Source organism: Sminthopsis crassicaudata, chromosome 1 (genome assembly GCF_048593235.1).
Source record: "Sminthopsis crassicaudata isolate SCR6 chromosome 1, ASM4859323v1, whole genome shotgun sequence".
In the NCBI taxonomy this organism is placed as follows: Eukaryota; Metazoa; Chordata; class Mammalia; order Dasyuromorphia; family Dasyuridae; genus Sminthopsis; species Sminthopsis crassicaudata.
In genome coordinates, this window is record NC_133617.1 from 529,875,488 (window position 1) to 529,929,216 (window position 53,729).

Sequence of the window (53,729 nt, forward strand, 5' to 3'; positions counted from 1 at the left end):
CAGTCAGCAGCCTAACTATCCCTAACTATCCCTTCTCAACCAATTCTCCAATGGGGCAAGCAGCCCAATGGGGATTCTCTTTTCTTGATCCAACTCACTCTCTGATGGGAATTTTGACCTTTATACTTTGCCCTACCTGCACCATTGAAGCTTTCTTTGGGGAGTTGGGGTGGGAAAGAGACTGAATATGGAAGCAGAAGCTAGGGGTCCTTTGTCCCTGCCCATGGTCTGAGGCTTGGGACTGGCAAAAGTTCTGGGTCCTTTTTGGCTGCCTTTTCCACCTGATCTCCTACCACTGCTGCTAGGGCCACTGCTGCTTCTCTTGCAAGCCTCTCCATGCCCCTTCCAGCACTACCATTTTGGGGCCAAGAGACTATACACTGTAGCCACATAATCCTACAGGAATTGCCCCCTTCACCTGCCAGCCTAAGTGCACAATCTCAGTATTGTAGATTCCACTTTTGCCTTCACTAGGGAGGAACTGCCCATGGTAGGGGCAATAGCAGTGGCAGCAGGGACTGGACAATTTGTCTGGCCAACCTCACACCCCTACTGCTCAACCAAGACAATCAAGTTCAATAAGTGCTGAAGAAGCATCAAGTGCTAAAGCATTCTTTTATTGTCAAAATGTGTCAAATACCAAATTTGATGAGTTTTGAAGCAAACAAATACTGAGATACCACTAAATTTGAATCTAAAACTCTGCAAGATTTTTTCAGGGTACTACAAATCTCTTCTCATAGCTTTTTTTTTTTTTTTTTTTTTTTTTTCCCCAAATATATCTCTTAACTTTCCTGTGGCTTATTTCACTGATTCAGATAATCAGCTAAGTTTATAAATGCTGAAGTCAAATAGGTGAAACACAAATGGATCTGTAGTTTCAATTATTTGGAATTTCCCTCAAAGATCTATCAGTTAAGTATTTGGGCAACTAGGTAGTAAAGTGGATGGAATGTAAGACATGTAGTCAGAGTACAGATATGGCTTCAGACATTTAGTAGCTATGTGATCCTGGCAAATTACTTGACCCTGCTGCAGACAAGAGGTAATCTGGGATACAGTATTGGTGGGGGGAAACAGTCAAGGAAGGGATTATTTCAATGATATGATTGTAGTTTATTCAGGGACCTTGGTCATGGTTAGGTTAAAGCCTCCTAGCTATAACTCAGAGAGTTGGGGTGAAGGGTGGGATTGGATGAGTGTTAGACAAAAATAGGTGAAAGAAATGATAGGATTATGTTGAAGATTAGTCTTTCCAGTTGTCATTCCAAAGTGGATATAATGAAACCTATTTTCTCACCTTTCAATTAGTTATTCCCACAATCCCTTCAATTATCCCATGGTTCCTTGGGGGTACACAACCCCTGTTTTGGAGATCATTGCTATAGCTTGGAGAATATATCATACTTATTTTGTATTCCTTCCCTAACTCCACTCCCCCCAACACACAGGATCTAGTATAGGTTTGGGCACATAGTTGGCACTCAATAAACATTTTAATTGAAATGAAAAGTTTTTATAAAACATTTCACAAGGCAAAACTGGTTTCTGGAAGATTAAAGACTGCATTTATTTCTCAATGTGTGTGTGTGTATGTGTGTAATATAAAACACTTCAAATATCCCCTTAGACTTGATCTATTCTTCCCATCTATTTTAAAATGTAAAATGTAGCAAAATGAAATGATTCTACCACATTTAGGCTTTTTTTGTTTCTACAAGCCTAAAAAAGTGTAAAAAGATAGTAGTAAATTATTTTGTATGTACAAATCATACAAAAAAAGAATACTTTGGCATTTGCCAAAACAAATAGTAGATTGTTCAAAAATAAAGATTATTTAAAAAAACAATTCAATGATACTTGTTTGATGGATTTCATAATTTTGCAGTATATTCTACCTACTTTAATAGTATACACTCCCCTTCTCCCAAATTCCACGACTGTATTTGTGAGGGAATTCTCATTACTAATGTAGAGCACATCAGGAGATAATTTAATGATTTGCTATAACCAAAAAAGTCATTCCCTGTAGATAATCTTCATTTTATGATAAGGTTTTTTTTTTTTTTATTCTGAATTTAAGTTGGTCTTTGGAAGACAGACTTCATGTCAACTATCTAGCTGAGAAGCTACAGCCTTTCTGAATCAGTAAGACTTCCCAGAGTTCACAATCCATTGTGAAAACTTCGAAAAATCCATAGTGTGATGAGGCATCAGAATAAATCTTTTGATATATTAATATAGATAAGTAGTGATTGGCAAAGAGAAAAAGACACATAACAGATGTTTCTTGTTCTTCCCAGAAGTTGATTGGGATTGATTAGTTCAGAGATGACAATGGGTAACACAAGAAAGCATACATTTTCCAGCATCTCTGAACCTCCTCTTCTTTTTTTTCTTAAGAATCTTACACTTCACTCTTCAAGCTTTTTCCAGTTCTGGATTCTTGCCTTTTTTCCTCATTGTATTAAAGTCCAACAGTTGGTACATTTTTTCAAATACTTCTGCTATCACTAGTCTCTGAAGCAACTGAGGAGAAGAATGAGAGGAAAAGTGGTTGGATGGATAAAGTGATTTCTTTAGAGTTTTTCATGAAAGAGGTTTGTTTCCCCCCCAGCTACTCCCTCTACTTTTATTAATCATATAACCATGAAATAGTCAATTGTCTATATCATATCAATGAAGTTAGCCAACAGAAAACAGAGTTCTTAAATTTAGTGTTGGACTTGATGCCAACCAAGTGTTTTAATTTTCATATTTATTTTCGATAATCATATTTCCTTCTCTTTTTCCATACTTCTAGATCATTATGGAATTGGAGCTCACATTTATGCCACCATGTGGAATCAGGTTAGCTCCAGGTAATGGAAGAGAGTTGTGTAAGTCAAGAGGGATCAAATATAACACTGCAAACTGCACTGGAAGCAGATTAAAAATGTATTTGAGAAATATTTTTTAAAACAGGTAAAAATACAATAGAACAGAGATAATGTTAATATGTTTCTAAGTTAACATGTGGCTTGTAGAGATCCTTATGTATGATTTAGTGGCCCCTATTTCTATTTGAGTTAGATACCACTGGACCAAGCAGTTGTAGGCTAAACAACTTCTAGTAAAGAGTATGAGAGGAATGTGGATATAATAAGTAAAATAATGGTCTAGGTGTCAGGAACCTCTCAGTGTTCAAACCTACTTCAGCCATTTACTAGCAGTTTGACTTCCCTACCTCCTCATCCTCAGGCAAGCCACTTAATCTCTTAGCCACAATTTCCTTATCTGTAAAGTAGATAATAATAGCACTCACCTCATGGGGTTGTTTTGAAGATCCAATAAAATAATATATATACAATTCTTTGCAAACTTTCTAGCACCAAAGTAATGTTAATTGTTATTACTGTTATTATTATCATCATATTGAAACTGTAAGGAAAACCAATGCATATTAATTAAATTATCCTCTGAGGAAACCACTTGCTTGGTGAGTGATACTTCTTGGTGACTAAATTATATACTATATCTCCTGGCTAATTAATTGATATGCTTTTCTGTAATTTACAGAAAACAAGAAAATGAGGTAGTTGTGGGTTGCTATCAAGACTGAGAATCAGGGATATCAAACCGAGGTACAATTAGCCCTAGCAATTAACTCACATACCTGTCATAAAAACAATAACTAATAATAGCTATTATTTATATAGCACTTTAAAGTTGGCAAAATATTTTATTTTCTCATTTTATCCTCACAGCAACCATGGGAGATGAGGGGCTATTATTATATTATTATATAATTATTATTATTATATTATTATATATTATATATATATATTATTATATTTTGCAGATGAAGAAACTAAAGTAGACAGCAGTTAAGTGATTTCTCTAGGTCATGCAATTAGTATCTAAATCTAGTGCTCCATCCAGTGTGCCACCTCTCTGTTCTATGTATTATATATAGTCATCCACATTATGTATTATATATGTTTTCAAAATATCTAATGTTTTACACATTATTTGTATGACTTGTTTGACAGAATCCCTGAATTTAACATGATTTTATTCAGCAATAGGGCCGTTTCCATTATCTTAATTCTATCTTAACTCACCAATATTTCATTGTCCTCCAAACGTACCATCTTCATTCCTGACTCTGATCCCTTTGCTCAAAATCTGTCTTCTACCTTCTCATTTTTATCCAAATTCTACCTGTTTTTCACTGAGATTATCTCATCTCTGGTACATCAGTTTCCCTTCCTGTTTCCTGACTCAGTTTCACTTCCTGATTCTTATGAGCTGGGAACATGTTATGCACAGGGTGTGGGTCTCTGTTAAGTTCATGTGGTTTGTAATCCTGTCTTCAAAATATTTCAGAATTTCCTTCAGACTCTGGAACTAGTTGTAAATGCAGAGAAGCAATTTGGATTTCCTTGAGAGATGCTAAACTTTAAAGTTGCTTTGCTTCTTTTGCTGTATGGGACCCAGGCCATCCAAAAGCTACTTCAGTTGGATCAGAGATTCTTGAACATGATTAGATATCTGAGTTTGAGCTTGTCTGAGAAAAGAAATGATTTTAAATAAATCAGTTGGTTTCCTTCATAATCCTATGAATTTTATTTTATATATTTGAAAACATTCTGAGGAAAGGTTAATAGTCTCCACCAGACTGCCAAAGGGGTCCCTAACCAAAAAAAAGTTAAAAACCCCTAAAGTAAATATTGCCCTCCAAAAAGACAGATTTTGTTGGATGCTGCTTCTACACAGAAATAGAAGACAGTAAAAATACCAAGCAATTCCAGAACTCCAGGCAGTTTTTTTGACTATTTAAGAAATGTTTTGTGACTATGTAAGGGCCTTTCTTGGAAGCTGAGGAGGTAGACTTTGATAGGATTATAGTATTTAGAGGGGAAGATCACTAATCCTGTATTGCAGAAATCTATCTTATCCTCTCTCTTCATAGGCACAAGTCTTACATAATCAATCAATCTAGCAAGGGAAGGGGCCTTAGAGACCTCTTTACTTGGAAGAAACAAAGTCAAGGTCACAAAATGTTTCTAGCTCTGCCTCTGCCAGTATGCAGCAGTGTGACTTTCAGTAAATCACAATTCACCAATTTGGATCAGTTTCCTCATTTGTAAAACTGGGGGAGAGGTGGGAGTAGAAGTGGTGGATCAGGTACTATTCCATCTCAATTACCTTTCAGATCTAAAACTATTGAAGTCTTCACTTTCTCTAAGTGAACTACTACTTTAACTCTTATCTCCCTCCTCTTATGGAGCTTAATAGTACTAATTGTCTGTACTATTTCATTATGCACATATAGTGCTTCTTTATATTAATTGTTTCTTGTGAGCCAAGGACTAAATCTTCAACTTCTTTTGTACATTTCTCAGTTCCTGGCACAGTGCAAAAGCAGAGTATTCAATTCATTTCACTCAATAAATGCTGTACTTGTTCAATGCATGAATGCACTCTTACCAAATGTATTTGTATTTAAACAGAATCCTCCATTTTAAATAATTGTACAGTAATTTCAGTGCCACTCCTTAAGTTAGATTACATTGAAACATAATTTCGTTATATATTTTATGTCAATTTTATTCTTTATATCACTTCCATTGTTAATGTTGAAGAAAACAAAGTGACGCTGACCTTGCACGATAAAAAGCCAATGAGCACAGTAACATGCTCCATAGAAAATTAAAATGAATCCTTAGATCGATCATAAGTATCTTCTTATTCTCAAAACGATAGCTAAAAATATTTAAATTCATCTCAAATGCTATTGATATCTATAAAATAACCGATTTTGTTTCTGGCAGATTAAAAACCAAGAAAGAGTATTTGAGAGGTTCATATAAAACCATGAGACATGCTTTGTGCTTGACTCAGGGAAGGAAGTCATTACGTTTGGCATCCTAACCACCTGTTAGAGTATCTGCTCCAGTGCCTCTTTTTTTGCGTTACACGTAGCCTGTAAAACACAGAACTTTACGCTTGTCAGTTCTGGAAAAAAAATAGCAATAACCTTGTACTATAATTTTAGTTGTAAAAGATTTAAACACACAACTCGGCTTTCACATTACATTATTGTCTGAGACAGAAAACGATTCTGAATTGTGAAATAAAACGTGGAGCCACACACACACAATCCCAAATCTGGTTTCTTTATTGAACATCCCACAACTAAAGTAAAGGAGATAACAGTACAGATTTCCCTCTCTCGCAGTCGGCTCCTTTTCTGTTACTCAGACGACGGGTGCAGCTGTTTTATTGATCTCCTCCCAGATCCGACTCATCCAGCTGGGTGAGGCAGGGAGACGAGAAAACGTAGTTCGACTTTAATATGCTTCACATTTCCAGTTCTCCCTTTGAAATTATTCCTTAAAATTTTACTAGCGTGCCACACAGACGTAGATGTCAAGTGGGGGTAGGGGCCGGCGGGCGGGGAACATGATCAATCACTTTTCCCGGTTCCCTACCAGATTCCCTAATTTTCTCCAGTGGAAAATGATTAGATCGGACGCTTAGGAGCCTGATTCTTTCCTCAGAGGTAACACATGTGTACTTACATAAGTAGGCAGTTTTAAGCTATCTCCTTAAGACTTTTAGGACACGCCACGTGGGTATATCATACAGACATACACACATGTCTATCGGTCCACCTATCCATCCTCGCCCATCCCCCGCTTCCGCCCTCCCCCGGGAACCCCTAGCATCCCCCACCCCAGGCGCGGTCGGGGCAGTGGGGAAAAGGAAGCGGAGCCCGGCTCAGCGCTTTCGGCCGAGCCGCTAACGCTCCTCCTCCTCCTCGACCCCCCTCGCGTCTCGGGCGGCCTCGTCCTTGTGTGCCCCGGGTGCCTGGCTGCGCTGCGCCGCTCCGCGGCCGCCCGCCCGCCTCTGTGCTGCCGCGTTGCCTGTTTAAGCGCGGTGCCGCTTTCGGCCGGGGGCGGCGGTAGCGAGGCCACCACAGCCGCTCTCCAGTCCCCTTTTCCCTCCATGGTTTCGCTTCGCTCTTGTGAGTAACTCGGGCTTTGGGGCTCCGCTCGCGCGTTCCTTCGGGGGGGAAGAGAAGCCGGCAGGGCCCTCCCTCTCTCCCTCAAGGACTCGCCTTTGGACAGTTCATTCTCCCGAGGACCGAGCCCCTCCTCTCCCCCCTCCTGCCCCCGGAAAGTTAGTTTGAAGAGGGGGGGCCGAGAAACGTAGACATGAAGAGGAGGATCCACCTGGAGCTGAGGAACCGGACCCCGTCGGATGTAAGCGGTGCCCCCGCCCCCGCCGGAATCCCCCTCTGCGCCCACCCTCAGGACCTGCATGTAATGGGGACCACATGGGGGGGGCGGCCGGGCTGGGGGGGGCAGGTGCTTTGGACCCCGGCGGGAGCGAGGTGCGGAGGGCGTTTTGCCCTCTTCCTCTCCCTCCCGGCCGCCGGGTGCAGGCTCGCCCGGCGGTCCGCTCAGGCTGGGGATCCGACGAGCGATTAACTCTTTCGGCGCTGCCTGGGCCCCGCCGCCCTCCCGTCCGCCCGGAGCTGGAGCCCTCGGGGGAGCGGGAGGAGGATGGGGAACAAACTTTTATCCTCCCGCCTCGCTGGCATCTTCCCGGCCGGCAGGGGTGCGAGTACCGGGCCCGGGCCGCGCTGGGTTGGGCTGGGGGAATTGTGTAACGCTGGGAGCCATGTTGGTCGCCTCTCTCCAGGATGCGGGGAGCGGAAAGCTCCGACTCGCCCCTGGGGCTCTTTGGTGGGGGGAGGTGTCGGAGAAGCCCTGGATGGGGCGAGCTACGGTGGGGAGAGGGCTGAAGCGAGTTTTGAGGCTGGGCAGGAGGGCGAGGGTAACTACCCCCACCCCCACCCCGTACATACTCCCCATTAACCCGCTGCCTCGGAGGCGGTGGGGACCGAACCACAAGTGCTGAGGGAGGGAGGAAGGCGGGGACGGACTAGGGGGAGGGGAAATCCCTCCTCCATCCCAGCGGGAGGGGGGGGCACCGGGAGGAGGGCGCGGCCCCGGGGGGAGGGGAGGAGGCGCGCGAGGGCCGCCTCTCTGGGGCTAAGTTTTTAAAAAGGGGGCTCAGTTCCCGCCATTTTTCAAGGGCTAAAAATAAAACTTTTTTTTGTCTTTCCCTTTCTCCTCCCCGTTTCTTTCCCTCTCTCTCCTCAGTTAGGCCAGAAGAGAGGAGGGGAGACTGGCGGGACGCAGGGGGAGGGGGGAGGGCAGACTTCTCACCCGCGGCGAGCCCTTGCTCCCTCCCCCGGGGGCTCGACCCCCTCCGCGCGGGCGGCGGCCGGGGCTTTCTCGGTCTTAGGTGCGCCATAGCGCGACGTCGCCATGTTGTTCGCTTCCCGTCTCCCTCCGCGGAGGCGACTCCGCCGGGGAGTCAGGCGCCGCCCGCGCATCCTCGCGGCTCTGTTCGCTTCCCCACCCTGCCCTGAGCCCCGTTCCCTCCGGACGCTTCGTGGAGGGTGCAATCCAGCCGCGATAGAGGCATCCGACGGCGGGGGCGGCGTTTGGTCCTCTGCCCTCCGCCGCCGGAGCTCTGCCTCTGCAGCTGGTGGGACCCCGCGCTGCTGCGGCCGGACTCTTCCTCCCCGCCCCCCCCAACCACCTCATTTCTTAAAAGGGCGATGTTAGCTCCACGAGTTTCCCTGGGTGAATCGCCCGGAGGATCCGAGGGGCTTGGGGTTCCATGTGGAGGGGAGATGTCATTCCGTTCTGGGAAAGGCAAAAAGGGCACGTGGTCTCCCCCTCCCTGGACTCTCAGAGGACCCTAGGCCTATCTTGAGCTTCCGGAGGCTGTGGTGTTGCCCCGCTTGGAAAGAGATAGGGTGTTTCCCTGCTTTAATTGTGGACGGCGAAGCTCCATCCTCACTTGCTGTCCCCCGCCCCCATCATAAAAGGACCGTCCTCTTTGCCGTCCTCTCTCTGTTCTCCTCTCCTTTATCCCCTCCCTCCATCTCGTCCCTCTGTCCTCCATCCCGTCCTCTCTTGGTCCCATGAGCCCCCTCCCTTTTCATCTTTCACCCCTCCATATCCACCAAGGTCTCTCCCTTGCCTGGCCCTGACCATGGAATGAGACACGCGGTTGAACCCCCTACCTTGAGCTGAATCTACTTCTTGGTGGTGGTGACTTTACAAAAGCTGCGTTATAACTTGGGGGCAGGGGTGAAATGGCAATGAATGAGGGAAAGATCTCCAAGCTAGTGAAGTTGGCAAATAATACATTCTGGTCTTTCGTAGCAGACAACTCATTTTGTATTCAAATTGTGACCTTGAGTTAAATATTTTTAATTAAGGCATAAGTTTTTTAAAGGTGTTTTTAAAAATTAATTGACCATCATGCTGCATTAGGAGTAATTGGCTCCCCCCCCCTTTTTTTGTCATGGACTCTTTGACAGTTTAGTGACACTAATAATATAATAGGAATATAGCGCTTTAAAGTTTGCTTTTACATTATGTCACATATCGCTGTTCCTCCAGCAAGATACTGCATCTTCCTAACTCAGGGCGTTTTGCTTAGCTCTGCCTGTTCCTGGAATGCTCCTAATTTCCGCCTTCTGGCTTCCCTGACTTCTTTCAAAACCCAGCTAAAATTCCACCTGCTATAGCCCTTTCTCAGTTCTTAGTTCTAGTGCCTTGATTACACAGAGCACAGTGTCCAGTATATAGTAAAGGTTTAATTAATCCTATTATTGCCCAGCATGTGTGAGTAATACCTGTGCATATGTGTATATCTCATTATATGTATGTATCTTTTGATTGTCACAAGCTGGAATATGGTATATCTGTTGTTTTCCTTATATGTGTATTATTATGTGTACATTATGGACCCCTCAGAATAATGATTTAAATGCATAAAATAAAATGTTTAGAATTACAAAGGAAACCAGTTAAGAACTTCTTATACAGACCATTAAAGAATTGCCATTTCATTACTTAGGACTTAAAGAAAGTAAACTTTTAAAAATTCTTTTTTGCCTTCCAAGTTAGGTTCTTATAGCCTTTTGTTTCTTCTCTCCTCTCCTCCCTTCCCCCCCCAGGCTTGTGGGCCATTTCTCAGAACAATGTATAAAATAAAATATACAACATTACCAAGGAAATCAATGATATTGAATTAGTTACATGTATATATTTTAAAAATATGTAACATTTTAATGTGCAAGGATCCTAAGCCTGACCTAGACTCTTAAAGACTTCCAGCTTCATTTTCATACACCACTACCTGCACAACTAAAAAAAATAGTTGGGTTAGGTATGTGTTTTCTCACCAGTTCTCACTGAAAAGTGGAAACTAATGGGACCTAGAGATCTCACCAAGACTTTTAAAAATAGTTTTAAATTACCTTTAGCAATTTGGCCAATAATAAAACCCTAAAAGAAGGAGAGTAGGTCATAGCATTTATTGACAATCAAAGTTTCTTTTAGGGAGATAATATACAAGTTAAGTGCTCTCTGAAAGATCTCAGAGTTGACTTGGGAGTTACTTATTCCAGGAATGATATCTAAGCACTTACAGGCTGACCACCTACTGGTAAACAGTAGAAGTAGGTAGGTAGGTGGCCTAGTGAATAAAGTGAACTTGGAGTGAGGAAAACCTTAGTTTAAATCTTGTCTCAGACATTTGCTAGCTTCACGATCCTATGGACAAGTCACTTAACATTAACTCTCTTCTGAGGAGTGAAGGCTGGAAATAAGAAAAGATCATAGATAGGGGAATTTATTTTCTCCATTATTTGACTTGTCTGGGTTTCAAATTGATGGCAAAACAGTATAAAATAGGAATTATGTTAATTAGTGCAAACAAATTATGCTAAAACAATATTCATTCTTATTTAAGGATCTAAAGTGAAAATAGGGCTACTTCACTGGGCTGATGGTAGAAAAATAGGCAAGAATTAATTAATTGCCAGCTCCAGCTCATTTTCATAATGAAAAGCTTACTGACTGTTTAATACTCCTTTAAAGTGGAACAGTTTAGGTGAGTCAGGATCAATCATTAGCCTTTGGTGTGGACAATAAGTGAATATTAAATTACTCATATTTGAGCATAGTGTTAGTTACATCTATATAACTTGAAAAATGTTATTTGAGGATTTTGTAGTATTTTGTATATGATGTAGGAGAAACATCTATGAATTGAGGAAAAACATCAGAACTCATGTTCAGATGAGTATTTTCCTTCAGAAGCAACTGTCTTAGAAAACTATATACATTAAGTATGATGCAGATGTAAAAACATTTTCTTAAGAATTCTTTTGGAATTTAACCTTTGGACTCAGTTCAGGAGGCAATCAGTCCCATTATTTTATTGTCTTGCCTTTTGTTTAAAGGATAATCAGACCTGATTGAATAATGTTGGTGGTACCAAAAATAAGGCTCCACTCCAGGCCCCTTTAAAGCCTCCTTCACATAAGGAGAAGCCTGCTGCTACAGTAAGCTAAAATGTTGCATCTGGAGTCAGACCTAAATTTGGACTTAAGCTCCTGCATTGCTGGCATCTAGGTGGCAAAATTGATGGAGCTCCTGACCAAGTCACTTAATCTAATCCTGTTTGCTTCAGTTTCCTGTAAAAATCTGTAAAAATAAACTGGTTAAGGAAATGGCAAACCTTTCCAGTATGTTTGCCAAGAAAACCCTAAATGAGGTCATAGGAGAGTCAGACATGACTGAAAATAGCTGAACAATAATTGAACTTGATTTGGTGAGAATTCCTCTTTAGGTATTAGTTTTCTCATATTAAAAAGGAGAGAGTTGGACTTGGTGACCTCTGAGATCTCCTCTCTAAATCTGATCCTAAAAGCTTCAGTCTCTGGAGCAAAGCCTGTAGATGTATAAAGCGGTTACATTTTGACCAGTAATATAATAGAAAAATTAGGATAATTATTTGGATACCTCAGATTTCAAAAGTGGCTTTTGCCTCATTTTTACAATGCAGGAGCTACTTTTTATATAATGTCTTTCCTGATGCCTCATTTCCTTATATTAATTATTTTTGGTTATTCTTTATATGCTTTGTATTCCTTAAATCCATGTTATATGCTTCAGAAGAGCTTGAAGTCAAGGCCTGTTGGTTCCCTCTTTGATTTCACAGAGCCTCTCCCATTGATATCCCCATAGCATATACCTAAAAAAAAAAATCTTTGTTGAATTTAATTTATTGAATTCAGACTATCCACTTATATCCAGTATCCACCTGAACAAAAAGGTAGAATAGGCTTTAATTTAGGAGCTAAACTTAGGAGTTCTTTATCCAGAGAAACATTGGAAGGACATTACTGTCAAAGATAACTTTGCATATCACCAAGCCCTTTAGCTTACAATTAAATGTATATTTTGTGTAATAGATGCCCATATAATTAAATTGCATATTAGCTGTTTGTGTAAAGTCTTGTCTTTACTTTTCTAAGTAGGTGGGGCAATAAAATAATTAACTATTAGGAAGGTTTTGTTAAAGAAGTAGGATTTTTAGCATTTTTAAGAGATAGTCTTGCTACAGCAGTTTAGGTATATTTTTTCACTTAAATTTTATTTTATTTTTAATTAATACAAATTTCCTCTCTCACTCCTCCCTTACCACTGAAAACAGTGAAAAACAATGCAGTTTCAACAAACATGCACAGATAAGTAAAGCAAATTCCCCCATTGGCTCTGTCCAAAAATTTATTTCTCATTTTGCATTTTGAGTCCAACATTTCTTTGTCATGAGAATGAAATTGTGCTTCATTTTTGGTCCTCTGGAATCATGATTTGTCATTGTGGTGATCAAACTAACAAATTTGTCTTCACATTTCATAGCTCTGTGACTGGGTAAGTCATTTAACTTTTGTTTGCTTTCATTTTCTCAAGTGTAAAATGGGGGATAATAGCATCCACCTCTATATATATGTATGTATATATTAATTGCTTGGTACAGTGCTTAGCACTTAGTAGGCATTATAGAAATAGATATTCCCTTTCTTTCCTCTTCCCATTGTCACATACTTCATGAAGAGCGGAAGCAAAGTCCTAACCTCTCATTCATTAATTCTAAATCCAGCAATTCATTACACTGCACTACAGTGCTATTCTAGTAAAATTATAAAATCATAAAATGGAATTTTAAAGTAAAAAGGCAATGAATTAAAACAAGCCTCCTGAATACCATCTGTTCTTTATAGAAGAAAGTACACTAAATTTGGAATAAGATTTGCCTGTCCCTTATTAAGACCTTGGGCAATTCAATTAATCTTTCTGACTTTCACTTTATTTATAAAATGAAAGGGTAGTAGTGTTAGATGACTCTTTGATTACTTCCAACTGTATATCTCTAATCCTAGAAATAAAAACTGAGAATTATTGTGAAGTATCTATACATTTTAATTATTCCAAGTTTTGAAATATTTTTTGATAGCAAAAAAAACAATTAAACAAGAAAGCCATGCTTCTCACAAGTGGTTTGTGATATTGGGAATAAAATTTATCTGAATATTTAGTTTTTGTTTTTAATCAGACATATATTTGGCATTGACTTTTTTGTGGCCGGTCTTTTTTGTGTAACACTTCAATTATTGATAGTAGTGTATTTGTAATTTTTAATGCTTTTATGGTCATAGTCTCAAATCTAAAGCTAGAAGGAACGTCCTCAGACCAGCCACTACAACTCTCTTATTTAATAGATGAGGAAACTGAGACCCAGGGAACTTAAATGAGTTGCAAATGGTTATACAAGTAGTGAGGAGCAAAAGTAGAATTTGAACTCGGCTCCTCTAACTTCCAAGTTAGTATTCTTTTGTTGTATTACAAGATAGATAAGGTGTTCCTTCTCCCTTTTGTTGGGCACCTAGATTCTTTCTAGTTTCATTTTTATAAACAATGTTATAATAAATATCATTGTATAAATTGCTTTGCTCCCTTTTGAGGTTACTTTCTTAGAGATACTTTATGTCCAAATGAAATTATTCAGAATCACAAGATTTTTAAAAGATGCAAGGAACTTCAAAAGCCATCTAATTCAGCTTCTACCCAAAAGACAGTAATGTACTTTACCAGTGACTCTGGCTTGAAGACAAAGTGCCCTCCCATAAGGGGGGGGGGACCCAATCTCTCCCAGGGCATCCTATTTTACTTCATGACAGGTTTCCTGTTAGAAATTTTGGCAGTATCAAGCCTAAAAGCACAACTTCCACTCATTTTCATGCTTTTGTCCCTTGAAGCCAATGGGACAAAATCCCTTTCCCCCTACCCTCGCCCCCCACAACAGCCCTTTAAATACTGGACAAACAGGTATCATTCATTTTCTTTTCTCTAAGCTAAGCATATTTAATTCTTTCAGAATGCTGCCTGCTATTTGCTCCCTATGTAACCCTGGACAACTTGACCTTGTCAGCCTCAATTTTCTCATCTACAAAATGATAACAAATAAGGATCAAATGAGATAATGTGTGTAAGGGGCTTTGCAAACCATAAATGAATAAATATATCACACATGTAGACAATCACATGTATGTGTATCTATCTAGCTAGTTATGTCTGTTTCTACATATAAAATATCAGCTATTATTATGTGACCCTCACCATTCTTATAAGCCTTATATGTTATTGAGATTATTAGTGTCCTCCTTAAATTGTAGTGAATGCCCAGTCCACTTGTGAATATTTCAGTTATATTCCTATGGAGGCAGAGTACAAAAGGAACATCATCCCCTTCTTCCCTGAAATTAATGCAGCCCAGGGTCACATTATTTCTTTTGTCTGCCATATCACATTGCTGACTCATATTGGGTTTTTACTTCAGTCCACCAGAACCCTAGTTTTTTTCAGATAAACTGCTATGTAATTATACCTCCCTCATCTTGAATTGAGTATGAAGGATCTTTACTATATAATACCAAATTACTCTCCAGAAAGGTTAAACAATTGAAGTGCTAACTGGACTATCTACCTGTTTCTCCCAGGAAATTGAAATTGTTTTTATCACTTTAATTTTAGCTTGTATGATAAATATATAATATGTGAGTGTGTATGTGTATATATCTATCAAGTTATTTTAATTAGCACTTCTGAAAATTGCTGATGATGACTATACATTTTTATATGATACTGTGTTGTCACTTTCTTGGTATATAAACCATCTGTGACATGTTTTTATCTCTTGTTTGCTGGTACCTTTTCTTTTTTGTTTCTAAAATATTTAATAACCAATGGATTCCTGTATCTAGTTTGATAGTTTAGTGAATTCTTGATGACATTTTATTTTTATCAGTACCAATGCAAATTTAAAAAGCTATCATTTGTAGAACATGTTACAAATATTAAAATCTCATTTTATCCTCACAACAACCCTAGAAGATAAATGCTATTATTATCATTTTATAGACATGAAAACTGAGAATATATGTCTAGGGGCATATAACAAGAAAGTGTCTGGGATCATATCCTGACCCCAGGTCCAGCACTCTTATCTACTGAACTACCTAATTTCCTCTAAATTCTTCTGTGTTTCTCATCCTGTTCAACTCTTGTTCCTACTCTTAAATGCTATATAAAGGCCTTCCTTTTTTTTCTTTCTTTCTTTTCTTTCTTTTTTTTTTTTTTTTTTTTTTTTTTTTTTTAGCAACTATATTGTTGTTCATCTTTCATTTTTCAAAGAGGAACATTGACATAACAGGTGATAATTTGACTTGTGGATGAATTGGATTTAAATGAGACAAAGTTACACAAAGTCATCTGCCTCACTTTCTGCCTGAGTCATCAAGCCCTGTGGCTGACAACTGGCAATGACCTGGGATGCAGTAGATGAGCACTGCCTAGCCCCTGTTTTGGCCACTTCTCATCTGCTCATTCCAGTGGGGGAAGTCTTCACATGCTTGGGGTAGAAATTCCCCTAACTCACCAATGGGTTTGAAGCCTGTCAGTTTCCCCCAATCTGCTTTAGCAGGTCTACCAAGACGGTTTTATAGAGGTATAGGTGTTTCACGTGCTACAATTTCTTGGAGCCACAGGTGAGAGTTGGGTGAAAGTGGACCTCAAATGTAGATAAACAGCCCTGAAAAAGGCTCAGCAAGTCCTCACACAGAGTTTCAGGTCCTCCTGAACACTTCATATAGCCCAACAACTTGTTAACATTTTTAAGAGAAATGATTAGTATGTACTTCATTAAATTTGAAGCATAAACTATGTGGAGGAAATAGGTGAAATTAATCTAGAAAAGTGTACTGGAGCAATTTTAGAGGGCTTTGAATGCCAGACTCAGGAGTCTTATATAATATGTATTAAGAAACCATTGAAGGTTTTAAAACAGAGAAGTGAATTGATCAGGTCCATGCATCAGGAAATTATTCCTCATAGCAATGTAGAGATTATTTAAAAGACTATAATGAGGATCTGAAGAAATGCAAAGGAATTATTGTAGATTTTGAAAGGAATGGTAATGTTTGTCTTTTGCCATTAAATATTTTTTTTGTGTGGCTGTAATTGTGTTTTTGTGACCCAAGTGTGGGTGTTTGCTTAGGATCTGTATTTATGTGACCATTCTCTTTGTGTCAGCCTTGTGACTCCATGCTTATTTGTGCCCCAGAGCTTTAGCAAAACTTCTTTGAAACAGGAAGTCCTTTGTAATCTCTTTAAGCAAAAAAGGAAATAGCAATGGGGCCCTTCACTGATTTTAGTACCTTCCTCTTACTCTGTTTCTCTACTTTCCTTTAGAAGCTTCAAAATCCTGATTAACTGTAGTATTATTAGCATGTATTAAATAGTATTAAATAGAGGTCCACTTTCATCTTTCTAGTTATAAAAAGTTGAATCCATAGAGATTTTATAGCCCTCAAAGGAGCCAATTCTTATTTTTTATTCTGCATCTTCCACTTGGCTCTTCTCACCCACCCACCCCCACTCACTCATGCCTTGAGGTAAAAAGTGTTTTTTTTCTGTTATTGTGCTCAAAACTTTCACTTAACTTTTTCCCCTAGCATAGATAAATTTTTTTTTAAATGAATTTAAATTTAAATTAACACTTGGGAGATTTTTCGATTCCAAAATAATTTTAAAAATAAAACCATCAATAATATCTGATGTCTACATTTGCTTAACAATTTTAAGGAAAACATTAGAATGAAATTTAAATATAAGTAGGTACAAATGGAAACCTTGCTTTAAAAACTTCAACTATTGCCAGTCACTATGTTATTTGAACCTGGCCTAAATAGATTGATTATTGCTTGTTTTAGAGTCCTAGACTTTCTAAGCTTTTTAAAATCTGTATTTCTTACTTTAGAGTGTAATTGGCATAGTACTCAGTATAAAAACTTGTCCCTTTGATTATTGACTCATTTGCTATACTTATTAGATGCTATACTTATTAAAATTTAGGTTATAGAAAGCTGTTACGAATAATTATGAATATAATATATAAGAGAATCTGAATCCCAAGTGCTTTTTAACAGATTGGAATAATGTGGTAAAGAGCAGTAAAAAGTCTAGCAGAATAATAGATCTGGAAAAAAATTTTAGAGGCCAGATAAACTAACCTCCTTATTTTAAGGAAACTGAAAATGGGGGCTTAAATGATTTCACAGAGGAAGTCTTCTGCTTCTTCAAAAAATAAAAATCAACTACATATATAAAAAATTGGGTAAGATGCGTTATCAAATTTTAACAATTCTGTGGGATAAAAAACTAGGGCTTCTCAAGTGAATATTGAGTAAAAGTCAGGGATATAAGGCTGCACTATTAGAAATAATTAGTATCAGGTGGTCTTTGTATCAAAGTCTCTTGACTTCAAATGGATCTTAGGAAGAAGATAGGATCCCAGCTGTGGGGAACCTGGGATACAGATTCATTCATCACTTCCAAATTGTTTTTAGTGTTTTATGTGTTTCAAACCTCAGTCAACACAACAGCATGTCCCAGCACCCATGATACCCCTGGAGAGCACATATAGCACAGAGAGAGCAGACGGACACATGGGGAAAAGCAACCTTGCAATATATAAACCTCTTAGCAACATTTATTTGTTACAACAAGGCTCCATCTGTGCCTTTGTTCTTTGTTCAGCACCATAAAGTTTTGCATAAGCAGTATTGTGAAAAGTAGTCTCAAAACACCAGAAGTGAACCTCTACTTTCCCCTGATTTTATGAGTGGTTGCAAGTAGTACCAACTTAAAAGATAAGCTAGCTTACTAGCTGTTCTAACTCTTAATAATTGTAGGATTGACATTTGTGACCATAGAGAGGAAGGAAAATAAGAACCTATAGATGTTACAGGGCACCAGATCTTACCTAAATAGAAAGTAAAAATTTTAAAGTTACCTGAAAATGAAATAGATTGGCTAGTGAAATTCTTTGATTTTGAAATCAGTAGTCTAAACATACTAACATCCTAGATCAAAGTCTCCAAATTTATTGAAATATGTAGTCATGACCACGTTTTCATAAGGTTGCAATAATTTGCTTATTTGGTTCATATTATTCATTAAATCATAGGTATCTTGAAAATCCATTACTTCTAGGTGCCTTTCAGGCCTTTATTATAATAAGAGTAATTTACATTTGTATAGTAATCTGTAGCCCTAAAAAGTATTTTCACATTTAATCTTAATAAATCTGGGAGGTAGGCAGAATAGATGTTATCCATTCTTGAGAGTTGAGGAAATGGAGCCTGAAAATGATAAGGTTACATAGCTAATAGAATTGGGATTTGATTTTTCATTAATTGTGGTTATCCATGATTTATAGCCTTATACCATCACTTGAAGAATATTGTTATTAGATGGATTTTTGTATCAGGGAGCCACTTGAGATTGTTGAAATCTATATGATTTCCTAAATGTAATCTTCCCTCTGCTTCTTTATTGTGGGCATAGCTCATTATCCATGTGCCATATCTAGCTGTCTGTCTTTTCTATGAGTATACTCAACCTATCTTAACTTGTACAAAACACATTCTTTATCTGTTTGTATATTTCTTTTGAGTGGTCGTGAGTCTCATTGAGGAGGCTCTATAGCCTCCTCTGGTATCTGATACATTTAGCACATCTATCAAGTAATATCACATTTATCAAGAAATCTTTATATGATTATAACACATATGTATGAATCTGAGAGATACCTAGTTGAAAGAAAGTCTTTAAGATACCCTTTTGTTTTACCAAGTTAAACACTTTTGGGGGGGGTTATCAATGAACAGTAAATTTAGTAAGATCTTTGCACCTTTTAGGCAGTCATGTAAACTGAGAAAATGCCTTACAATAGAAAAATCTACAAAGCCTTGACTCAACTGTTCTTGCATTTTTGTTTAAGTATAGCTGTGATTAATGTGAAAGTCACTCTGGAGAAGAATTTATACAAATGAGAAGTAGGTGTATAGGTCACTTTTTGTTGAAGTCCTCTAGATCCTTCCTCTTATTTTAATAATATCACTTTCTCTATTTGGTATTTCCTTCTTTGAAATATGCTGAAAATTGATCACTTAGTGCTTTGAAAATTATGATGATGATGAGAATCAAACACCATGAAAATGCCAGTAATTCTGTTCCTTTTTGCATCTATTTGTTGTCCTCCTTCCAGCTTAATTTTTGTATTGAGATGATTTGGTATAATTGGATCTGGGATAACTCTGTGAAGTGATACTCATAATCTTTTACCGTCTTCTTCAATAATGGTTTGTAAATTAATTTTGAACTAGCATTGGGCTTAATATATGTCTTACTTGGCAAGATCATATATTTGTTCACAGTTTCTAAACTCATTTGGCATTATTTTAGTAATGGATACTATATTACTTAAGTGAATATAGAAATTAAATCATATGTTCTTTTTTCCATGATGAAAGAATCTTGAAGAAACTGAAAATAGGCCTATGTAAGTGTAAAACCTCTCTTTGACCACAAAATTTAAAATTCTAAGCTTAGGCTTCATGATCTTGGTATTGAAGGGAGGGAGAAAAACACAAAACATCTTTTCTTTCCATGACCACCTTCTCTGAAGTAATGATTTCCCTCTCAATATGGATATTGGCATTTTTCCCCTCTTCATATTACTTCATCTAGGAATAAGTTTGAAAAAAGTTTAAAAGGTTGAAGGAGATAAGACTTCCCTCATTTTTTCATTGACTAAAAATATATTTTCTGCTTTGGAAAGTATAAAATACACCCCTTTTAGTACATGTATTTTATAGGGTAATACCCCCATCTTGTGGCTTATTAGGATATTGTCACTAAAGACATTGTCATGTTGCATTTATACAACAGTTTACTTTGTTGAAAAGATTTTCTGGCAAGGCATTTTGGAGAAAAGTGGGATCTGAAACTGTGTTTATTGTAAAATTATCTTTTCCCCCCCTTCTTCTCTATAGGTAAAAGAACTTGTCCTGGACAATTGTAGGTCAGATGATGGCAAAATTGAGGGTTTAACAGCTGCATTTGTGAATTTAGAGTTCCTCAGCTTAATAAATGTTGGATTGTCTACAGTTTCAAATCTCCCTGAACTACCTAAGCTGAAAAAGGTAAGCATTTATCCTTTCATTCAAAGAATGAAGTTGAGATTTCCCAATGAGGATTTACATGATGTGTTCAATAAATTATGTTCCAGCTGTAGCATGACAAAATATTAGTCAAAATCTGCCTTGGAGATTATTCCACCCTCTCATTTTATAGATGAGGAAATAGAATCAGATTGAACAACTTGACTAGTAGTTGAACTTTTAATATTTTCATATTGAAATCATTTTTCTACAATTGCCAATAGTTTGCTTTTAGGTCATTTAATTTGTTGGGAAATTTTTTACCCCATTTCATTTTCTATGAGATTGAAACTATCTAAGAATATAGCTTGATTGCTATATTTTACCCCAAATTTTCATCTAGGCTTAAATTAACTTTAAAATATATTAAATAGGTTGTTGTCATCTAAAAAGTAAAGAATGCCTGGGAAGAATGCATTATTAATTATGGCTTACAAGTGCTTACTATTGTAAGGGAAAATATAGGGTTAGATAATGTCTTTTAATTTCTCATAACTTTCTCAAAGTTACAGAACATTGCTATTTATGGAAATAGATAATTACTTGGGATTACTTTATTTTCTTGTGAATAGGTAAACATTAAGTGAAAGTAATAGTTCATTAATTCAAACTCTAAAACTTGGAATCTTTAGAAATTCTGGGGCAGTTCTAATTCTTAGTAAGAAGTTGGTTTAAGTAAAAAGGTAAATTTTTATTGCAAAAATACTGTATAAAAAGGCTTCTGTGTTTTTTTTTTTTTTTTTTTTAATGTTTCAACAGATGGCCTATAGTTAAAGTTCATTTGGTTTTACAATAAATTCTCTACAATGAAAAATAATCTACAACCAATGCTTTTCTGAGTTTTTGGAATAGACTGTAGATCACATGTAGTTCTTTTCTTATTTGTGTGCTTCATGTTTGATTTTTTTTCCCCATCTCTCTAGCTAGACAGCTTGGTGGCAAAGTAGATAGTATTGTGCCTTAAATCAGGAAGGCTCATTTTCCTGAGTTCAAATCTGGCCTCAGATACTTACTAGCTGTGTGACCCTGAAGAAGTCACTTAACCCCTGTTTGCCTCAGTTTCCTCATCTGTATAACCACTCCAGTGTCTCTTCCAAGAAAAACACTAAATGTGATCACAAAGAGTTGGATACAAATGAAAATGAGCAAAAATCAATATGAAAATAATTGGAGTTTAGAAAGATCTGGGTTCTGCTCCTGCTTCTGTCACATGTTGTGAGCAAGTCATCTCAACTCTCAGAACTCAAGCAAGTAATTCAGATCCTATTCAACTTGGGTTTCATGAGCTTTTAAAATAAATAGATATAGCTATAGTTAACTTTATTTCAATAGAATTGATTTCTTTTATAAATTTACGTATTTTATTGTGTGCATTTTAAAATGTTATTCTCTCATAGACTTCTCTATAGACTATCAAAGTAACCTATGACACTCAAAAAAGAATAAGAGCCCTCATTCTAAAACTCTAAATCATGGAGAAAGGACTGAGCTACATCTTTGATGTAAGGAATTTCCCATCAATACAACCCTCTCCCATCCCACCCTTTAAAAAACGAAAAAACTATATAAGAAGAATTTTTGAAGGTTTGAATATATTAGCCGAAATGGTTCACAAACTGAAAAAAATCCATTACTATTTTTAAAGGGGTTGTTTTAAGTTATGGTAAGGTTCAGAATAAGGAGTTCTAGGAGCACTGACTATTCTCATGTGAAGTAGAAAAATATTACAATATATGTTATAAATAATATAAAGTGCATATATTTTTGAATTTTAAATATTATAACATGTTATAATCAACATAAGACAAAATAATGTTTATTTTTTCTTCCTTTTTTAACTAAAACTGATTTTGTATACTCATTATGATGGCATTTATAGGGCAAAGCTTATAGCTTAGCTTTAGTTACATGTATTGTAACTTCAGAAATAAGTTTCATTTGACTTTGACATATATTTAGAAATTTTCTTATTTGATACATACATAGAATGGCTATATTTCATTAGAGTTAATACTCCTTCACCTTTCTTTTCCAGCTTGAACTCAGTGACAATAGAATTTATGGAGGTCTGGATGTTTTAGCAGAAAAACTTCCTAATCTCACGCATCTAAACCTAAGTGGAAACAAACTGAAAGATATCAGCACCTTGGAACCTTTGGTAAGTAATGAACAATTTGGAAAAAAGGATTTGTTTACTATTTAAAATTCAGTTTTTAAGGCCTAACATTTTACAACTAGAAAAGCTTTTAATAATTTATTTTATTCACAAGAAATAAACTACTAATTTTTATTTACAAAATGTTAGTATTTCACATATTTAGATTATTATTAAAGCTCAAAATTCTTTAAGTTTTTTGTTTTGGACTTTGGTCTTCCTGAGCCAGACATTTTGCTGAAAGGTATCTGGTTTCCCATTTTGAAAGGAATAGATATTATGTGATTAATTACATGAAATAATCCAAAGGTATAGGCAAAATTTATTTCCGTTAACTAAATCACAGTCTTATGCTGTTCATGTTACCATATTTACTATATTGAATAATAAACTGCCCTGTAATTTTACATTTTACTAATAGATATTACCACATAGCAAAGAAATCCCAAGGTTTATATTATGAGAAACAATTTTTGACACTTCAAAAAAAGAAGGGGTTTTGAGCGAACCATCATACAAAACTAATGAAGTGAATAGAAGCAGAACAATTTACAAAATAACAACAGTATTGTAAAAACAGACAAGTTTGTAGGATTTGAAACATCTCTGATCAATGCAATGACCATCCCAATTCCAGAGGAGCAGTGATGAAGGACCTCCTGACCAAGAGGTGAAGAATGGTTTTGGACAGTTTTGGATATGGCCAGTGCAGGGATTCATTTTGCTTGACCATACATATTTGTTACAAGAGCTCTTCTTTTTTTTTTTTTTTTTTTTTTTTCATTGGGTATAGGGGGTGGAAGGGAAGTGAATGAGAAGAGAAAATAAATGTTTGTTGAAAAATATCTTCCAAAAAAGAAAGAAAGAAAAAAAGTTAAAATTTGGAGATAAAAATTTAATTAAAAAAGAATTTGGAATTGAAAATAAAAATATATTTTTAAAAATATGCTTTGATAACATGCTTTCATTGAGAAAAAGAAAAATTCAATTCACTCACCTCAAATTTGCCAATGAGAAGCAACAGAGCAGCCCAACTCTCTAACAGTAGAGGCCTAACACAAATTCCAACTCATGAAATTAAGATAGAAAAATGAGTAAACCGGAGGATACTGACACTAAAGGCATATGTTGGAGTCAGGGACATTCAAGGTACAACTTAGAAGAGGATGACACTGTTGTCATCCACAAAGAAAGACTCGGAGAAACTCACACATTTGCCATTTAGCTATTGGAATTCCTAGAAGAAATTGAGCAAGTTTGAAAATGGTCTTAACAGATGAAATGAGAAGAAAAAGTGAGAATGGAAACAAGATCTATCTAAGAGAATTTGGAAAATAAACAATTTAACACAGACAATTCTATAAGGCAATTACAAACACTAGGAAAAAACCCAAAGGCTGAAAAAATATCAGAAAATGTAAGTCAGTTCCTTCATCAATTAGGGAATGACTGAACAAGGTACAAGGTATGTTATATGATTGTGATAGAATACTATTATGTAACATAAGAAATGACAAGGAGAAAGTGACAGGGTTTAAAAAAAAAAAAAGACCTTGCAAATACTTAAATATGAATTGATGCAAAATGAAGTCAGCAAAATTAGGACACAGTATATATTTGTACACAGTAGCAGCAATATTATAAGGCTGACCCACTGTGAAAGATTTAGCTACTCTGAATCAAGTCAGTGATCCAAAACAATTAAAGGACCTGTGATGAAAAATGCTGTTTGCAGAGAGAGGTCTGATAAACTCTGAGAGTGTAGATTGAAGCATACACCTTTTAACTTATTTTTCTTCATGTATGTTTTGAAACATGGCTAATAAGGAAGTTTAAAAATGAAAAAGGAAAGGAAAAAAATTAAGGCATTTCCTTACCAAAACTAGGTACATGGAATAAATAGGATAGTGTCTTGATATTTACAGGAAATATTAAATGAGTTATAGGTAGAAATAGACAGTAAAATTATAGTAATAGGTAACTTCAACCTATCTTCTTTAGACACAGATAAATCTAACCAAAAAGTAAGAAAGAAATTAAGGATTTGAATAGAAATAGAAAGGATTCCCCAGTTGTGCATGGCACTTTTATAAAAATTGATTATTTATTAAGGGCATATAAACTTCAGAAACAAATGAAGCAGAGTAGAAATATTAAGCACATCCTTTACCAACCACATGCAGTCAAAGTTATATTCAAGTATTTTTGAATATAAGATTAACTTATTCAAAGAATAGATTAAAAAAAACCTATAAACAAAGAAATTTTGTCAGAGAAAATTGTGACAGCAATGGAACATACCAAAATTTTTAAGATTCAAAAAAAAAAAAAAAGCAATTGTAAAGGTAAAATTTATATCTCTAAATTGTTTCATCAATATAAAAAATAAAGAACAATATTACCAATAGAAGATGCAATTTGAAAAAACAAAGTAGAAAACAAACATTTTAAAACCCTGTTGAACAATAAAATAGAAATTCTGAGAATCAAAGAAAAGATTTAAAAATTAAAAGCAGAAAAACAAAGCCATTGAACTGGTAAAACTAGAACCTGATATTTTGAAGTAAAATAATAACACAGATAAACCATTAGTTGGAGTGATTTTTTTTTATCAGAATTTTTAATTTTATCAGAAAATAAAAAAGACAAATCAAAATAGATGAAGCAGAAGAAATTATTAGAAACTATTTTGCCATATTATATGCAAAAACCCCGAAAAAAAGCCCAAGTTATAGATGAACCCCCAAATAAGAAAAAAAAAAACAACAAACCAAAATTCTAGAACCAAGTTGATTTACAAATGAATTATCAAACATTCAAATGACAATTCTAATACTACATAAACTCTTTGCAAAAATAGAAAAAGAAGAGATCGTTCCAAACTCTTCTAATATGTCCTCTGGACCTAAATTAAGGAGAGACAAACCAGAGAAAAGAAAATTATATAAGACCACAGAAATATTTCATGAAAGATTCTACATTATGACCAGGTTGGATTTATATAGGAATGCAAAGTTGGATCAATATTAGGGAAACTATATAGTAGACTATATTATTACGAAATTATCAAATTACATAATTTAAACAGATGCTGAAAACGTCTTTTATACATCAATTTCTATTTAAAAAAGAAAAAACAGTAAAATGTATAGAAATAAGTGAACCTTTCTTTAAAATGTCAGTAAATACAATAAATTGAATCCATTTTAACATGCTTAATATTTTTCATTCCCTTCCCTACAATGCCATTGCAGATTACCATTCTACTATGCTCTGGAATTCCTGCTCCATAATGAACAAACTTTTCATATTAAATATCATTTCTCATTCCTTGTTTCCTTAACTATGCTTTCCAGTACTGGCTACACTTTTATATGCCCTTCCCCCGACTTACTGATAACATTGAAGGAGGCAGGATATTTTATGTTCCTGTTATACACTCTTAAGGACTGTATTATCTTGATTTCTGTCCTCACTTCAATTGGATCATAAGAACTTTGAATAGAGAGGTTATTTTGTATTTCTTGAATGCTCTTGACAGAATAGGGCTAAGATTATTTTTAGCACCCAGAAAAATAATTAATTGATTATTTGATTATTGTAACACACTATAAACTGGATGTTTAAGCCTAAAACCTTTTTTTTTTTTTTTTTTTTTCCCTGAGGTTAAGTGACTTGCCCAGGGTCATATAGCTAGGAAGTGTTAGGTCTCAGAACAGATTTGAACTTGGGTCCTCCTGAATTCAGGGCTGGTGCTCTATTCACTGCGCCACCTAACTGCCCCCAAAGCCTAAAACCTAAAAAAAAATAAGGATTAGTATAAGAGATACCATATTATGAAAAAATCAGAATTTTAATGAAAATTAATATTGCTATTTCTCTATTTCTTTGAACTATTAATCATGTTCCTATGATGGTACATATCAGAGGGGAAGAATAATTTAAAAAATCAAATCTGGATCAGTAAAAAATTTTGTGAGTTTTTTTTTCCTTTATTTTACCTATAAAATAAATTCTATTTTTTTCTTTATTCTACCTACAGAATAAAATTAACAGTACCTAATTGATTAACAAGAAGCAAAATAAAATTGTTTCCCTCTAAAATTTCTATTCCTTTTAAATTTATGTAATTGTTTTTAATCCCTTACCTCAGAAAAAGCTGGAATATCTAAAAAGCCTGGACCTGTTTAACTGTGAGGTGACAAACCTGAACGATTATCGAGAAAGTGTCTTCACACTCCTTCCACAATTAACATACCTTGATGGCTATGACCAAGAAGACAAAGAAGCCCCAGACTCTGATGCTGAAGTAGATGGAGTAGACGATGAAGGTGAGTTTGAAAACATGATTTGTATTTCTCAAGCTATTATATTAGGGTACTGAACTTTGTTGCTTTAAAAAATAATAATTTAAATTGTGACTTTAAAAATTTCATAATTGTATTTGGAGGATGGACAGCTTTATCCTTTGTATCAGAACAAGGCATCAAGTCAACTAAGTCTTTCTAAAATAGGGTCTTGTAGACATTTGGAATAAGGTATAAAGGTTTCTTTATGGAGTCAGGGTTTTAAGAATTTAGAGTCCCCAAATCCTGGACTCTTTTTTTCTAAAGCATATAAGAACTCTTAGGTTGTGGATATATAACTATAATTTAGAAATTAATAGGCTTGAGAAAGATGGATTCAATTCTTAAAATACAGAAGAAAATTTGATTCTATTTTCACAATTAAAATAAAGATAAATTTAAATCACTTTGCAGAGCAGGCAGTGAAACAGAATATGAAAACCAACTCTTCTATTAGTTATATGTTATGTTTTCATGTAACTCTTACCTAGACAGTGTATTGATTAAAATAATCTAGATTTTACCTTCTTGTTATATTGTCAGACCATGCAGTCATAAAATATTAGTGAGAACTAGAGGGGTCCTTAAGAGACAAGTTAGGTGGCTCAGTGGATAGAGCACTCAAATTAGAGAAGAAGACTTGAGTTCAAATATGAACTCAACCATGTACTAGCTATGTGATCCTGGGTAAGCTGCTTAACCTCAGTTTGACTTAACCCACTGGAGTAGGAATGGCAGTAGAATGACAAACCACTCTGGTATTTTTGCCAAGAAAACCTCATGGATAATATTGGTGTGCCATGATCCATGGGATCCACAATTGTGCAACAGAAAAAAAAAGGGCTTCATATATCAATTTGGCTATAGTACTGGGTTGGACTAGAGAGGTGATATCTAAGGTATTTCCGTTCTTTAGCTGTGATCCAGATCAAGTCATATGACTTTTAATAACAGCTTAATTCAAGCAATGAACATTGATCTCTTTTTTAGAAAAGGAAGAGATTGAAAATAGAAAAGGCAGGCTGGGGGCAATGATGAGAATGAATGATAAGGGATTGAATTCTAGGTAAAACCTCAAGGTAGTAGCACACAAAAACTCTGAAAAACACATTAGTTTGTAGCATCTATAAAAGGAGTAAGAAATCTCTGATCTCCGAGATTGCTTTGTTTATTTATGTAAACATTGTATTCCCAATGGGATCCCTCCTTCAGGTTTAAATCTTTTTATATATTATAAATAACTGGAAATTTTCATTTTGCAGTTATAACCAAGTGATCTTTTACATCTTAGATCTAGGACTGGGGGGAACCACATCCACTATCTATCAAGTCCAGCACCTTCATTTTGCAACTGAGAAAACTGAGATCCATGAAGGTTAAATTAGGAGTCTGGCATAGGGATTGGGGACTTTAAACCCAACACTTATAGTTTGGGATTCTATAAATTTATTACAGACACATTTTTTTTTTCATTCTAATAACCATCAGAAAAAATTGTTTATGCTGAATGATTATGAATGGTGATAATTTGTGTATAAGTTAAAATCCTAAATAACTTGAGGGGAGCTTGAATACTTGAATAAGCCTCTGAAAAAAAAATGATTTCTTGGTCAATATGCAGTCACCATGAACTGAGTAGTCCTCTTTTACTGGAGTCCAGGAAATGTGAAGAACTAGAAAAGATAAGTTAGTAAAATAAGAACTAAAAAGAGGAGTTGAAACCAAAATTGGAAGAACGGGGGAGAACAAAGGGAGAAGGTATTGAATGTCAAGATGAGGAATTTGGATTTTATTCACTATTTAGTAGGGAGCCATTAAAGATGCTTGCACAGGGGAAGTGATCTGATCAAAGCATTAGGGAAAATAGGTAATTGTCTAGTTAGAAAATAGGTAACTGGAGCAGCTAGGGTGGCGCAGTGGATAGAGCACCAGTTTAAATCTGGTCTCAGACACTTAACACTTCCTAGCTGTATGACCCTGGACAAGTCACTTAACCCCAGCCTCAAAAAAAAGGGGGGGGATAGAAAATAGGTAACTAAGATGGATTGGAGAAGGGAAAAACTGGTCCCAAGGAGATAATATAGAAGGTAATCACAATTTATTTCTGTATTAGTGTAACTTGTTAGAACCAGACCTCACTTCCTCCCTGTTTCCCAAATACCCATTATTTACAAGCCCTTCATTGGAGCAGATGATCTTTGTGTTGCCCCTTGGCTACAGACTGGCTCCTTCAGATTGTTTGGATCTTAGCCATCTGTGACCTACTGCCATCTTTCTGTGGGGAAAGACAATCCCTTTCTCACACTCTGTACTTCTTAGACTTTCTGCTTCAGTCTAGGCCATTGACTGTAAGGTTGCACCATCATCTTAATTTAGTAACTTTAATTCTGACTGTACCCCTGAGCCTCGAAACAGAAGCATCTTTTTCACTCGGCATGTGGTCTAAACTTGGCCACCAAGGATATTTCTAGCAACCCCAAACCATGATAAGTAGAGATAACCTGGAGACACTGCTAAAAGACATAGGCCTTATGCCGCAAACTTATGTTGCAGCTAATCATTGCTTGCTTAATCCAGGCCCTGATCTGGACCCTGACCCTTAGATGATGGGTGGATTTCTGAAAACTTCCTTGCCCTCAGTAGTAGGAAAGATAGCACCTATATGGGCAGCAGTTCATTCTAGAGCTTTTTTCCTTTTGGAGACCATCTTTACCCCACACTTCCCTGCAATATTTGGCTCTCCCTGGCTTTACTTGCGTGATCCCACTATCCTGTGGAGCAGGGACATAATCTGGTTTTTTGCTTATTCTGTGTGTGAGAATTTATTTGGGACCAATTGGGGGTGCTTTAACCACAGTGAATTAATTAATCCAGAAAATCTCTAGCTGCCTGTCCAATAAGAGTTTTTTAAGATGTTATTATTGGGGGCAGCTAGGTGGCACAGTGGATAGAGCACCAGCACTGAATTCAGGAGGACCCAAGTTCAAATGTGGTCTCAGACACTTCCTAGCTCTGTGACCCTGGGCAAGTCTCTTAACCCCAGCCTCAAAAAAAAAAAAAAAAAAGATGTTATTATTTAGGCCAGAAAAATACCAGAAAATCTTTCTCTTGATGCAGAACTTTTTGTCTAGTCTTCTATCTTGCTACTCGTATGACTCAGAAATCCATCCACCAAGCATTTATTAAGCACTTATTGTTTGCTGTGCCAGTCTCTGTACTAGGTAATAGGAATACAAAGATAAAAATGAAATAAGCCATGTCCTTAAAAAGAATACATTCTAATATAAGAAACAACATGTACATTATAAAGTGACTAGAAGGTTACTGTCACGTAAAGATTTCAAAAATTTCATATAGGAGAAATTGGGCTTGGACTTAGTTTTCAGGGAACCTGGTTTTGCCTCTATACTATCATGTGCCAATCCATATCAATTTGTTCAAATGGGATATATTCTCTTCAAGGACTCAAAAACTGTTAGATGTTAAATTATATGTTATGGGAGCTGGAGTGACTGATTTCACAGGTACAAATCTCTGAAATGGTGGAAGAAAAAGAGGTGTGTTGCATTTACACTTGATATCACAGGTCTCTTTTCAAATTGCCTTTTAAAAAAGGTTTTATTGCTCTTTTGCTTTTTCCATTATCATAGTTTCCCCTAGTGTATATCTAATTTTCCCACCCCAATCCCTTGGAGAGTCCATATAACTATATAACAACCTCATGTAACAATTGATATTTTTAAAGAAGAGGGGGTTAAAAATCAGTATAACTGATCAGTACATTGACAAAGTGTGAAATTATGTATAATGCACAACATTTTGAATCTCCCACCTCTACAAAGGGGTAGAATGGATATTTCTTCTCTTCTCCTTTTGAGACATTCATATTCTTCATAATTCTGAAGCATTCATCTTTGGCTTTTGTTGTTGTTGTTGTATATGTGGTTGTTTTGTCTTAGTTTTTTCCCCATTTTAATAGTATTTTGTTTTTCCAATTACATGTAAAGAGTTTTCAGCATTCATTTTTGTAAGATTTTGAGTTCCAAATTTTTTCTCCTTCCTTCCCTTACCCTCCCTAATTCAGCAAGCAATCTGATATGAATTATAAATGTACAATCATTTTGCTGTTAACCCTTGTAATGCCATGTATATTATTTTCCAGTCTTAAATTATGACGTTATGGGAGGAAAGGAGGCCATACTTTAGTTTTTCTTTTCTTTTCTTTTCTTTTCTTTTCTTTTTTTGGATCCTCATTCATGTAATGTATTATATTTCCCTGAACTGAAATATGCTGCTCAACCCCTTTTATTTAGGTAACTCATCTTTTGGCAAAATTTGACACATTGACTCACATTTTGACAACATGTGCCATATATATATGTATATATCAAAGTTGATGATACTAGGAACTTTATAACAAACACAGTAATACTGCCTATATTTTGCTGCATTCCAGAAACTTTAAAGCATTTTGTTGGGATACCTTCAGTGCTTTGACTTCAGTCACTCATTTAGGTGGCAGAGTAATCACCCAACCACTTTGATTGCATCTTACAGCCCTGTAATTTTACACCAAAATTTGGACTTTGTACTTTCAAATAGAATCCTTCCTTTTTTTTTTTTTTTTTTTTTTTTTTTTAGAATTGAGAAGCAATTGGGGTTAAGTGACTTGCCCAGGGTCATGCAGTTAATATGTGTTAATATGCAGTCTGTGTCTGAGGCTGGATTTGAACTCAGGTCCTTCTGATTCCAGAGTTGGGACTCTATCCACTGTGCTACCTCACTACTCCCAGAATTACTTGTTATTTAGACTTTATCATTTCCTCTGAGGTGCTTCACGTGGGTATTTCTATATGCAGTCAACCACATATATTAAACATCTACCATGTGCCAAGTATTAAATCAAAAACTAAGTAGCAGCTACTCCCAAGGGACTTAGTCTGTCAGGAGAAATTTGAAATTATTAGGTAACATAAATATGTTTATATATAGATATTTATACACACATATATACATATACAATTTTTTTCAGGGAGGGCAATTTTTTCAGTGGGGCATCAGGAAAAGGCTTTTATGTGGAAGAAAACCAGGGATTCTAAGAGGGAGAAGTAAACTCGTACAAAGCTGTACAAATATGGACTGAAATGTCATTTGGAGGAACAACAAGTAAGCTAGTTTTGACTGAACTATAGAATCCATGAAAATGATGAGAGTGATGTAAAGTAAATGTAGAAAGGTGTGCTCATGCTAGATTTTTGCAACTTTAAATTTCATAGTTGAGAGGGACTTAAAAAGATTTAAACTAAGTACATTTAATTATCTTTCTTTCCAGAGGGAGAAGATGAAGAAGATGAGGAAGATGAAGATGAAGAAGATGAATTTGATGAAGAAGATGATGATGAAGAGGATGATGTAGAAGGAGATGATTATGAATATGATGTCAGTGGAGAGGTCTGTTGAATAAATATTTCAAAACCTATTAGCAGCTGTGAGAATGAATAGTATTTAAAGCATTTCTGATGACATATTAATATAATATTTAACTATTTAATTCAGATTTATTTTAAAATTCAACAAATGTTTATTTAGTGTAAAAGTCTCTCTTAGACAGAATGGAGTAGCAAGTTCCCCTTACAATTAGTGGAAAGAAGAGCACAAAATCAAACAGTAATGAGGGCAATGGTACTCTGGAAAACTTGGATCATTGACTTGGACTGATTGGCAAGTTTAGATATCTTATTCTTATTCTATTGAGGACTCATCAAGTTCTAAAGTCTGAAGATACACTATTTTGCATTTAGCTGACTTAGATAAAAATAAATCTGCATTACTCTCTACCTTATACTTATTTAGAATTAGTCTTTATAAAACCTATACTTCTTTTTTGTGTACTGGTGATACATATGAGAAGGAAAAAGGGAAAGAATTTTTCATTGAAAAACTTCATAGATTTTTCCTCTACTTAATACAATATATCCCAATACTCTAATAGCCTTTTGATCTCATTAATGTGAGCATTATTTCCAGTAATAGAGATTGCAGTGCATACAGGTCTGCCACTCTGTGCAACTCTCTTCACGTTGTATAAATTTGTCCCAGCTTTTGTACAGTACTACTAAATGCCCTTGCGATGACTTTGCTATTTGTATCTCTCTCTAAACTTCCTGTAAATTGATTTTATTCATAAAATTTATGTCACATTACATATATGTAAATTTCATGCATACATTGTACATCATGGTGTACTATAAAATTTACATTCCATCTCTATAAAATTTTGCAATATGCCTACTTGGAAAATATTTCCCAATGAATGCAGTTTTTAGATCTTTTTCATCTCTTTAATAGGGCAACTAGTTTAGATCCATTAAACTGTCATATGAAATTATTATAAAGCCGTATTTGTGCTCTTTCTTCCATTCATATCCCATTGTTCATCATTAGTAACTTGTTTGAATATGCCAGAATCAAGATATTTCAAATTCATGCTTATTCTTTCCTCATTTTCATTCTTCTGACTTTTTTTTTTTTTTTTTTTTTTTTTTTTTTTTTTTTTTTTTTTTTTTTTTTTTGAGGCTGGGGTTAAGTGACTTGCCCAGAGTCACACAGTTAGGAAGTGTTAAGTGTCTGAGACCAGATTTGAACTCGGGTCCTCCTAAATTCAAGGCTGGTGCTCTATCCACTGCACCACCTAGCTGCCTCCCTCTGACTCTTTTATAAATTTTGTTCTTTGCTCTAACAAATAAATGGACATGGCTAATTTGAGAACAATTCCCATATTAGGAACAAGTTATTTCCTTTCTATTAAAATGGAATTAATAAAATATAGTACAAAATTAATAGAGCTATTCTGGCCTGATGGTGCTATTATATATGTTTATAAAATTTCTAATAAAATTCCCTGATGAAATCTCATGTAAATAGTATGTGAAAAGGAAAACAACATCAAGGTATTTCCATAATATTGTAGGATTATGTCTCATTCTATAGGAAGAAGAATTTGGACATGATGGAGAAGTTGATGATGATGAGGAAGATGAAGATGAGGATGATGAAGACGAAGGTATGCCTTAATTGTATATTGTATTTTTAGGAGTGCTTGTCTTTATAGATTTAGAGTTGGAAGGGCTTTGGAGAGATCATCAAGACCAAACCCCCTCACATTATTTCTTTATTTACTTATTTTTGCAGTTTTAAGCTACTTATTTACTTTTTAATTTTGTTTTTATTTTCAGTTCCAAATTCTCTCCCACCCTCTGTCTGTTTCCTAACCCCTTAAGGAGCCCCCCCCAAAAAAAAAAAAAAAAGTCTGTTATAAATATGAAATCATGCAAAACATTTTTCTTACCAGCCATGTTCCAGGGGGAAGAAAAAAAAAAAGCAAGAAAAATGAAACAAGTGAAAAAAAAGATATGCTTCAATCTGTACTCTGAGTCCATTTGTTCTCTATTTAGAGGTAGATAGCATTTTATAAAATGAGTCCTTTGGAGTTTGTGGTGGATTATTGTATTGATCAGAGTTGCTAAGTCTTTCAGAATTGATTATAATATTACTGTTACTGTGTACAATGTTTTCCTGGTTCTGCTCATTTCACTTTGCATCAGTTCATGTAAGTCTCCTCAGGTTTTTCTGAATCTCCTTCATTGTTTCTTACAGCACATTAGTTTTCCATCCTAATCATGTGCCACAACTTGTTCAGTCATTCCCCAATTGATGGGTATCCCCTCAGTTTTCAATTCTTTGCCATCACAAAAACAGGTGCTGAAAGTATTTTTGTATGTCCTTTTTTCTTTTATCTCTTCAGCCTTTATTTTACAGATGAGGAAACTGGCATCCAAAAAAGTCACAGGCAATAAGTGGCAGGCCAAGATTTAGACCCAGGTCTTCTAACTCCAGATCCATTATCCTTTCTACTGAACCATGTTGTTTTAGTTAATTAGTAGAATAAGGCATGCAGCCTTATTGAATGAAAAAATATTTATTAAGCACATACTGTATACTCAGCACTATGACAAGAGCTAAATATACAAATAGAAAAATACCAACATTCCTTTGTCTTGAGAAGCTCATTCTAATTGGGAGAAATTGCATACATAGAAGCTGCAAGGCTAGAAAGGACTGGTAGTTCTTAGGATAATTGTAGGGCAGGGGGTCTGTAGAATCCAGTATCCAGGTAACTACAGTAAAGTTGAGTGGTCCAAAGAGTTCAATAGGAGGACAGATGGTAAGGCCTGGGGTAAGGCCTGGTGGCCTGCCATCTTACCGGGGGGATTGTAGTTTGTAATTCCCTGCTCATTAAAGCAATGTGAATGACTTTGTCCACCTTGCAGCCAAAGCACAGGAAGGTTATGGAGCCATAACCACTGAGAAGGGGATTGTGGGCTCTTCTGGATCTTTCTAAATGTAGAGGGGGATGAGGGGCAGCCTGCTTTTACGAATGAGAAATGCTACTGTCAGGAAGGTTGGAAGGAAGAGGAAATCTCAGTGAATTCTGGGAAAGAGGTAGGCAATATTTCTGTCCCTTATTCTCCCAAATCACTTTAATATAATGAAGAAAGAGTGCCAGAATGTTAGAAGCAACTGGTGACAGAGAACTAGATTTGGAATCAGGAAGACTTGAATCCAAATCTAGTCTCAAACACTTACTTGCTATCTGATTCTGGACAAGTTATTAATCTCTGATTGCCTTAGTTTCCTCAACTACAAAATGGGGATAATAATTCTACCTCCCTCTCAGGGTTGTTATGAATATTAAATGAGAAAATAATTGAGGCACTTAACAAATATTTATCTAATTCCTTCCTGTGAAATCACACCCATTTCTGCCCTGGAAGTAACAATAGTACCCTGCATTCCTATGGCACTAGAAAGGTTACAGAACACTGTGTTCACAACAATCCTGTGAGGTAGATGATACAAAATACTGTTCTCTTAAAGTTAATAGTCAATATTGTAACCAGGGTTTGAACCCAAGAGTCTTTTTATTCCAATTTCATTGTTTTTTCTGCTGTACCCAGAGATTCTTTTTATCCCAGAGGCAATGAGCTTCTGTTTCCTCCAGGCATAATGAAAGGAAAAAATTTGGTAGTGTATCTTATTTTTCCCCATATAACTAGAAAAAAAATGAGGTGAAGCTGGAAGGTGATTGCTCACATATGAGCCAAGTACACAGGAACATTAATAGAAGGTACTTTAAATCTAGAGAGAGAGCTTTCTTTTATTGTTCAGTTGCAGTTGGCTTATTATAAAAATAGAAGAATATTTGATTATATAAATCTCAGATGAAGGTTTACAAATTAGGCTAAAACTTTTTTTTTATAGTATCATTATAATGTTCTATTTTCCTTTAACTTAGCAACTTTGCTCCAGGTTTGTCAGAGTATTTTATCACAAGTTTCATATAGTGCTAAGTATCCTTTTAGAGATGGATAGAACAAATATTAAAAACAATAACCAGAAAATAATTAGGCTATTAAATAATATAGTGGATGGTACTGGACTACATGTCAAGAGACTCAGGTTCAAATCCTGGCTTAGATATTTAATAGGTATGTGACCCTTGGCACTTGTCCTCTAAGCCTAGTTTCTTCGATAAAATGTAGGTAGCAATGCCTCCTACCTTACGTGTTGTTGTGAGGCTCAAATGAGCTGGTATTCATAAAGGTTATGCAAACCTTAAAGCACTATATAAATATTAATTATTATTTATCTTCAGTGAGCACTCTCTTTCCTCTATTGATCTTTTTCTGCCTAGTACACTGTCGAACTGATAATTGATTTTCTGTTTTCTACTTAAATATTTTTAATAGTAGCTTTTAAGAAAATGAAATTCATTTCATTTTGGGACATTTGCAACTTTTAATATATTATAAAAGCTCATATGGTGCTTTACAGTTTGCAAAACTGCATGTAATTTCTACTTGTTGGTCCTAACTCTATTCTGTGACATAGAATAACAAACCTATGGCTCCTCCTACAGAACAATCCTTATGGTATTTGAAAAATAACATGTCCCTTAGTCTTTCTTCTCTCTTTTCAACATTCCCATTTCTTCCAACCTTTTCTCATATAGCATACGGATTTTCACCACTTTGGCTGCTAGCTAGAAAGAAGTCACTTTGTTAAAAGGTGGTGCCCAGAATTAAACCCCCACAGTGCAATCTAACCCTGTTCATGGGATCTTCAACAGCTTCAGTTTCTTGAAATTGATGCCTCTTACCTTTCTCTAAGGCTCACAGGACCTGTAGTTGAAAAGGACCTTAAATATTCCTCAGTCCAAATCCCCTTATTTTATGGCCCAGTGAATTTAAGTGATTTGCCTGGGATCACTCCAGGAATAAGTGACAGAGCCTCAGATTCCATACAATAGTGCCCTTAACCCTCCACCATATTTTCTTTACTTGTACCCTATAAAGGCCCTTCCCTTATAAACAAATTTTTTGCTTCCCTCACATCCCTGCATGCTTTTGTTCTCAGTCACAGTGGTTCTGGTTATGATATGCCTTAGGGTTGATCAGTGGTTCAGTTTTCCCCTCCCCTAAGGTTTTGGGTGTGATTGATGGCCCTCTGACACCTACTAACGTTTAGTGGATGTGAATAATACTCATTGCATTTTGGAGACCCCAAAAAACCTAACCACATGTTATAGAAGAGAGGGTAGTCCCCTTTTTCTGCCATGAGTCTGAACCTGTTCAGCTTGGGGGACTGTTTTGTCTGTCCCATGCATGGTTGGTAGTATGGTAACAAGCCTTTGGTGAGCTGTCACTTCTCAGCCAGGTGAATATTATATTCATATCCATGAATCTTATTAATTTTCTATTACCTCTCAAGACAGGAGTTGCTCATCATTCTGTTATATGACAAACAACTAGAACTTCTAGCCCAAGGATAATCTATCCTGTGCCTTTTGGATATTCTTCCAGAGTTTTTGGCATGGAATAGAGAGACTGGGATACTTTATTTTTCCTACCCCTATGCTTTCTTGACCTGCTCAATAAAAAAGAATGAATTGAAAACTTTTCCTCTGCAAACCTCCCCCCCAATATCTATTAGTTTTATCAGAAATAATCCTGTTTTACCAAGGTCAACCTTATAACAGAGGACCTCTATTAATAAAGCTTCTACTAATAAGTATAAATTCTTTCATTCTATATTCAAAGATTTGTCAAATATATTGCTGAAATTAAAATATACCATATATACAGGTTATACCATGTATACAGAATTCCCCCATAACCGGTAAGACCATTAGAATTAGAAAGAGAAAAGAACAAGGTCACTATAGAAAAAAAAAGAATCATGTATGGCTTTTACTCAGTTTAAAAAAATGCTTCAAAAGGCATGAAAAAATTTTCTTCTGTTGTTACACCTTACATTAAGAAGTTTATCTAACCAGCCCTTTTTGTAGTGGCAAGAAACTGAAAATTGAGTAGATGCCCATTAGTTGGAGAATGGCTGAATAAATTATGGTATATGAATGTTATGGAATGTTATTGTTCTATACAAAATGATCAGTCTGATTTCAGAAAAGCCTGGAAAGACTTACATGAACTGATGCTTAGTAAAGTGAACATATCCAAGAGAACATTATACATAGCAACAAGATTATATGATGATCAAATGTGATAGACTTGGCTCTTCCCAAAAGACTTGTGATAGAAAAGTGTCATCTGCATCTAGAGAGAGAACTATGGAGACTGAATGTGGATCAAAGCACAGTATTTTCACCTTTTGTTGTTATTTGTTTGTTTCTCTTGGGTTTTTTTTCTTTTGATCTGATTTTTCTTGCACACCATGACAAATATGGAAATATGTTTAGAAGAATTGCACATGTTTGTTTATCCTATATTGGATTGCTTGATGTGGGGAAGTGGGAGAAGAGGAAGAAAAATTTGGAACACAAAGTTTTTACAAAAGTGAATATTGAAAACTACCTTTGCATGTTTTTGGAAAAAATAAATATTATCAATATATGAATTAAAAGTGTAGCTAATAATAATTTCATTTATTTTGAAGTAAAAATTTCTTATCCAGGGGTCTTAAAATGTGTCTTCTTTATTGTATAGAGGATGAAGAGACTGGGAAAGGTGAAAAAAGGAAGAGAGAAACAGATGACGAAGGAGAAGGAGAAGATGATTAAGACCCCAAATGATCTGAAAAAAGAACTGTTCAGTATTGTGTGGACTTCTCCTATTGATTTGGTAGCTGTAAAAAGAAGTGGTAGCTATAATCCAAGCCCCCAGGACACCTAAAGAGCCAAAGAGTAGTTCCTGTGACATTCTACATTCCTCCGATCATTCCCCATTGGATATCCAAGTTACCAACAAATTTGGGGAATTAATCCCAACAAAATAGTCAGAGTTATTAGGTTTTCTTATGACTGTTGCCATAGCAGGGAGAGCAGCTGTGATCGGTGAATCCTGATTGTTGATGGCTACCAGTTACACCAAGGTTGTAATACCATTTTTACTTTCTGTACAACAAAAGAAGCTTTGTAAATAAAATCTTAACATTTTGGGTCTGTTTTTCATGCTTTTCTTTTCTTTTCTTTTTTTTTTTTAAACCATTAATTTTTTTACATTAGGATGTTTTATGTGACGACTACAGATAAATATTTTTAAGAATTTCAGTGAAATAAACATGTTACTATTTGGTAAAGTCTAGTTGTACGTTTACATTTTTAAAAATTAGACTTTAGATATGCTCATTTGAAACATACTAAAGAGAATTATTTGAATTTTTTAAGTGATGGTAATTGCAAAAATGTACTTGTGTATATATTTACACATTGTGCATTTAAATCAGTTAAGCATTGATAATGAGAGACATAAATATTTCATTACTGTCAGTGTGAAGGATTTTATATGGTTCTGAATTCTAAAGTGCTGAAGTTCCTAGGGAATGTTAAGCTAAAATTTTTAGGCAAAAGTAGTAGCTAAGTTAAGGAAGAAAAGTCTGACATAATAGTTCTTGTACCAAGGTTTTTTTTTATAGTTTGTCCAATTGATAGTCTATTTTAGGGAAATGGATGACAACAATGTGTAAGACTTTAAAAAAAAAAAAAACCATTTTTCTAAAATGCAAAGGACTCTAGAGGTCATTTCAGCTGTTCCAGAAAGAAGACATTTACCTTATTCTTAAAGATAGAAGTAGGTATATGAATGCAGTGTCAACAGATTAACAATATTGCCTATTTCTGTAAGTGTAAGATTTATTTGTTATTTAACTAGTGGGCAATTTCTTCTGTTGTGTCTGAAATTTGGAAATTTTTGTGATTGTATATGGGGTAAGTTGAAATGGAAATGGTGAAAGGGTGGATGGGAATCTTATCCTCGTAATATAAAATGAGGGACACTTTCAAGATCATATACTGGCAATACCAAAAATAGCACTGTTTTTAAAAACTAATAATTAAATGCAGTTCTTTTCCTTGGCACTAAGATAGTTGATTTTTTTTTTCTTTTTTGTAAACAAATACATATTAAAGTTGATTTTTTTTTATTTCAGAATTAATAGGTATTAATTTTCCCCTTTCCTTCTCCATGTATAACCAATATCTCCTATGAATTGTCTGTATTTGTTATTTCCTTTAGACTTATATTCTTAAAGTGACATGATTTTTATAAAATCACTTTATGTCAGAAGACATTTCTTTTCAATAAGTTTTTTTCTTAGAATTCCTTCACTAAATCAACTATACTTGTGGAATGTAAGTAAAGTACTTGCTTACAAATCCTTATTTCCATGTTTGTCAGCAAGTGACCTCCATAACTCCCTGGCATACGTAAGATTCATTCCTGCTGTATTTATCTTAAGGTACTCCATAAAGATCCACTTGGCATTAAGGGCTTTCATTGTGAAATTTGACTCAATTGGAAACCTACTTTTAATGTGCTTGTCCCTGGGAATTCTTTTGTAAATCAATTTCTTTAGAATCTTTGGACTTTTCTTCCTGGTCCTGTTGATGAGAATTAGGTAAGGGGTAACCCCTTTTAGTTCTGTGCTAGGATACATAGTTAAATCCATGCCCAAAAACCTAGATTGATAAAAAAAAAGATTTATTGTAGGGGTTTGGAAGTAAGGGTAAAGGTAGAAAGATGCCAGGGCCAGAGCTGGCACCGAGCAGATAGGAACCCTTGGCATGGCTGATGTAAGAATGCCATGTTTGGGCTCCTGCCAAAAGTGGGCTCCAGGGTTCCCCTTTTTATAATCTTGAAGGTGGGTGGAGTCTCAGGCATTGAATAGAATTCAATGGGTTTTTAGATAAGGAAGAAGCTGTTTGTGGGGATTGGGGAAACCTGAGCAGATAATGGGGGCTGGGAAAGCCTAGATATTGGAATTCAAAAGGGTGCTTTTGACCAGGATTTGTGAATCAAAGATGTTAGCTTCTTCAGCCATGGGGGGGGGATGGGAATCAGAAAGGAATCTTAAAGAGACCTCAACCCACATCATTGTAACCTATAAATTCACATTCTCTCTTAAAAAGCTCAAAGTTGAAATAATTAACTCAGACTTAATCTTAAAACAGGCTTTCCATTCTTAACTTGGTTGATTTCAAATCTCATTTCCTCTTAAAAAAAAGTTAACATGATTCTCATTATCAATTTTTAAGTTCAATCAGCCTTACCAAAACACTTCTATAATCATTTTTAGATAAACTACTTTTCCACTGATTATATTACTGTGCAGAGTATTACTTTCTAGTAAATTTTCCTTTTCTCAGCAGGAAAATTGATTTGATCATGTTCCATTCATTGGTTATAAACATTAGGATTCCCATTTGATGTCAATAAGAGCTTTTATTAGACTTGTGGAAATCAAATCCTCGATTAACTGCAAGATGCTATTTTGGGATCTGCTAACAATGAGAATCGGCTTATTTGGAAAAAGCCACTGCATCTCTGATTCTGAATATAGCCACATAATGGGCTTCTGAATGCCCAGTCAGCCACTTTCTTTCACCTACTCCTTTCATCAGAATCTGGTTGCCTTCTGCTTTCTGATAGAACGTTGTATTAATTTTTTCTTTCTTCCCAGCCATTGTATTCAGCTTATTTTACCAATTTTGGCCTTGGGAAAGGGCCTATCTATCTCTAAGAGAGGGAGTGGGTGGAGGAACTCCGCATGGGCTGGCTAAGTCCAACTCAACTTGTTCCTTGTAGTCTCGCTGGATTCAGCATCAGCTTTCTCTCAAGCAACATTATCTCAGCTTCTCTTTATCTCTTACCAGAACCCTACAATCCAGCAACCACAGAAATGTTTGTGGGATGGAAGTAAATGAGATTAAAAGAAGTGAAAATGAGTTTTACACTGATCCAGCTGTTTCCCTTTTATTCCAGGCCTATTACTCTGGCTCTTCATTAAGAGAAATGATGGGTTAGTGCCCCCATTGCCTTATTCTTCTGGGATCATAACTCAGAAAGAAGCCCTTCCAGCCTTCATCAAGAGGGAAAGAATTTAGCTTAGGTTTCAGGCCATTTTAATAAGGATCAGTCAACCCTCTAAAATGTAAAAGCAAGGAGATGTAGTTGAAAGAGCCCTAGATTTGGAGTTAAGACAGGGATTTGAACCCCAGCTGTGGCATCCATGACCTTTACATTACATTACAACTTCTCTGGGCTTCTAATCTATAAGGTGAGGGGACTAGAGGAGATAACCTTTAAATTCATTCCGTCTCTACATACTATGACCTATTATGGACATATAGGAATTATAACCAGCACACAACTCCAAGAAATCTGCCCTATTGAAGTTTCTAAGCAAACTAATGAATAGAGTTGTTGAGGTCTGGGGTCCCAGACTAGTGCTGCAAAAGAATTTGTGGGCTTGAACCCATCTTGTTCAAACCCCATTTGTCAAGGGGCTAAGTTTATTAAAAGTAATTGTAGTGCCATTACAAAAACGGCTTTGAATTCTAAGGGAATTAAGCAGAGAAGCTGAAGCAAGGAGACACATCTATCCAGCTTCCTACCATTGATGCGCTAATTCTATGGTTTATAGGTAGGAAGGAATTTCTCTCATTGACCAGATTATCAGTCAGACTATAGTCTCAGGAGTTTGAACTGTGGGAGTTTCCTGAGACCAGAAGGTATCTGACTAAGGAATGGTCAGAATCAGACAGATTGGGTGTGGGAGTTTCTAAAGCCAGAAGATTTAGGACTACTGATTTATTGTTAGAACAGAAGCTTTACCCCCTCCTGCCCCGCCCCCAAAACCATCACTATATTTCCCTAGAAGCTATACCCTATCAAAGTGAAGAGAAAAATCTGTGCTTTATAGGGATCACATAGTTCCATAATGTGGGCAATTCAGATTTATTCCTCTACCCCTAAATTGCAGGAGGACTTCTAGAAGTGATGCGGGTTGTGGTCCTTTAAGAAACTAGTCCTTTTGGATTGATTTATTCCTTTCTGATTCCCAGCCCCTCCCAGCCCCTATTCTAATGATCTGCTCAGGTTTCCCAATCCCCACCAAGCAAATTCTAGCCCTCCCTGAAACCCAGCAAGGAGTCAACTTGGGACTCTACCCACAGACCCCTTTAGCTAAATCTCTCATTATAAAAGAGCCAAGCTGGAGTCCTCTCTTTGCAGAAGGTCGAAACATGCCAGTCCTATGCCTGGCATGCCAAGGACTCTCTGCCCACTGGAACACTGTTTCCGGTGCCCTCCTCTCTTTACCTAACACCTTTTATTAACCAGACTTTAATCTTACTTCCAAACCCCATAATAAACCTCTTTTATCAATCTAGGTTTTCGGGTCTGTAAATTCCTTTACAGGAGACTCTTGCACCACCACTAGACCTCCTTTAACTCTGTATCCTTATGCTGAATCCAAAAGGGTTGCAGAGAAGCTCCATTTGACTCCCTATGCCCCAAACCTGCCACTAGACCTCAATTAAACCCTAATTTCATTTAGATACCCCAATTCTAGACCTCATCAAGATTACTAAAACTTTTATTTAATATTTACAAAATACTTCCTCATAATGCTTTGTGAGGATATTGTTGAGGGGTGAGGATACCCTAACAGCCATGGGGGTTCCTAGGCTGGTGTCACAGGTTTTGTGAAAGGATGGGTTTATTTCACTGAGAAACTATTTCTCTTAGTGGGCCACTTCTTGATTAGAAAGATAGAGAAGTTTGGGATATAGAGTCTTGGTTTTTATTTAGCCTCCTATGGTTAGGGGGTAGGGAGCAATTAGAGCCTAATTTCTAAATCAATAAGCCTGGTGATTGTTTCCCAGACCAAAGTGATTCCCAGATCAATTGAAGGTGGGAGTTTCCCACGGGAAGCAAATAGGAGGGTGGGGATGGGTTGAGATTCAGGTGGGGATCTTTTTTAGGAATTTCCCCAGGTCAGGTGGCCCACCCTCCACAAAGATTAGGGGGACACAGAGTCCTATTTCATCAATATGATAGATAATATTTGTAAAGCACTTTATAAATTTTAAACCTTAAAATATAAATGTTGGTTGGTACTTTGCTGCATATTGCAAGGTAAGTATTTTTAAGTTAGCATTTAAGTTAATCACTTTATGCAGATGAGATGGTAGGCTCAGATTAAGTAGCTTCATTAAGGTTACACAATACATTTTGGAGCCCACATTACCTAAAATCCTAGTCCAGTACTCTGCTATACTAACTGCAGCTGTGATTTGAGGTCAAATTGTCTCTCCTAGCTGTCATCTCCAATTTGATATGTTCATATTCTGGGATAATGGTATTTTAATTGTTATTAGTTATTCCATGTGTCCTCAGCACTCTTTCTACCCTAAAAACAGTTGGTGGCATAGTGGATAGAGCATTGAGCCTAGAGTCAGCAGGACTGAAATTCAAATATGGTTTTAGATACTTACTAGTTTTGTTTCATTAGGCAACTCATTTAACCTCAATTTCCTCAGCTTTAAATAGCTTTAAAATGGGGATGATAATAGTACCTATCTCAGTCTTGTTTTAAGAATCAAATGAGGTAAATATTTGGTTAAAAAATAAAACAAGACAAAAAAAAAAAAAACCAAATTAAAAAAAACACTTAGCACCTGACATAGTAGACATTGTACAAATGCTTATTCCTTCTTCCCCAATGATTAATGGGAACACTTAATGGGGAGAAGAAGTAAGCAGGAATGGTTGTATTAGTATATCTTCCTCCAGGACTTTCAATACCCCTTGTCAGCACAGAAATTCTTGTCTTCTCAGTGTTCCCAGCTGTTTGAGAATTCATCATCCACTTTCTGAAAAAATAAGAAAATAATGTAGACAGAAGAAACAAAGATATCTCAGAAGGCAGACACAATCACATTTCAGGAATCAGGCAAACCAATTAATACTTAAACTGGAATGCTGAATCCATAACATCTCCCTTGATAAATACTAAACCATCTATTGCTTGTAGACCTCCAGTTAAACCTGTCCAAGGTAATCAATTCTATTGGTGAGCTCAAATTGTTAGGTAATGTTTTATTTCAATTTTTTTTTCTTCATTTATATTCTAAATCTGCCTCAGCAACTTCTAGGTCTTCCCCTCAGGGGTAATCATTACAAATTTCTTCCATATAATAGATCTTCAGATATTTAAAGACATATTACCCCTAAATCTTCAAGTTAAATATCCCTTTGTCTTTCAGCTAATCATCTAATCCCTCCTTCTTAAATCCCCTATCCATTCTCTCCATGTGCTTGAGCTGTCAGTATTCCCAAACTATGGTAATGAGCAGAATACAGTACCCTAACCCAGTAGTATCAAACTTACTCTGTGATGCCAGAGAAATTGAGGCAAGACAGAGATTAGGGTTTTTAATATTTTAATAATGGAGAATTTGGACTAGCGAAGCCATGCTAGCTATAGCCCGCCAGCTGGACTGGACTCTTATCTCAAAGCATCCAGCCACCAGCAAGTACTTCCAGAGACTTTTTTGGGCTCCAGCTATCAGGGAAACAAAGGCAACGGGGAGGGAAGAAACATTTAGTAAGTCATAATTTCAGGAAGGACCATAAATTCTGACAAGTTGAAAGTGAAGAAAATGGTCAAGCAGAAGACAGGAAAGACAGAGGGTGCCGTCTAGGTAGTTGAGATAAACCATCTGGAGTTTTATGACTCTTTGGAATGCCAGAGCTTGTAGCCCTAATTATCTCAGTTCTAATGGCTAGGAAGGAGGGGTTGCACCAGGGAAACTGAGGCAGAACAATTCAGGAAAACTGAGGTAGGGAAACTGAAGCATTACCCCCCTTAGCTATATGCTGATTTAGGAAGCCACAAATTAACATTATTTGTGTTGTATTTTTATTTATTTTGTTAGACATTTCCCAATTTTACTTTAGCTTGTTTGGGCCCACAACAGGTGTATTTGATACCCCTGTTATAGATATAGTCTGACCAAGATAGAATACAATGGATCTTTTATGTTACCTGCCATATTCCAGAAACAGCTTTTTGGCTGTGATGTCCCTCTGCTAACTTAGCTCTTAGCAAGCAAAACAAAAGCAAAAACCAAAAACCCAAACCCAGATCTTTTTCATAGTAATGGCTGCCTAGCCCCAGCTTCCTCCCACATAATTGTGCAATCCTAAAAACCAAATATAGGGCTTCACATTTATCCATGTTAAATTTTTTCTTGTTAGCTAATCCCCTTGTTCTAACCTATTGAGATCTGTTTGGAAACAATAAAAAAAAAGCAATTAATGATGCCTGATTATTTTGAATTTATGCAAAATGAAGTAAGTAGAATCAGGACAACAATTTGAACATCTTCCAATATATTAATTATTTCCTCTCAATTCTGTGTTCTCTGTAAATTTGATAAGTATGCTATGCATGTCTTATGTCATTGACCAAATTAGGGGCAGTTCAATTCAACAGACTGATTAAGTATACAGTAAATGGCTAGGAGCCATACTAATTAGTAAGAATACAAAGGAAAAAAAAAATGATACAATCCCTGTCCTCAAAGGAGTTTTCCTTCTTCGGAGTGGCTATGACATGTTTAGTGATAAATGCAAAGTATTTTGAGAAGAGAGAAAACATTCAAAATTGGGAGGAATTCAAGAAGGCTCTTTGGAAGGAGTCATTTTGACGAGGTGCCAAAATTGAAAGTATGAGATCCCTTAACAGCCATGGGATCCCCTTGACTACTTGTGAAGATTTTGTGAAAGAATTCACAAACCCCAGTGAGTACAGGCACAAGGTTTGGGGCAAAGAATGGGTTTATTTGTTCTAAGAAGACAGCTTTCTTTGCAGGCAAACTCCTGATTAGGAATTTAGCAAAGATGGAAGATAGCTTAATCAGTGGGCTAAGTCCAGAAGGGCATTTAGCAAAAAAGAGTTGACAAACCCTTCCTTACATTGGATTAGTCTTGACCTGGAGCTAGGGAGCAGTTTGAGTGACTATGCCCCAGGTTGAGATTTCCAGTTGAATGAGATTATTTATCTTGGAAGTTGTCTTGGAAGGATGTGCCCCTCCCAGAGGTGGAGGGTTTAAGAGTCAGGAGCACCCTCCCCCCAGAGGGGACACAATTTATATCAGAGCCCTCCCAAAATTAAAGGGAACACAATTTACACCAGTTTGAGTTGGATTTTGAAGTAGGAATAGGATTAAAACAAGCTGAGATTTGGGAGAGAGCATATCAGATTTAGGGAAAAGACTAAACGAGAATCCATATACTAAAATAAGCAAAGGAGAATTGAACATAAGCACTCATACATACACACAATTTGATGCACATGGATGGATATAAATATAGTTTGAAAGGGATATTAGTAATATCACTGATCAAAAAAAAAAGTCAACAGAGCATTTTTTTAAATGTATAGAAGAGAATAGAAGGCAGTTCAGAAGAATAGACAAAGCAAAACAATTTTTAAAAGGGAAATGGTTAAGAAAGAGGATAATAACGAGGAAATAATTGCAAACAAAACAAACATCCTGATCATAAAGAAGAAATTAAGAGGCACCAGGTAGAAATATTTTGAGAAAAGCAGAGTGATACCTTAGATTATTGCTTAGATAGTTGGAGAATGGTTGAACAATTGTAACATATCAATGTAATGAAATATTTCACTGTTAAATATAGAAAAATATGAGTTCAGTGAATCTTGGGCAGTATAAATTGATGCAGAGTGGAGTTAATAAAGCAAAGAGAGTAATTTATGAAAGAACATCAAGATTAGCAAAAAACAAACAAACAAATCCTAACTTTGAAAGTCTTAAGAATTCTGATCAATATGACTTCCATGTATCTCCAGAGAATCTATAATGAAGTATGTTGTTTACAGCAACATATATATTTTTGGCCACAGCCACTGTGTGGATTTGTTTTGCTTGATTTTGCTTATCTGATTACAGGGTTTCCCCCAATTCTTACTTCCCATTTTAAATTGGGGGGGGGGCGGGAGAAGAGAAGGACATAAGTTCTATCAATGCTAAAAAAAAAAAAAGCAGTATAACATTTTTTTAAATATACAGAAGAAGATGGAAAGAAGTCCAGGAGAACAGACAAGAAGGAAATATGTCAAAATAACGTGTAGAATTTATTATATACTTAAAGTAAATAAGCAGTATGAAATAGAGGTTTACAATTTCATATAGAGCTCTTTTTGAGTTCTGTTTATGGAAATTATCTTTTTGGGTGTTTAAGATCAGAAGTTTTTTGCTTTTTTTTTAATAATAGCTTTTTATTTTAACAGTATATGCAAAGATAGTTTTCAACATCCCTCTGTTCCCCCATCCTCTCCCCTCCACAGCAAGTCTTTTATATATATTTTCACAGTTATCATGCTGTACAAAAAAATAAATAAAATCAGACCAAAAAGGAAAAAAAATTGAGAAAAAAAGCAAGAAAACAACAAAAAAGTTGAAAATACTATATTGTGATCCACATTCAGTCCCCCGAGTCCTCTTTCTGGATGCAGATGGTTCTCCCATCCTAAGTCTATTGAAATTGGCCTGAAATATCTCATTGTTGAAAAGAGCCATGCCCATCATAGTTGAAGAGCAGAATTTGTAAAAGCTTTTTTTTTTTTTTTTTTTCAAGAGGCAACAGTGATTCTGTCCAGCCACAGGAAGGAAAAGGAACCCAAATGAAGCCAGGAGTGAGGGGAAAATACAGGTCTAGATAGAGGGAATAGTTTTCAAAGCTAAGGAAAAGCCAAACAGGGAAAATCGTTTTCCTTCAATTTTTTTCTGGGTGGAGCTTAGGCCAAGCTTCATCATTCAAGAAACTGGAATATACTCAGACTCAGGGAGATCTTTCCATCAATAGAAAGCAGAGAAACACAAGAGTGAGGACAGAAACTTAAGACAAATAATTAGGAATATGAGAGAGACTGAAAATAACTAGAAATATAAAAGAGACTAAAATTCCAAAGGCCCAAAAGAAAAATCTCAGGATAACTAGTTCACAAGCAGATAAATCAACAGAGAAGTTCAAAGACAGAAGGAAGGATGAATAAAACTTCAAAGAAGGCAGAACACAATAAAGTATTATATTGTGAAGTAAAACAAACCCAAAAAAATCCTTGATTAAAAAGAGAATCCTACAAAATTCTCAAAGCAACAGCAAGAAATTCGAGAATAATTTAAAAGAAAATAATGGGAACAACATTAAGTTAGAAATCAGAACTCTCAATCAAAATTAAATACTAAAAATGGAATACAAAAGATGTGACAGTGGAGACTATAGAAATGGAGGCTCTAAAAAAGGTGACAGATATGGAACACAAAAATAGAAAAGTAGAAGGAAATTTGGCAGCAGAGAAACAAAAGGCAATGTTGGAAGAACACATGAATTCTATATAAGTCAAAGTGACCTATCCTGAAGACAGAATATTCAGAGACAAGATGATAGAAAAAGATAATGATGAATGTTGGAGGGGATGTGGGAAAATTGGGACACTGATACATTGTTGGTGGAGTTGTGAACTGATCCAGCCATTCTGGAGAGCAATTTGGAACTATACTCAAAAAGTTGTCAAACTGTGCATACTGTTTGACCCAGCAGTGTTACTCCTGGGCTTATATCCCAAAGAGATTTTAAAGGAAGGAAAAGGACCCACATGTGCAAAAATGTTTGTGGCAGCCCTTTTTGTAGTGGTAAGAAACTGGAAACTGAATGGATGCCCCTCAGTTGGAGAATGGTTGAATAAGTTATTGTATATGAATGTTATGTAAGAAATGACCAGCAGGATGATTTCAGAGAGGCCTGGAGAGACTTACATGAACTGATGCTGAGTGAAATGAGCAGGACCAAGAGATCATTATAATACTTCAACAACAATAATGTATGGGGATGTATTCTGATGGAAGTAGTTCTCTTCAACAATGAGATGAACCAAACCAGTTCCAATTATTTAATAATGAGGAGAGTCATCTACACGCAGAGAGAGAATTAGGTGGAAATGAGTGTGGACCACAATGTAGCACTTCCACTCTTTCTGTTATTGCTTGTTTGCATTTTTGTTTTCCTTCTCAGGTTTTGGTTTTTTTTTCCTTCTAGATCGAATTTTTCTTGTGCAGCAAGATATAAATATGTATACATATATTGGATTTAACCCACGCTTTAACATATTTAACATGTATTGGACTACCTGCCATCTAGGAGAGAGGGTGGGGGGAAGGAAGGGTAAATTTGGAACAAAAAGTTTTACAAAGGTCAATGTTGAAAAATTACCCATGCATATGTTTTGTAAATAAAAAAGCTATAAAAAATAATTTTTTTAAAAAAAGATCCTTTTCAGCTCCAGAACTGGAATTCTACATTGTCTCCCTTTATGGGGCAAGGAGAAAGGAAATCCATTTTATTAAGCACCTACAACATGCCAGGCACTATGCTAACCACTTTTTACAGCAAATTAACTCATTTGATCCTTATAACTTCTCTGAGAGGCAGGTGCTTTTTCTATATCTGTTTTACATTTAAGGAAACTGAGGCAGCCAGCAGTTAAATGATGTGCCCAGGGACACAAAACTAATAAATGTCTAAGCCTGTATCTGAACTCAGGTCTTTCTGACTCCAGGCCAAGTGCTCTGTGCAAAGCACCATCTTGCTTCCTTTGATAGGCACTTCATAGTTAATGAATGCCAAAACTATAGGAAATAATACAATATAACTGCTTAGGACTTTTGAATATAGACAATAAAATACTGATCAATCTAATCTATAGAAGACCACCTGAGAAAAACTCATGAGTTTGTGTTAGAAACAACATCAAGGCATATAGTAATTGAATTTTACCATTTTAATACCAAAATTTTTTTGCAAACAGAAGAAAAATGTTGAGTACTCACAAAAAATTGGAGAAAAGAATAAAACAGCATCCAAAAAGCAAAGGAATTTAAGCTGCAACAGCTCATTAAGTGAAAAAAAAAAAAAAAGGATCTCCAGTAAAATAAAGTATTTGAAACATTACTATACAAAAGGGAAAAAAAAAAGAAAGATTTTTCTTTATGCACCTTATATCAGTCCCTCCTCTTCATTGCTTTTATCTTAGTCTGTTTATTGAGACTCCAGTAAATTCGATTTCCAGCAAGGATGTCAGTGTATAAAGTGCCAGCTAATATCTGTTCCCCTGAGAACAGCTTATAAAATAATGAAGAAAAGTTTTGGATGAAACAAAGATTCAATAAAACCAAACAGAACACAAATAAAATTCTCTGTCCAATTCAGGATTGCACCAAGAGATAAGGCCCAAGACCTACGGACTTCAAGGTCAGAGGACTAATCTCTTTGTTAGGATTCCACCAAGAGTGGTTGGGGTTGTGGTCCTCTCTGACCCTTAACTATATGACAATTCCAAAGAAAAACTTTTATTTTCTCCTATGAGAATATAAATGTAATATAAACTTCATGAACATAAGAGATTCAGGAACAGTTAGGAACCCAGTGGATAGAGCACCAGCCCTGGAGTCAGTTAAAGTCTGACCTCAAACCCCAGAAAGGGAAGAAATTGAAATATAAAAATGTCATCAAATTTATACTGAAAAAAAATTTTTTTTCAGATCTGAAACTAGAAAAATAGAATTGATGGGATCACAAAAAGTTGGACATGACTGAAAAATAGACTGAAAGCACTTATAAACTTCTTAAAGGTTTGCAAAGCTCTTTACAAATATGATTACATTTGAGCTTCATAACAATATTTGGAAATTAATGTTATTATTACCCCCATTTTATAAAACTGAGGCAGACTGAGGTAAAGTGACTTGCTCATGACTGAGGTAGGATTTGAATTCAGGTCTTCCCGCCTTCAGGTTCAACTCTCTATTGACTGCATCACCACATAGCTGTCTGTATATGACTTATAAATGTATCCAAGTATCATTTGTCATAATACTTTTTGCTTGCATGTTAAGAGTCAATAGTTCTCTTTGAACATTGCTCCTGAAGTCTCTCCTATCTTTGTTTGTTAAAACTGCAATAGCTTTTTTTCTTCTGACTTTTTGTCTTGCTCCAACTCAAAGTAGTTTCTATCAGTCAATCAATCAACAAGAGTTCATTAAGAGCCAGGCACTATCAAGATAAATGTTAAAATAATTACTAGTATATAAACTGAGCCAAAAAAACTGAGGTGGTATAGGGGGTAGAGTTTAAATCCAGCTTCAACATCTAACAGCTGTGTGATCCTGGGCAAGTCACTTAACTCTGTTTACCTCAGTTTCCTCATCTGTAAAATGAGCTAGAGAAGCAAATGGTAGATCACTCCAGTATCTCTGCCAAGAAGAACCCAAATGGGATCATGAAGAGACAGACATGACTAAATCAATAAAACAACAAAGCCCAAACTCGGAAGAGTCCATCTTGAGATAACTATCACCTCCCAGTGGTGATGATTGCATGTCATCTTTAGGCTAATTATACAAACTAGTTCATCATGTTTTCTGCCAGATAACATGTGTAGAATCATGAAAGTTGTGAACATGTGCTGAGCCCAAGTTGCCTTAATGTCCAATCTTGAGTGAAGAAAATGGCTGTAAGGATCCCGTGTTTCCTAGAGCAATTAGAATGTAGAAAGACTTTCTTAGAGACCTGCTGCCTGACCATTAGAAAGGGATATCCCTGATAAGGAATAAAAGCTGAAACAGCCCAAGGTCATACAGCTAGCTAGTGTCTGAGGCTGTATTTGAATTCTATTCCCTAGATAGAGTTTATATCCATCTAATGGCTCAGTTTATATACTAGTAATTATTTTGATATTTACCTTTATAGTTCCTATAAAAGAGAAGAACCAGCAAGCTGCTTTAAGTTATCATTTATTTTGGCAAGCCAAAGGACTTCACTTACGTGTCCCCACTTGGTTTATAACTTCTTCCTGATGTTCATTTGACCATTATCTTTAATTTATCCTTCAGAAAGAACATTTGCTTTTTCCTTTTTTCCTGCATTTCTTCCTTTGGCAGTTATAGATTACAAGAGTCTTCATGATTTCTTTCTGCAACTAGTTGGTTTTGAGCAAGTTCATTTGTTTTCTGTAGGTCTGTTTCCTCAGTTGTAAAATGAACTGGATTTTTTAAAGGTCTCTTCTAGCTTTATGACTATAAGCTTCTTTTTCTAAAGCACGAAATCCAGAAGTAGTTACTAAAAGCCTCTCTTTCCTCAAACATATTTTCTTTCCCTGCCCAAAACTGTCCCACTCTGGAGAACTTTCCACCAAGTTCCTCTTTCTGAGACTCCACTGAATCATTGTTTATTTTCAGGGTTGACACAACAATCTTGCCAAAGGACCAATGAATAAATGACAATTTTCC

At 36.1% G+C, this 53,729-nt stretch overlaps 1 protein-coding gene across 2 annotated transcripts; it reads left to right on the forward strand.

Annotated features, from left to right (window-relative positions):
• The first annotated feature begins 6,733 nt into the window (after positions 1 to 6,733).
• Positions 6,734 to 39,508, forward strand: ANP32B (acidic nuclear phosphoprotein 32 family member B). 2 transcript variants are annotated; one of them, XM_074281834.1, is made up of 7 exons: positions 6,734 to 7,250; positions 20,324 to 20,473; positions 22,527 to 22,649; positions 26,800 to 26,977; positions 32,325 to 32,443; positions 33,983 to 34,055; positions 39,058 to 39,508. In XM_074281834.1, the coding sequence occupies exons 1-7, from the start codon at positions 7,203 to 7,205 to the stop codon at positions 39,129 to 39,131; spliced, it is 765 nt and encodes a 254-aa protein (XP_074137935.1). In that variant the 5' UTR covers positions 6,734 to 7,202; the 3' UTR covers positions 39,132 to 39,508. The 2 variants fall into 2 exon arrangements, with proteins under 2 accessions (XP_074137935.1, XP_074137934.1); XM_074281833.1 differs by having other exon boundaries at positions 7,066 to 7,310.
• The last annotated feature ends 14,221 nt before the right edge of the window (positions 39,509 to 53,729 follow it).

What these genes read in the sequence shown, in the direction of transcription:
- ANP32B (XM_074281833.1), top strand. Translation starts at nt 7,203, where the DNA reads ATGAAGAGGAGGATCCACCTGGAGCTGAGGAACCGGACCCCGTCGGAT. An exon ending in AACTACCTAAGCTGAAAAAG is followed by an intron (nt 20,474 to 22,526) that starts GTAAGCATTTAT and finishes TTTCTTTTCCAG; the next exon opens with CTTGAACTCAGTGACAATAG. An exon ending in TCAGCACCTTGGAACCTTTG is followed by an intron (nt 22,650 to 26,799) that starts GTAAGTAATGAA and finishes CCCTTACCTCAG; the next exon opens with AAAAAGCTGGAATATCTAAA.